The following is a 72,089-nucleotide window of genomic DNA, read 5'->3' on the forward strand; positions in this document are numbered from 1 at the left end:
TTATTTTTTATAAAAAGAAAAGCAACAGTTTCTGATGTAAGAAGGAAGTGAGTTTGGCTTTAAAATGAAAAATAGTTTAAAAAATTTTGTTTGTTAAAAGTTATTATATCAATTATTGCATCATTAGATGCAATATTATCTTTAACAGTGCAAAGTTGAATTTCAAACAAAAAGCTTTTCGATATATTAGAGTATCAACGCAAGTCGCTTAGGTACCTTTGTGAAATTAGAGATTTTCTTTCAAAATTAGTAAAGGTTAAGGACCCAGAAAATAGTAAATTTCGTTTCGAAAAAATTAATAACTCCGAAGAAGTTGATGAACTAGAAGAAGCAAGGATGATGTGCAACGAAATCAAGATGATCAAGGATGATGTGCAACGAAAAGCATTCGTAAGCTAGTTTTTTATTTTATATGTAAAATAATTGATGTTTTTTAAATTCTTTTATCATTGCAATGATAATAATTTTTATCTCTTGCAATACTGTAAGAGATAAAAATGTTGGATGATTTTTTAATTCTTAATATATAATGGATGTTGAATAATGCATACGCATCCTATCTTTTTAACAGTCTATTTACAAAGGGGTTGAAAACTATTTAAATAAGCTTTAAATAGCGTTTTTTTAAGTCATTTAAACTGAAGAATATTGGTGATGTGGATACGGTAGATTGTACCAGAAACATATTGGGAAAATATGTTTTTTTTTTAAAATACTTCTTTTTAATTTTTAATTGAGAAAGCATAACTGTTTTAAAAAAAATCTACGATATACGGTAAATAGTATGTACATATATAAACGTTCAAGCGTTTTTTAATATTAATTTTTTTTTATATATTATTTTTCTACTTGTTGTTTTTATATACTATTTTTCTACCTGTTTAAAACCCTGACAGTAATTGTTGTTTAGAAATTGATTCTGTTGGTTTAGTTTAGTCAATACATTTTAAGAAATACATTAATAATAAATGTTACTTTCTTGTCAGGCCCGTACCGTGAAAAAGTTTAAAGGAGGTGTTGTATTGAAATAAAAAGTTTAGAATAGCAAACTTACATCTTGCACCGATTCAATTACACCTAACAGCCCCGCCCTCCCCTCCCATGGTACGGACATGTAAATCTTATATTCAATAATTTATTGATTTTTTACCGAATTTAACGGTAAATCTTCATTTTCTTATAATAGTCGATAATAGTCAAAATAAGTGAAAAAAAACGAAAAATTGAAATTTAACAACCTACAGATCTCACCTTTAGATTTTACCTTTTATAATTTTTCAATTTTTCAGTTCACCTTTAGGTTTGACCTGGCCAATATGAACATCAAAAGAAGTGAACGTAAAGGTAAATAAAAAAAATATCTTTTGAAGACCTAAAGTTAAAGGACGTTATGTTTGGTGAGATAATAAAATTCAACTATTTTTACGGATTTATCATAAATGAAATATAATATAGTACATAGTCCTTTTTTTCAAAAACGTCGAATACGACACTTAAAAGTCATTTTTTGTATGAATCAGGCAGTCAGTGGAAGTGACCCCCTCCAAATTGCTTGAATTTTTTATATATTGATCAGAATATAGAGAAAACCTGTTGAGGAAAATGTTTCAAAAATGTTTCGTTCACTCGGAATTCAGGTTTAAAATTTTGAGATTTTTTGAAAAATTTTTAGAAATTTAGTTTTTGCCACCTTTGAACCCATTTTTTTTGGCAAGACAAAAAGTTGCATATAAGTTTTGTAGTTAATATCAGTCGTAGCCCAAAAACTCTCTCCAAAAAGTATAAAAAGTTGCGCGACACTGTGCGGTTGGCTAATTATCATAGTTCAAAAGTACAAAAACATTCAGTTTTGTAAACTGAATGTTTTTGTACTTTTGCGCTAAGTTTTGTACTTTTTGCGCTAAGTTTTGTAAAAATATAATCATGTTATATTGTCAATATAAAATGACCCTAACATAATTTAAAAAAAACTCATTTGATCTTTAGATATTAATTAAAGGTACAAAGTGTTAAAAATGATTAAGTACGAAGAGATATTTTCTGGGACGCACATATGAGGGTTTCGTATCGGTTTTCCCTCAGCAGCATGATAAAATTTCTATCTTTCAAAATTAGCATTTAGCATTGCAGAAAACATTGCACGTAATATTAGGAAAAATTAAGCATTTCTGACTATAAGATAGAAATCATAACAATTGAAATAAACAATAATAAATTACAATATACGATCAGAAGTGAATTATTTAAATTTACGTGATAAGCAAATAACTTGTGACGATTAAACAGGACGAAGAACCTCCCATATCGCGATTAAAGAAAAACCAGTGGGCAAGTAAAGAGCAGTCTAAAAAGCTATATTTAAAATAAAAAACTTTAACTGTTAGAATTTTCAATTCGCAACATTCTTTAATAAAACAATTAAAATTTTTCAAATTTTATTGTTGTTTTTCATTTTTATGTAAAATTTTATGTAATTTCAAGAGAAGGTAGTTTTCTATTTGGTTGTGTATATATCTGTCATATACTTTCAATCGTTCATCATCAAAAATTGTACATGTGAATAGGAAGAAACCTCGACATGTTTCATGTGTTTTAAAACAAATACCAGACGGATATTCTGGGACCTTATACCGTATATTCTTTGTATCTTTAATTTTTTTTTTTTTTTTAATAGATAAAACTCTTTTGATGGCATAGTAGATGTCAAGAGATAAAGCTGCAGTTTTTATAATCTTTAAATTAAAGCAAATTAAAAAATTGTCCCGATCTCAACATAAATCTCAAGAATGCTTAAACTTTTCGGGCTTGGCCAGCCATGTTAGTTTGAGCCTGATTAGTATACCATTTGCCTCGAATAAAAAGTTTTCTTTTAATAATGGTTTTGTTTTCGTTGCTGTTCTTCCAACTTTGAGTTTTTCATCTAATACGTTGTATAAGGTCCTATTGTTATCTAATCAAAAAACTTGTCATAAAACAATTTATTTTACCACCAAAATGTCTTAACTTTATTTAATGATCTTTAAAATTTGTATAAATACAGTAGATATTTTATCATTGTTATTGAGAAATAGGGGCTGCATAAATAGAACTTGTTTTTAGTTGAGTATGGGACAAAACAAAATTTTTCATGAAAACTGTTGTTGTCTTTCAAAAAGAAATTGTGGATCATTCAAAAAACATAAAACTATAAACAATATGTTCTATATTCATCAGCATGGAGATGTTAATGTCAAGAAACGCCTCATCAACTTAAAGGTAATTAATTCTTTTAAATGTAGACAGACTGTAATATAATTTTTATAACTACATACTTTATAACTATTCTGCAGTAAGATTTTGAGACCAAGATCTTTGAACAAAAAAAAATGGCACTTTTAATAAATTCCCCACTCTTTTAATAAATAATCACAAATTAATCACACTCTTGCAGTATTCTATTTTAGTAATAACAACAATTTATTTCAAACTTGTGAACATTTTTTGTGAATAGTAAAATTAAGATTATAAACAATGCTTTAAATGACACATCTAATAATTGTTTAAAAGATTGTTTTTAGGTCACGCAATCTAACGATAATAATGTTTGGGAAGAGAATGAACTTATTGCAAATAAGCTTAAAAGAAGTCTTGAAAAGAATGAACAAATATGTGCTTTTCACCAGTATACCTTCGGTGTTGCAAGGAGTCCTCTAAAAACATGCTTTCATCCTCACCATCTAAATATAAAAAGGAAAAAATCTCCCGCTTTAAGGGCGTCACCAATACATGTCATCTTATCAATGTCAAAGCAATTCAATGAAGTATTTTCAGTTAGTGCAATGCTGTATTTTACTCATTTGAAACAAGAAACTGCTTTATCTAGAGTCAATGAAAACACCAATTTATGTACAGAAACACAAACGCAACAAGAACAAATATATATGACACCTGGTACTCCAGATAAAGAATTTGACCCCGATGAAATTAATGCTTCACAAATGATTTTGGATGAATCTATTAGAAGCCATGAGAGTTAAACCGAGGTTCTTAATGCTAGTCCAATAAAATATAAATTAAAAAGGAAGTTCGAATATCTGGAAGATACTACTAAGATAAGTTAAAACGCAAGTATGTTCGCTTAGAAAACTTATTAAAGAAAAAGTTTGCGGAAGTTGTATGTCCTGGACAAGAGGAAGTACTTACAGACTTTCTTAACAGTAAAAATGTTGATGAAGTAAATAGCTCTCTCCTAGATGAAATAAGGTTTTTTGTACAATGTTGCTTATAGAATAACCAAATTGAAATACAACAGCGGTGAGGAGCAAAAGATAGCGCGTGCAATACTGACGACAAAAATTAGCCACGCTCTCATGTTCTATCAAAAAAGTTGCAGTGAAAACAATTATGTATCGTTATCCGATTCAAGTTTGTGGAAAGTATTGCAATAAAACCGCCAATTCGAAAAAGCTTAGCTGGATTAGATAATGTCACTGCTTTAGGTATGAATGATTTTCAAACATTACAAAAATTGGCACGAAGATTTAATTCTAAATCTCTCGAAGCTGCCCTTGAGAAAGGAAAAAGGTATCTGAAAACAAGTTATCAAACCAATTGTAGTGTCAATGACTCAAACATTTCTTCTCATAACTCAAAATATGGTTTATCAGATCCATCTTAAAAAAAAAAATCTTCAATCCAACACAGAGATATCAGAAGTGTGCCGATTGTTATGATTTGTGCAAAGCCATCGAGATGATCAAAGAAATTTTAAAATTCTGATAATGCTAATTTTATTTATTATTTGGAAATTGTTGTAAAGGATGTATTCAATTACATAAAACATCTGGTGAGAGATTCTCAACAGAAAAAGGCAAAAATTGAAGCTTTTAAGCAATTAAACAATGAAACTGCTTTCTGGCTTAAAGATTTTTGTCAAAAAATTCTTCCGATTCAATACAGACAGGACCAAAGAGAGTATTTTGGCAAGATAGGAATGAGTTTACAAGTGGATATATTCTTCATAAAAATAGCAGGAAAGTTATTCAAGCGTGTTTACTTTACTTCAATGTATAGGTGTGATCATGGATCACGCCTATGCATTGTTTTTGTTTACAAAACAGAGTTCTAAAATAATAGCAATATAAATAAAATGTAAAAATAATTTGAGAAAAACATTATATTAGACTTAATAAGTTTTACTGAACGTAAACAAAATTAAACAAATAATAAACTCTATACTATATTATTTTAAAATGTTGCGCTAATACCTTTAGGTATCTATAACTGGGATCAGAGTTAATTGTATGAATAACGGGCAAGATAAGGATACTTTTCGCTGGCCACAGATAAACTACCAAACATAAAAAATTTTCTGTTTAGTAGATGCCCCTTTTCTAATCAATGGTTGTGGCGATTATTCATTATCCGAAGAAGACTATAATACAGTCATTCTTAGATTATTCTTAGAGAAACTTACTGTAGCAGAGTAAAATATATGTGTGATGTGGTGGATAATTTCTTTCATGTGTGTAAATGACTGTATTTCTGAGTAAACAAATAATTATTAAATCGAAATACATTTAAATGTTTGATATATGTTTCATTTAAATAGAAAACTATAGTTTTCTAGCTGTTGGATTTTTGTTCAATTTTTAATTCATGTTATATCATGTGTTTGAAAAAATCAAACAATTTTTTTTTATTATTATGTTAGGACCATGTTGTATTGACATTTAGACATGTTTACTTTTTTACAAAACTTAGCGCCTCTGCCGTAATGGGTCATTTTGCAAATATAGCATAACATTTTTTTTCAGTTTTAAGTCTTAATATAGGCCTTTGGTATCTCATAACTTTCGTTGCATTATTAGACTCAATACCTTTAATACTTACAAATCCTGCAAGAAAAATAATGTGCAACACTTCGCCTTTAGAAATAACTCTCATTAAAAATTGACTAAACTGAATGTTTTTGTACTTTTGAACTATGATAATTAGCCAACCGCCAGTGTCACGCAATTTTTTTTATATTTTTGGAGAGAGCTTTTGGTTACGTCTGATATTAACTACAAAAGTTATGTGCAACTTTTTGTCTTGCCAAAAAAATGGATTCAAAGGTGGCAAAAATAAATTTCTAAATATTTTTCAAAAATCTCAAAATATAAACCCAGATTCCGAGTGAACGAAACATTTTTGAAATCTATTTTTTTCCTCAACAGGTTTTCTCTATATTCTAATCAATATATGAACAATTCAAGCAGTTTGGAGGAGGTCACATTCTTAGTTTCAAGAATTTGCCTGATTCTTACAAAAAGCGGCTCTTAAGTGTCGTACTATTCAACTATATATATTACGCTAACTATATATTAATCGTTTCTTAAGAAACGAATAATACATTGTCAGCCTAGTATTAAGCTGACATAATATTAATAATATTATCAATATCAATATTAGGCTATATGCATATGTATATATATATATATATATATATATATATATATATATATATATATATATATATATATATATATATATATATATATATATATATATATATATATATATTTATATATATATATTTGGTAAAGCATATATATGTTATATATATATGCTTACCAAATATATATATATATTATATATATATTTGGTAAAGTATTTGAATATGGCCGAAAATATTTTTGTTTATGTATTTGCATTAATGCTAATTAAATTGTTTGGTGTAGACTAATGTTTTTTTTTCTCGCAGAGATAGTAAATAGTTAAATAGGCCTAATAAAACACTGTTAATTATTTTTAATACTACTATTTAAAACTTTTGCAATCCAATCTTTTGGATTGCAATCCAACTAAGTTGTTCCATTCTTTTATTTCACGTTTCTAAAAAAACGCGCCCAAATTTCAAAATCAACCAATGAAAACTATAACTTATAGTTTAAGTTGCCGCACCGCTGGTATCAGTGTTTTGTAAACACTTTAAAAGTTCGTAATGTGATTATATTGGTATTAAATATAAATTTAAATTACCAGAGAAAGTAAGTAAATTTTTAATTTTTTATAATTTCAGATGGTGCGAGCATATAAAAAAAAACTACTTTTGGGGCCTCATTGGAAGTCCTTAAACTTGCTGCTGAGGAAGTCATTTCAAAAAGCAAAGTCTCAGAAATGTCGCCTTGACCCATGGCTTAGTTAAAAAAGCCAAAGGAAGGAGTTTCCACATCTGATTATTCCAAACACAAACTATTATTTACTGCTGCAGAGGAGCAAGAACTTGTTAAATATCGGCTAGACTCAGCAAAAATGATTTTTGGTCTTTCGCCAAAAGAAACAAGAAAGCTTGCATATCAGTATGCTAAGAGTCTACAAAAAATAATTCCTTATTCCTGGCATGCCATTCAATCTGCAGAAGTAGACTGGTTTAAAGGGCTCATGAAAAGACATGAAAATGTCCTGTCTATCAAAACGCCTAAGGCCACTTCTTTAAGTAGAATGACAAGTTTTAACAGGACAAATGTTGATTTGTTTTACAACAATTTAGAGAGCCTGTACGTTTCCATTTCGAACCACACAACATTTGGAATGTGGATAAGACTAGACTAATCACAGTTCAGAAACCATCAAAAACAGTAGCTCCAAAAGGCATCAAACCAGTGGGAGCTGTAAGTGTAGAGAGAGGTAAATTAGTAACCTTGTGCTGTGGAGTCAACGCCTTGGGACACACATGTCCTCCAATGTTCATATTTCCTAGGATCAGGTATATATTTGAGCATGTCATATTTTTGGCTTGATGACAAGGGAGAACTTTTTTTCTATTTTTGAAACATTTTGTGACACATTGTAAACCATTAGTTGAACAACCTGTCCTGATCTGACCTGACCTGGGCAATCATGAATCTCATGTATCACTTGAACCTATTCAATATGCCAAGGAAAATGGTATTCATATGCTTTTGTTCTCTCCTCATTGTTCGCACAGACTGCAGATTTTGGATCGTTCAGTGTTTTTTTCACTAAAGAGATATTATAATGTTTAGTGCAATGCATGGCTAAATAGCCATTCCGGACGGCCAATGCAGCCTCTTGACATTCCCGCTATATGTTGTAATGCATTCAAGTTTGCCATGTCACCTGCTAACATACAGTCAGACTTCGAATCTACAGGGATTTTTCCTTTCAATCGTTTTTGGATTGACGCTGTCCTGTTTCTGCCCTCGTCTGTTAGTGATAGGCCAGATCTTGCAGTTTCTGGAGGTGTCGATTCTGCTTTAAACGTGGAGGAAATCGTTACTGCTGAAAACAATGGTCATCTTCAAGTAGACGTCACTATGAAAACAGGGCAAAACACGTATTTTGACCAACACATTAGAAAAACTGGCTATTGACCTGGCAGAACAAAAGAAAAAGAAAAAAGGAGAACCAAAGTCTAAATCGGTTGCAACCATTAAAAAAATAAAACAGTAAGGACTTCATTTTCGAATTCGAATGAAAACATTAATGATACTTTCTGTCTTGTGTGTGGCGAGCCTTATTCAAATAGTAAATCAAGGGAAACTTGGGTTCAGTGTGTAGACTGTAAATTGTGGGCCCATGAAAAATGTATAGACGGTACTCCTGCTTTTATTTGTGAAAATTGTTTAGAGTGATTAAAAAATAAATATTTTTTTTTTAGTTTGTTTACTTAATCTTTTGTGTTTGTTTACCTGTTTACCTAATCTTTTCTGTTTGTTTACCTAATCTTTTGTGTTTGATTACTTAATTAGTTTTTTAAAGCTTTATTTTCAAGTCTTATTAAATGTATCAACTTGCCCCATGGTGTATATCAACTTGCCCCAGCATCGGGCAGGTTGATACACAAATCTTTACCTTACTTTTTGTGCTGTATTTATTTTAATTATGTTCTAATCAATAAAATTGTGGTACTAAAATATGCAGGATACTTAGTGTAACATAAATAAGTTATTATTTCCACTCTAAATATATTATTTAGCTTTTAATGTCAGAAAATGTAAAAAGTGTATCAACGTGCCCCCCTCTCCTCTATCAGAGATGTATTTCAAAAACATATCTTCGTTTTCTACTCTTCACCTTGCGAATATGTATTACAGACAGTGCCGTCCCGAAGGTGTGGGGGGGGGGGGGGAGGTGTAGGGGGTGTCACCCCCCTACCCCCAAAGCTGTTATTTGTGCATGTCAATTGGCACATTTGTAGATTTAGTATTTTAGTTGGCATTGATGCCAACTAGTACATTAAGTGTTTGAGTTTTGGTAAATATTTTTTTAAATAAAAAATGTAAATTTCATACTAATATATTATATACTTTTTGATATTTACGACTTTCGGGAATGAAATAGGGTATAATTTTGGTGACGTTAAAAAAATTACTTTTAACAGTCTTTAAAACCACAACGAAGTTGCACTTGATGTTTTGTTTTCTTGAGTTTTAAAATATTTAAATTTCTGTTATACGATTCCTTGAATGAGTAATATAGGGGCAAAGCGTAAAAGATTTAAAGTTGAATGTCTAAAATGTGGCAGTATATTTAATAACAATTTCAAAAAACAACACCAAGAAAAAGTACATAATAGGATATCAGTAAATATAAAACACGTTGGTGCTCCCGAAAATCCTTTTCAAGGTGCAGTTAAAACTTCCAAAGTCGCAGGGAAACGAGAATCGGTATGTACCTGGTTTAATGTCATATTAGGTTCAACGATAATTATGCTAATAAAGTTGTAGAATAATTTAAAACATCTGAGTTTTAATTTAAGTTAAAACGTAACATTTAAGAAATCAATCAATCCATTATGTACTTTTTAATGAATTAATTAATCCTTTATGCATTTTTTAATGCATTTTTTTATGCATTTTAGTTATTTCCTTTAACTTGCCATTTATTATTTTTTTAATTAAAGATATAAGTTACTTGTTGATTTAGAATTGAAATATTTGGTATATTTATATGATATACAGTATAATATAATTTAATATAACTTAGAACCATGAAACATGTCGTTCTCAAATGTTAAATTATCTCCAATAGATGAACCTGACATACAAAATGATGAAATTAATTGGTTATCGTGTGCTGGTCAGTTAGAAAATATTGTCACAGACTTTAACGAGTGTGGTACCGTTTTGTCTAAATTAAAATCTGAGACATTTCCAAATTCTGCGATATTCTTATAGGAAAGCATTAAGGTCATTAGTAGAATAAAATTAAGTTCTAATTCATAAAAAATGCAAATATTTTATCGGAACAAATCTCGAAATCACCTGAAAGTTCCAAACCAATTAACAATATTATCGATAACATAATTAATCGTGATCCAGGCAGTCGTGATTCGGTTGTTTCAGCATCTCAGCGTCAATACCTTATTGCTTTAGGGCCACATTAGCCAAAATTAACTAAATATCCAGTTAATAGTACAGTTAACAACATTAAACAGCATAGTTTTAATCCTAAATGGTACAATGAATATCCATTATTAGAATATAGTATTGTGACAAATTCAGCGTACTGTTTTGTATGTACTTTATTTTTGAATGGTTCAGGAAGATCTTATCAAGATTCAGCATGGGTAAAACCTGGTGTTCGTCAATGGCATAAAATGAAAAGCTGTGGAGTTGAAAAATTAGGTAAATTACAGCAACATTTTCTTGTTTTTCTCATAAAGCAGCGTTACATGATTATTATCCATTTATGACAACTGAAAATCATATTGACATAATTTTAAACATATCAAATAGAAAAGAAGCAATTAAGTTAGAACAAGAAAAAGATTTCAATAAACAAATTGCAATTATATTATTTGATATTGCTAGAACATTATCACGACAAGGATTAGTATTTCGAGGTGATGGTGACGAAAGTAGAGGAAATTTTATGCAATTCGTTCAATTATTCTCTAGGCATAATCCCTTAATGAAACGCTGGATGGAAGAGTCTTTTTTACGATCACATAAAGTTACTTAATAGGTCCACGATCTCAAAATGAATTTATTGAACTACTAGCTAAAAAAACACGTAACATAATAATAAAAGAGATACACAAAGCAAACATTTATTCAGTATCTCCTGATACTACAACAGATATATCACATCAGGATCGTTTATCAGTATGTGTCCCATATGTTAATAGTCAAGGCAAATCTGTTGAGCGACTTTTAAAAATTAAAAAAGGAAACGATAAAACTGGTTCGGGTACAGCATCACAAGTAGTCAACATTTTTAAAAGTAATTGATTGAATCCGGAGTAAATAACGGGTGATGCGGACAAAATAAAAGCGTCAATAACTTATTTATAAATAAAAAAACAAACTACTATTATATTTTTTTTAAATAAAGCATTTATCTTTTAATAAAAATATATTATTTTTTATATGAAAAAACACCACCATCTGCAATTGATCTCAATTTTGCTCTGGCGCCTTTCATATGCGACTGTAAAAAGTTTAAATCAATTTCTTGCAGTTTTAGTTTAATGCGATCAATAAAAACCTGCCCTGTTGAAGCTTGCCAATCTCCCTTGTAAACCTTCTGTGCTAAATGTCCCCAAAAAGTTTCAATTGGTCGTGTTAGAGGCACATTTGGGGGATTGGATTCTTTATCAACGTAATAGACATATTGGTTCATCCAATTTAGAGACTCTTTAGAATAATGAAAACTTGCTAAATCTGGCCAAAATAAATAGTTAAAGTCTCCATGATACTTGTGAATAAATGGAAGAAGTCGTTTTTCTAAACATTCATTAATATAGATTGATGAATTGATCGCGACAGCCTTGGAAGTGCGAAACAATGGCTCGGACATACCACGGTCAGATATGGGTATCCACATTATTAATTTTTTTAGAAATTTTTCTTTTCTTATAAAACGAACATATTCTGGGTATGTCTTTTTGTTGTTTGTGTAGTATCCAGAACTTTCAGGCATGTTGTCCCCTGGAAAACAAAAGTATTTTTCGTCATAGAAGCGACTAGAAGCGATTTTGTGTTATTGAGTTGGTTAACTAGTTTCCTGCTTCTTTTCTTTGCCTTAATTTGTTGTTCTATAGTCTATTTTGGAGTCTTTTTACGTTTCTATATTTAATATTCATTTTAATATTTTTAACTGACGAGCGATTGTCGATTGATTTACACCGAATTTAATACCTATTTTTCTCTGACTGACTCCTTTTCGATTGTTGACAAGTCCAGGATGTCGGACGACCAGGGTGCTTTCTATCAGAAAACGAATGAACAGTTTCAAGTCTTTTTAGGTTATCATATATTGTACTTCGAGCAAATCCTTCCTTTTCAAAATGATTTACGATTTTTTCTTTTTTATATTAGGTTTATTTACAGAAAACATTTTTAGTCGCTTTCGAAAAGATTCTCGTTCAGCTGCATTTAACCTCATTTTAAATAATTGTGTTTCAAATAATAAAGTTTATATTTTACAGAACGTTTATGCTTACGCATAAAACCACAAAAACTAAATATTATGCTCAAATAATGAAATTAGGATTTGTCCGATAACTTCCGCATCACCCGTTACCCTTTCAATCCTATGATTTTGCAAGTAATATGTCATGGAAATTTAATGGAACCCATGTTAAACTTTCTGAACTTGTTGGTGACAAAATTATATTTATACTATGCCAAGCCCATCAGTTGAACACGTTTTTAGAACATAGTTGTGATGCCAGTAGTATAATTGGAAGTACTATTGATATATTAGAAAATCTCTGTCTTTTTTTCCTCAAGTAATAAAAGATATGGTTTGCTTAATGAGAAAATTTCCAAAATTGAAAATGCGTTACAATTAAGAAACTTGTCAAAAACCAGGTGGACAGCTCGTGCTAAAAATGTTAAAGCTGTATGGAATTTACTAGAAGCTGTTGTTGAAAGCCTTGATGAAATTCTATTATTAAACGAATGTTTTGATAAAGGAACAAGATCAAAAGCACTTGCTCTTCGAAAACAAATACTTTCTTTTGATTTTATTGTTTCTATATCTTTCATGAAGAACTTTATGTACAAACTAAAGTATCTTACTGAAACTCTTGAGGCAAAAAATTTATCTATAATTGATGCAATAACTTTAATTGACAGCACAATGAAAATTTTAGCATCAATCAACTCTGATGATTATGCAATGAACAATTTCATCAATAGTGCTAAAAAGTTTGCCACCTTACTTGGAATAGACTCTGAAGCTAATTTTCGAAACCATCATCGTTGAAGATTAGCTCCTAAACGATTCGATTGTAATTCTACAATACAAATAGAATTTACAATGAAGTTATTTTACAGAAAAGAGTTTAAAATAGTTCTCGATACCATTTTAAAACTAACAAATGAAAATTTAAAAACATGTATATTTTCTATTGAATCATTATATCTATTGTTTTCTCAACCATTTAATAAACTTAATATTTCATTGGGTAATGTACAGTGGCGGAACTACTGGACGCAGAACCCTGCGTTGCGGGGGGGCCTACCAGCTATAGGGGGCCCTCATACAACAAAAATTATACTCTCAATAATATTTATACTATAAAACTCTTTTCCGCAGGTATAGTGGGCCCTAAAATATAAAACTTGGATAAAAAAAATGTCATCCATCGTATTAAAATATATTGTTCAAAAATTTATTTTTGTATTGGAGTACGTAGTTTACATTTAAACGAAAAGTTGTAACCTTTATAAAATTGCATACGCAATTGAGAAATAAAGTACGATTATTAGCTGCGAACTGCCAGATGTTATTGTATAGTTAATTTTTATACCGTTATGTTGTGTTTGTGTATGAATTAGACAATTAGACTGATTTCGGTAAAAGTTCAATATTTTTAAAATATAAACAATATTATTTGTTATGTCGTTGCATATCAAGGATTATGATTCTATAATCCTTGTTGCATATACAAATTAACTTTTAAATGTATGTTCTCATTTTCAATTTTATATTTAATCTTCCGTTGTATTAAGTTAACTTTTCATTTCTTATTTTATCTGAATTACTAGTCTCCAATTTATTTAATCGTGTTACGAATAATAAAGTATTGTTGCACGAGAGTTTATTACTTCACTGATATATTTAATAAAAGGAAATTAATAAATTTGTAATAATTAAAAATTTTACAACAGGTACTGAATTTATAAATTTTTAATAATTTAGATTTTGACTCATAATAATGGAAAAGAAATTAAGTAGTACAAGCGGTGCAGCAAAAAGAAGAAAGTTAAAAGAAACAAAAGCTACTTTAGCTAAATTGCCGAAGCTAACAACGTTTTTGAAACCAATCGAAAAGCGAGCGGAAACGGAAGTGGAAAGTCAAAACTCTGCAGAAGTGGTATGTATAAATCAGTCAGTAGAACATGATGATATCGAAGAAAACATTGCTAATGGTAATAAAAATGTGAACGAAGAAGATGTGAATAGGTCTCCGAGAAACCACCGAAATGAAGATAAGGAAGATTCAAACTCTGATACGAATGACGCCATTGAACAAATTAATTTAGAAAAATCAAGTGAATTATTTTCTACTGACATTGCAAATTTTCATGGTAAAATACTAACAAAAGATATTAAGAAAATAAATGTATTATCGGAATCGTGTCGGCCAAAAGGTCCTTTTATACGCGACCCCTTGCAAGAAAACCGTAGGTTTTCCAAGGAATATTTTAAAACTACCACAAAATATGGATCTATAGAAAGAATGTGGCTTTGCTATTCCCCAAAACTTGATGCCGTTTATTGCGAGCCTTGTTGGCTTTTCTCAGAAGAACGAAAAGCAAAGGATAACTGGCGTGAGCATGGTGTCAGAGATTGGCGTGGTCTTTCTAAAAAAATTAAAATTCACGAAAACAGTCAACAACATATATTTGCTTGTTCCATTTATGAAAAATGGCGACATAATGAAACAATTGATAAAGATATAGAAGAACAAATACGATACCAATCAAATTTTTGGGTGCAAGTCTTAGAGCGGATAGTAAATATAACATTAGCACTTTGTAAAAATTCTTTGGCTTTTCGTGGTCATCGTGAATCATTTGACAATGAATATAATGGTAATTTTTTAACCCAAGTTCAACTTTAGCTAAATATGATAATGTTATGAAGCAAGTTTTGAGTATGCCAAATGGATCTATAAAATATTTAAGCCATCAAATTCAAAATGAAGTCATACATTGCCTTGCAACGCATTTAAAAGCCACTCTTACTGCTGATATTATTAGTTCACCTTTTTATTCAATTATAATGGATACAACACAAGATATTACTAAAAGAGATCAGCTCAGTCAAGTATTTAGATACGTAAAAATTATTAAAAATGAAAAAGATGAAACCACATCAATTGAAATTAAAGAAGTTTTCTTGGGATTCACGGAAATATATAACCACACTGCTGCTGGACTACATGAAGAAATTTTAAATCTGTTAGAAAAACATCATATAAAATTAAGTAACTGCAGGGGTCAAGGTTATGATGGTGCGAACGTCATGAGTGGGATATACAATGGGGTTCAGGCCCTTTTTAAGAAAAATGAACCCAATGCTATGTATATGCATTGCGCAGCTCATAATTTAAATCTTGTTATTAACGATGCGGTTAAATGTTGTGTTGAAGTTGCTTCATTTTTTGTAATGCTAGAAGATGTGTATTCATTTTTCGGAAATAGCATAAACAGGTGGGATCTACTATCCAAATATACAGGAGAATCACAAATAACATTAAAAAGGTTAAATCCAACGCGATGGGCAGGACGATATACTTCTCTTTTCGCCGTTAAAATTCGCTTTCTTGATATAATAAAAGCTCTTTCCGAGATATCAATAACAAGTACAAAACGCGAAGAACGCGAAGAAGCAGTACGAATACAAAAAAATATGAGCAGTTTCGAATTTGTTTTTTTATGCGTGCTTTTGTCTAAAATCCTTAATGAGGTACATATACCATCAAAATTACTGCAAACTAAAAATTTAGATCTTACGACAGCTTCAGGTTCTCTAGAAAATGCCAGCAAAAATTTAAAACAATATAGAAAGATGTTTGATTCAGCAAAACTTGAAGCGGTAGAAATAGCGACTTCGTGGCAGATTCCTGCAATATTTTTTCAAAAAAGAAGAAAAATTGTGAAAAGGCATTTTGACGAATTATCTACAGATCACCGTTTTGATAGTAGTGAGGAAATTTTTCGCATCAATATTTTTATAAAAATTTTGGACGTCGTTATCAACGAACTCGACAATAGATTTAAAGGAATGCAAGAAGCGGTACAATTATTTTCCTGCATCCATCCAAATAAATTAATGGTAATGAAAGAACGTGAGATCATAAGCTGTGCAGAAGCCATTCAGAGAAAATATAGTGAAGATATAACAACTGAATTTCCGCTGCAAATGGTTATGGTAAAGTCAATGCTACACGATGAAATATCAAAAATATCATCTATACGTGAATTGGCTGACCTTTTAATAGTAAAATTGTCAACTATAGCTGCAAGCGTTCCACAAGTGATAACAGCATTGTTATTGTTTCTTACATTACCTGTTACTGTTGCATCAGCTGAACGTTCTTTTTCGAAACTTAAAATAATAAAAAATTATTTACGAAATACCATTGGTAGAGAACGTTTAAGTGACCTTGCAATATTTTCTATTGAGGCAAAAGCGGCTGGAAAAATGGAAATGAAAAACATCATTACCGATTTTGCCAATATGAAATCAAGGAGGAAAGTTTTCACTATTTAAGTTCGGTTAAGTTTTAGTTTCGTTTTGAAGTTATCTTTATCTTTATTTAATTTTTTGTTTTTAAATATGATATATGAAATAAATATCTATTTAATATTTGAAGCCTTATTTTTAAAAAAAACAACATTCTTTTGCGGGGGGGGGGGGGGGGGGGGGGGGGGGTCAAATTTTGAAGTTCCGCCTCTGGTAATGTACAAAAATCTATTTCAATATTTCCACCAGCCAGTCAAGGTGCAAATCTTCAAGATTATGACTTAGTTCAAACAGAACTAGAAATATTATTTATTATGTTAAAAGAAGACGCAACATCATTTAATTCCTTAATGGAAAAATCAGAAGAAGTAAAGCATATTTTACTATGTGCTTATCAAATTTGTCGTTTAGCCTTGACTTCTCCAGTTACTGTTGCAACAAATGAAAGAACATTCAGTAAACTAAAATTGATAAAAACACATCTTAGATCAACAATAACTGACGAGAGATTGAATTCTTTAGTGTTATTGAATGTAGAAAAAGATATTGTTGACCAGTTGGATATAAATAAAATAGCACATCAATGGTCGATTTTAAAAAACCGGCGTATTAAAGTTTAACAAGATTATAGAATTTATTTTAAAATTTTATTGCTAACGTCAAGAAATATTGTTTAGATATTATATAATTTTAATAATTTTCTTTTAATAAATAGTATTACAGTATTAAAACTGTATTTTGATATCGTAATATACGCCCATTTCATATATGATAGTTATTACTCCAATGCTCAGTAGGCCAGAATATTTTTTCCGTGGTCGAAAGTCCCAAAAAAGTGAATTCTTCAAACATTTTCTTTCTTTTATTATTAAGACATAAGTACTTTACTCTACTCAAAAATATTTCGCATTGTATATTTATAATTTTTTGACCAACAAGTTCAGAAAGTTTAACATGGGTTCCATTAAATTTCCCTGAAAGTACTTGCAAAATCATAGCTTGCCTTAGGCAAGCTTGCTATAACCATTCATAATGGTTTTAAAAATGTCAAATTTTCGCTTATTTTGTTTAAAAACCTATCCTCAAAATCTACGTAACTGTACAATGCATTGTACAGTTACGTAGATTTTAACAGTAAGTTTTTTTGAAAAAATAAGCGAAAATTTGTCACTTTTAAGACCATTATGAACAGTTTATGAATAGTTTTGAGTGTTGTGTTAATGTACAGTGTACATTAACACAACATTAATTAACTGTACTTTGCAGCATTTGCAGCAGTTATTTGATTGGTTGAATATACTACGTTTTAGCAAAAAAGTATTTTATCGAGTAGAAGGGTTTTTTTAACTTTAATGTGAGAGCATGGCTAATAACTTAATTGAAGGTGTTGTAAAATAGTTAAAAAACAATCATCTTGTCAATTTAAATATGTTTTATGAAGTTTTATAGCATACATTTATTAATAACAATAACAAAATAGTTACTAATGAAGATATTTTAAGAGGTTTTGTTGATGGCATAATTATTGTGCTATGATGGTTAGGGTACGTCATACTAAAAAATGTTTGAAACTTAAATTTGGGGAGTGATTTTATTATGGGTTGGGGTAAGTTAAGCAATATTCAACCAAAAAAAATTTTAATTTTTTTTTTTTTTGTTTAAAAATTAACTTGAAAAATGTAAACAAGCGTATAAAAATGCGACTTACAAGCGTTAAAAAATACAACAAAAAATTAACAAAACCTTACTAATGTCTTCTAAATTTTTGATTATCCAATTTTTCATAAGTCCATTTGTTGTTGTAATCTATGAATTATAGAACACAGTTACTTAGTACTTGTTATTTGCTTTGCGTTAGTAGTGAATTTCATAGTGTATATTTCAAAATCAAAAAGGTGCAATATTTGTTGCATTTTATTTGTGGTTTTTTATTATAATTGTTTTCGTTTCACAGTAAAAAATAAATAATTTAGAATATTGTGTAATGGAGAGTTTAAAATTGAAACAAACTAGACATTCTTCTACAACTAATTTAACTAAGTATCTTGGAGTTGAAAAAGATTGGTTGGAAACAGAAGTTCCTACACTGAGAGATGTACTAAGGAAAGGTCTACATATTCAGAAAAGTTTGCTTCTTTCTGATGATCTTGATAGGTCAGTTTTTTGAAACGATATTACAATATAATATAAACGGTATAATAGAATTTTAGTGGGAACAGGACTTCTAATAACATCCATAGAACATCCATTAGACATCTTGACACCCGTTGGGCGTCTTGGACATTCAAAGGACATCCAAGTATTAGACAGTTCAAGTATTTCAAATGACAATTTTAAAACAGTTTAAATTTTATGTTTTTTTAGGAGATGTCCTCTACCTATAAAAGAAATCTCAGTGGTATTGGCAGACTTGGTATTGAAACAATGGTCTCAATCCAATGCTTTGTATAAGACCCCTGTTGTCATATCTCAAAAAACGCTGTCAGATAAAATTTTAACTGCCTGGCATAAATTTAGAGACATTTGTAATTGAAAAAAAACAAAAGAAAAAACTGTCAAATTGTGGGAAGGTAAGCTGGACAAATTGTTAGATATAACAAAATGTAGGTGTAACATTTTACTTTGCACAGATGAAAATTCTCCTTGCAAGGAAGTTAAAAATTGTTCTGCAGGAGTTCATATTTTATGCATTTGCTCTAAAGCTATCAAGTTGCCACAACTTGATTTACTATGGCTCAAATCTTAAAGAGATAAGGTTGATGAAAAATCAGGCTACCAAATATACCAACTAGACAAGGAAGAAACAGAAAGACAGGTTAAAGCAGTGAAACGTAAAATAACAGATATTGCATCTATAGATGAAATATAAAAGAAAAAATTTGATTAAAAAACCTCACATTTATACACAGGTTCAAATTGAAAACATCGAAAACAAAGCTTATGAATCAATGGGGCATGATTTAGATCAAGAAACTTCACCTGAAAAAATTAAAGATGTAAATGAAGAATCCTCAGAAGACAACTCCAATAACATCAAACAAAAAACTTCCCCATTTATTACCGTTAAACAAAACTAAATGAAGATCCCTCTCCTGCTGCTAGATCTGCAATTGTATCCGCTTTTCTTCAAGATTTGATCAAATCAAATTACTTGACTCCAAAAAGGGCTTAGCATGTGATCCTAAGAAGATTTGGACAGAGGTTATGACAAGAGGTTATGGCTAAAACTAGAGTTTTGTCAGAAAAAATAATTATTGAAGCTCCTATCAAAGGCATGTTTCGATTAAAGGCTAGTTTTGATTGAAGATTCAATTACTAAAGCGTTTTGTCGAAGAACAGAAAAGCACGAAAACATAAGTGTTACTTCTGAACCAGATGGAAGCTATTTGACCCATTACACACCTTCAAAAGGTCCAAACAAACCAGCTAAAGAAGCAGAAATCGGTCTTTATAACTGGATGGTTCCTTGAAGAATTGATCAAACTATAATTGTGATCGGATCAGATTCTACAAATTCAATGGCTGGATCTAGGAACGGCGGAATATTAACTCACCTGGAGAAACTTATTGGAAGAAAATGTTTTTGGTCAATTTGCATGTTACATACCAATGAGCTACCTTTAAGACACCTGGTTGCAAATCTTGATGGACCTACAAACTCCAAAGATGGATTCAAAGGGCCTATAGGCAAACTCTTATTAAAAGTAAATAAATTAAAACGACTAGAAAAGTTTGAACCGATTAGACAGATTGAACCTTTAATTAAAATTCCGGACGATATTTTAAAGACTATGTCAGCCGATGCTTCACTAAGCTACAAGTTAGTTTCTTGTCTTGAATCAGGTATCTTGAATCATTTACTTGTCAACAGAAAATGTGTCAATCTTTGCTATAGCAGGTGGCTCACAACCGGTCAAGCAATTCTTTGGCTTTACATTAGTGACCATGGCCTGGAAGGTGATATTTTAAAAAATCTAAAAGTTCTTTCTCAGTTTGTGGCTCAAATATACTTTCATATGTGGTTTAGAATCAAGGTAAAGCACTCTATTGTTGATGTGCCCCATCATCTAATCAAACTTCTTTATCTATTAAGAGGTCAAACAGTCGAAGTTATGGATGCCGTTAGTAAGTCTGTTCAAAATGATGCATTTCATGCTCATTCTAAGTCTCTCCTTATTTCTCTTCTTGCAAACTCATCAAATGAAAATAGAGCTTTTGCAGTCAAGATGATTGTTAGGGGAGACTCAGAGCAAGGCGATGTAAGTGTAAGAAACCGAAAAAAACCTACACTTAACTTTGATGCTATGACTCTCCTTGAACTCATTGACTGGAGTAATGAACAAATCTTTACAAAAAGTAATTGATTCTCCTATGGAAGTACCTTACTATCCTCTCCACACCCAGTCTTGTAAAAGAGTTGTTAAACAAGTGACTGAAGCAGCAGCTGCTGTTTGTGGTTTTCAGAGGCGTGACGGTTTTATTAGAGCGAGAATAGAGCACAGAGATGTTTTTCCAAATCTGAAATCCAAGAAAGATTTAATCAAACTGTTTAGTTGATGTTCAAGCTTTATTTTAGTGAAAATTTTATTTTCCATAAAAATGTGTTTTTTTTTAACATTTTATGTAATAAAAATATATTTGGACAAATCCGTGTGCGTCCACAGAACATTTTGGTGTTTCACATATAACAGTTGCAGGAAATTTATCTGCAGGTTTTAAATTTCAAGTAGCACTTTTTTAGAGCTCAGCATCTTTACTCATGAGGGCAAATGAAATTAAAAACATAAGCAAATTATTTCTGTGTTTTTATTTCCAGACTTTTTTGGTGCCATTTTTTGCAAAACATTCTCATTTAACATATAGTCCGGTAGAATTTCACCAAAAAAGGGGTCAACCTAGAAAAAATTATTATAAAGACATGTTATATATCGTTGGAAAGCTTATTATTTCCTCTTTAAAATGGGTAATTGGTATTTTTTTTTATTTTGGGGAAAAAAAGTTATGACGTCACAAAGATTAGGAGTAAAATACGAAATTTTAAACGTTGCTGATAAATTTTAAGTATGCTGTACAATAAGTTGCGTTGTAACTATAATAACACTTATATTTAAATAATATAAAAGTGTTGAGTATATATATATATTTTTTGTTACTAGAAACATGGCTTTCGGAGCCGCGGGGGCCACAGCCCCCCAAAGGACCTTTTTTGAATTTTGCAAGAGGAATTTTTTTGATTTTTTGTTTGTTTTTGTCAAATATTTTTGTTAAACTTTGTTTCTGTAAGTAAAAATGGGTAGAGGGAATAAAAATTCCTTGTTCTACATTTCGAATTTTAAAGTTATTAGAATGTAATATTCTTTTTGTATTCGAAATGTAATCGAATTTTTTTGGCAATATTTATCAAAAACTTTTTAATAAATTATTTATCTTAGTGTTTATAATTATGTAATGATTTGCTATTTTCAGATTTTAATATAAATTATCTGATCTTGTAAGTGATAATAAAACTAGTTCTGAAACTGAAAAATTATGGACTTAAAAAATGAATCCTCTGTATGTGCATTGTGTGGTAAAATGAAATTAGAAGGAGATTCGTTGAGCCAAGTGGGGGCAAGATTTGGAAGGAATGTTGATAACCAAGGAGCTCTTGGAAAATTAATTGAATGTGCTTTAAAATTGGATTTAAATGTATTGGTAAATGAACTGAATAAAAAACAAGAGACAAGAGAAAAGGTTTTTATTCACTCATCGTGTCGAACTGAATTAAGAAACCAATCAAAATCAATTAAACGATCACAAGCATCGATGGAAACTCCTATTGAAAGAAAACGTTCAACTCGATCAGAACAGATTTTTTTAAATTTTAAAGAGCAATGTTTTTATTGTGGAAATATGTGCACACTTGACAGTCGCCATCCTGAGAGAAATAATTTCATAGAAGTAAGAACAAAATCATCAAAAATTTATTATGCAACTCTAGAATTATGCAACGAACGTAACGATTTTTTATCTAAAACAGTTGAAGCTAGACTTTTGAATATAAATGATCTTGTAGCTGTTGAAGCACGATATCACATCTATTGTCGTGCAAAATTTGAAAAACCTATTACTACATCAAGCTGTGGAAGACCAACATCAACAGAAAAGCTTACTGTCTTTAATGCAGCATGCATAAAACTTGAGGAAGATATTGATCTATACACAGTCTCTGAGTTTTACGAGATGATGCAAACATTAGGAGAAGAAATATATTTCCTTAAAATGACGCAAAATAAATTAAAAGAAAAATACGGAGATTCTATGCAATTAGTCTCGCGACAAGGTAAAAGTAATGTAATTATACTGGACAGATTTAGACATATATTATGCGAAAACTGGTACACCAGAAAAAAACACAATGCAGAGGACGAAAAAATCAGAGTTATAACTGCAGCAGCAAAATTATTGAGTGATTGTATAAAGAATTTTGACCATAATGTAAAAACGTATCCTTTAATAGAAGATGTAACTAACAATGAAAACACCTGCATACCCTTATTGCTGAAGGTGTTTATCAGAGAACTAATTCCTGTGCCATTAAAACAAACGTCAATTTCACAAGCATTGTTTTCTGCAGTGAGGCCACAATCAATAATGCCAATGCAGTTAGGAGTAGCCGTTACCGTTGATAATGTACTTTCTTCCAAGTGGCTAAATGTTCTACTTGCTAAACTGGGTTTTGCATCAAGTTGCGACGAGGTTTGTTTATTAAGTGATAATTTTATTTGTATTTGTTTTTAAAAAAATTTTTTACATATAACAATATAGAATACAAGAAAAACTAAATTTATTTAACAGGTCATTCGTTACAAGCAGAACATAGTGAAACACGATAAACTTAACGATATACTTTGCCCTGAAGGTACAACATCTATTCAGTTTGTTGGGGATAACACAGATCATGATTTAGCAACAATTGATGGTAAAAATACACATCACGGATTAGGTTCCATATCAATTGCAAATGGAAATTTTATTGAGAACTCAAATAAGAAAAGATTGCCTAGGGATAAAAAAGATTATTGGTCCAACATAAACTTTGACAACCAGATTACAATTTCTCAGTTTTACAGCTCTGACGTTCCGGTTTTATCTCAAATAAAATTTCAAGAATTTACAAAGGTATTTACTTGACTGGGGTTAAGAGGGATAGCGTTTCAAAAAATTAGTGTTTAAATTTCATGTACAGCTTTAAAATATAATAAAAACTTCTATAGATACAATTTATTTTGAGATTTTTGATGATATGAGACAATCATTAACTTTTAACTTTCTTTTATTTAAGGTTACTTTAAAGCCAAACCTTGTCGATATACTTTGGAACATGTCGCATATCTTTGAATTACAATGCTCAAGTTGGGCTGCCTACATGAGTCGTCAAGTTAATAATGTTCTTCCTATTTCTAAAGTATCCATGCTTCCAGTAATCAACTTACCGGCAACTGATTTTAATGCTTTATATTCTTTGTTAAGTTTCGTTGTAATACAATCAGAAAAGCTAAAACTTGGAATGCCATGTGTTACATTTGATCAACAGCTTTATGTGAAAGCCTATGAAATTGTGGCTTTAAAGAAAATGAAAGTTTTTATTAGAATTGGTGGATTTCATCAGCTAATGAGTTTTCTTGGAGCTATTGGAACATTGATGGAAGTAAGTGGATTAAAAACTGCTCTTGAAACTGTTTACGCTTCCGCTTCAGTCAACCACATGTTTTCTGGAAAAGCAATTTCTCGAAGTCTTCGAGGCCATATGTTTGCTGCATCTTCTATCTTATCTATATTGCTGGAGGAAGTTTGGGTTGAACTAAGCGATGAAGAAAAAACTGAAATTAAATTAATGTACAGCTCAAATATGCATAACAAAAATGGCGACACTGACCTTGAAAAGAAGTTAATTCAATTATTTGAAAAAAAGCAAGAAGAATACATGGCAAAATCACGAACTGCAAAATTATGGCTAAACTATGTTCACTATATATTTATTGTACAAGAGTTTATTCGAGCGGAAAGAACTAATAACTGGAACCTACATATTGCTACAACAAAATGTATGCTAAAACTACTTGCCTTAACAGGGAACAATAATTATACAAAATCATTACGTTTATATTTACAATCAGTGGATGAATTAGCATGCACTCACCCAGAAGTATATAAACAGTTCCTCAATGGAGAACATACAGTAAGGCGCACTTCAAAGAGTTGGTCTGGAATATGGACTGATTTATCAATAGAACAGATATTAATGAAATCGTTAAAGGGCAAAGGAGGAGTTGTTGGCAGAGGAATTACTGAAAATGTTTTACATGTTTGGACAAGTACAATGCATAGGTAAAAATAAAATTAAATATTTATTGTTTCGTTTACTTGGAATTTGCTAATAAAATAGATATTTCCAGCAAAAACTAAATGGGGCAAATATTTACAAATATAGAAATAATATTTTTTATCAAGGTGCGCTGAAATGACAGAAGCAATAAATTCATTAACCTCGCCAAGAAACTCAAGTAAAGAACACAAAGAACTTTGTGCGGGAAGGATTAGACGTGACTCTGAAGATTTTCAAAAAATTAAATCATGGTTTGATTCTCATAGCCCATTTGAAGTAAGAGAACAACTTGAGGCTCTGGACTCAGGGCTTGTAGATGAGTTTAATCAGGTGACTTGTGATTGTTCGGAAAGCATTGGTGCATCAATACTGGCACAAATGAATGATATGACATACACAGAAGTATCCTTCAAAAGGAGTAATCAACTCAAAAATCTTCAAGGACTGTACTCAAATATTAAAGTCAACAATGAAAATATATCAGTTGATCCCTTGACATTGTTTTTGCGTTTATCAGTTATCGTTGAGAAAAAACCAGAAAAAGAAATTGAAGACTACTTTTACTATGAACTAACTTCGTTCCCTATGTCACTTTTTAAAGATGGTCTTATGCGCAGTGCTCAAAAACACAAGCTGAAAAATTACCTAACAAAGCCAGTTATATCTATGCCATTTGCTCCTTATTCTTTAAAAGTTGCCGATGGTGGCGCTCTTTTACACTGCTGCGATTGGAGCAAGGGTGAAATATTTGACAATATTTTTGAAAAGAACTTCCAATTTCTTAATTACCTTAAAGTTAGTGTAGTAGTATTCGATGGATATGAAAATTCTACAAAAGACGCTACGCGTATAAAGCGTGGATCTTTATCACAATTTGCAGTTGAAATACATAAAAGCAATCCTTGTCCGTCTGATAGAAGTAAATTTTTCTCTAACTGCGCCAACAAAAAATCATTTATCCGAATTCTAGAAGTTAGATTAAGAGAAAGAGGTTTTACTGTGTATGTGTGTCATTCTGACGCAGATACTACAATCGTTAAAATTGCACTTAACTTTTCCAAAACAGAGCCCTTCACAATATTTGCTGATGACAGCGATATTCTTTGCCTCTTATTACACCACTGTAAATCAGCTGAATCTTTACACAAAGTATATTTAACAAGTATGACAAAAAGAGTTGATTGCCAGCGTGAATGTTATGAGATTGATCAGATTATTGGCAGTACAGCAGAACATGTCATTAACAATATTCTTTTTGCGCACGCATTTACAGGTTGTGATACAACATCAGCAATTCACAATTTTGGAAAGACTTCAATTTTTAGAAAGCTTGAAGCCAAAGACTTGTGCAATGCAGCAAATATTTTTTACCATGATAATAAATCGCCTGATGAGATTGGAAATGCATCAATTCGTTTCTTTCAGCTGCTACATTCCTCAACATCAAATCTACAACAAATACGAAAGCAAAAGTACGAGGAAATGATAAACTCAGATCGAGCTCACATAGACCCTTCTGTTCTTCCACCATCTCCTAGAGCTGCTTACTACCATGGATTGAGAGTATATCATCAAGTGCGTATTTGGAGATGTCTAAGTGAAATTGATCTTGACCCACTTAATTGGGGATGGAAATTAAATGGATTTATGTACTCACCAATAGCGACAGATGAAAACGCAGGTCCAGAGGATATCCTAAAGGTTGTTCGATGTGGGTGTAAAAACTACTGTTCGAGTCGATGTTCCTGCAGAAAGATGGGACTTCACTGCACTTCATCGTGTGCTACCTGTCACGGGATTAACTGTACAAATATTGAAAAAGTTGACGAAGAAAATGAACCAGCCCATGACCGTCACTTCTCAGATGTTTTTACATAAATTTTAATTTAATCAGAATAAGTAAGATAAACTTAATGCATAAAGATAAACTTCTTTGTAAATATTTTTTAAAATGCTCTTGGTAACATTACAGAATAATTACGTTTAACAGTATTTTATATATTTTGAATATATTTGTTTTGTAAACACATCTTTAAGTCAAATTTTCAAAAAATTGGCTAAAGTAGCGTCCCCCTCTGCCTTTATACCGTACTTTTAGTTATTATTATTTCGCTTTAAGTTCATTAAACCAACTACTAATACTTAGGAGTAATAATTATAAAAATATATTACATTTACTTGCTTAAAATATAAATTCTTTTAGTAAAAAAACGTCAATTTTGGTGCTTTTCTGCTAATCTTTATGACGTCAAAACTTTTTTTCCCCAAAATAAAAAAAATTACCAATTACTCATTTGAAAGAGGAAAAAATAAGCTTTCCAACGATATATAACATGTCTTTATACTAATTTTTTCTAGGTTAAGACTAAATTCTACCGGACTAATAAGCATAAACATAAGTTTAGAGTTGCAAATAGCTGAAGATGTTATGTAAAACATTTAAAAAAATTTTGTGGGTTTTCATGAACAAATTTAATTCAAAACTCTAGTTTTTACCTAACTTGCTTGGTTTTTTAGTACAGTAAAAAGTATTTTTTCAAATCAATAATGCATATATATATATATATATATATATATATATACATATATATACATATATATATATATATATATATATATATATATATATATATATATATATATATGTATATATATATATATATATATATATATATATATATATATATATATATATATATATATATATAGGTATATATATATATATATATATATATATATATACATATACATATATATATATATACATATACATATATATATAGGTATACATATATATATATATATATATATATATATATATATATATATATATATATATATATATATATATATATATATATATATATATATATATACACATATATATTTAATTTTTTTGTCTGGTAAAATGCTTTAATAACCATGTGTAATAATAATTAATATTCATCATAACTAATTTTTCACTTTATCTATTGTTTTCGTTTCAATGTTATCTATTTAAATATTGCAATTTTCGAGTTCATTTTTACCCAAACAAAAAAAAAAAAAAAAAATTTTTATTTCAATGTTGCTTAGAAATACCACATAATAAAATCACTCCCCAAAATGTTTTTTTCTTAGTTTAAAATTTTTTAAAAGTATGACCTACCCTAATGATGGTACAATTATTGTGCCACTATTTCTTCTTATTGTGACAATAAGAAAAAATATATACAGTATCGGACAAAACGAGTGCAACCAAGTAATGCTAATTTAGTTTCTTTATATAAAAGTGCTGCATTTTTTCAATTTAGAGAAATAACTATGTACCAGTTTATAGACAAAGTTCTTCAAGTTTTATTCATCACAAAGTTCATTATTTGTACACGAAAATTAATAAACTAATCAAAAGTATTTAAAAAAAAGTTGATTTCCTTCTGAACAAAACAAAAGCTACTCGACAAAATGTTGACCAAGCTGTGTTTCGCTATCAATATTTCGTGGCGAATCCTTTGTTGTTGATCACAGCCTTGCATCTTTGAGGCATAGATTCGATCAGGTGATCAATGAAACTTTGTGGAATCGCTGCCTAGGCCTTTTGGATTCGTTCAAAATCTTGACCCATATTAAGAACACCTTCACAATTAATTCTGCGGTTGACGATCTCCCACAGGTTCTCGATTAGGTTGAGATCCGGAGATTGAGGCGGTCAATCCATCACCGATAGGTGGTTGTCTTGAAACCACTGCTTGACTCCTTTTGCAGTGTGTTTCGGATCGTTGTCTTGCTGAAAAACCCATTTTATTGGCGTTTTCCATTCAGCATGAGGTAGCATAACATCTTTCAGGATATTTTTATACATGAAACGGTCCATTATTCCATCGTTTCGATGTATTGGACCTATACCGTTAGCAGAAAAACATCCCCATACCATTAAATTGCCTTCACCATGCTTCACGGTCCTATGGCAGTAACGTAAATCGAGGCGTTTTCCGGCCGGTCGACGTACACGGCAAATGCCATCGCTCCCAATGATGTTGAACTTCAATTCATCACTGAACAGGACAGTTCGCCATTTCTGCACATTCCAGTCAATATGAGATGTAGCAAACAGGAGTCTTTTTTTCTGGTTTTTTTGGTGAAATCAGCGGTTTCTTTGCAGGACGTTGAGAAAACAATCCGGCTTCAACAGTACGTCGTCTGATTGTTCGGTCCGATACAGGCAGCTCTAATTGCTTTTGTATCTCGACTGATGATATACAGGGATCCTTCTTGACGGAACTGACGATCGTAGAATCCTCTCCAGAAGTGGTGGAACGCGGTCTTCCGCCTTTGTTATCTGCTGCCAACTTCTCCGCAGAACGATATTTTGGAACACAGTCTTGATACGGTCCTTTTTTTCACGCGATATTTATCACAATTACTTTTTTGTGACATTCCGCTTACGTAATCGCCAATAATTTTCTTTCTAAGTTCCAATCCAAGACTGTCGGGAGCCATTTTTGCACTTGAAGTCATAAAAATAATAAAAATAAATAATCACGCTTCTCAAGGCTTACCGTATTACATTTACCTAGTGATGATACAATAATGCTCTGTGGAACACATCGTCTTGGTTGGATTTGGACTGTATATAACACTTGTTGTATTTCACTTCTTGTATTGATGTTCTTCGATAAAACACTTTGATAAAACTCACTTCGATAAACTGTCTTGATAATACTGACTGATTGACTTCCATATACTGACTGAATTACATGTCAATTTACTCGTCTCTTATATAGTAAAATGAACCTGTGTAAACCTATTCTGGAAGATTCTAGATGCTTCTTATCGAAGCTTCTGGATGCGTCTGGATATTTCTGGATATTTTTGGATGCTTCCAGATGCTTCTTCTGGAAACTTCTGCATGCTTCTAGAAACTTCTGGATACTTCCTTTATTTATAAAAAAACTTCCGTGACGTTGACACGGACCAGACTTAAGAAAATGAAACAAACAAAAAAAGTTGCACTTGTTTTGTCCGCTGCAAAATGGCACTTGTCAACGAAATTCTGCCTGTGTGCTGTCACCTGTCAGCTGATTGCTCATGTCATGGCATGCTATGACTCCAGACTCCTGAACTATTTGCTGTGGTAGTATAGTTCGTTTCGTTTTTAATACATGTAAAATTAGTAACACTTTTTAGCATTGTTCGAAAATGGTTGCAAATGTTTTGTCCAATAATGTATGTGCAGAAGTTTGTATCTTGTTATACTTAAAAGACAATTAAAAGCATTATATTGCTCTGAGATAAGTCACTTTACTTTTTTTTTTTAAAATAACTAACTTATTATAATTTAATACACTAAGTTAATGTGTTGATTATGTAACAAACTTGAATCTGAATATAAAAAACTGTAGGGGTCAGAAATTCGATGGAGCCAGTTCTGACTCTGGGTATATCAATGGTTTTTCTGTTCAGGTTATAATTATAAATTCAAAGGCTCTGTATAATTCTGAAATTTCTTTAATACTTTTCAATTAGGGTTTTTCATTACTGTTTAACAGTAACAGAAAAACAGCTGATTTTTGGTCAAAAATGAAAAACAGTAAACAGCTATTTTTTCAGAACTGTTTTTAGTGTTTTTAACGACTTTTTCATGTTTAGAAAACATTACGTATTGGTGATAAGTTAGTGTTTTTCCTTGTGTTTTTCAAAGAGAAGAAAGTAAAATCTTGGGTGTTTTTAAAAGTAACACATTTAACAGTACGTATTAAATCATTTTAATTTGATTTAAGAATACAATAACAATGCTTATATATTTCAGTAATGTCGTCAGTATAGGATTTTGCTACAAAACGAAAAAATCTCAAAACAAAGTCTCTCGAAGGACAATGCTCGCGATGCAACAAAATCATTGTCTGTTCTGGAAATTCTACAACTACATTAAAAGCACATCTTAAGACACATGAAATTGATTTTGAAAGGTCAGCAGCTGGCACATCCAACGAAGAACCAACAGCAGAGAAAAGAACTAAATCAATTTTTGAATTTTTCAATCGAAAATCCCTCAAAGAAATAGTTACAGATATGGCAACTGATGGTATTTCAATTAGAGCAATAACTAAAAACAATTATATTCGTCAATCTATATCGAGATGGTTACAAACTTCCAGCTAATGAACATGATGTCATGAAATTAATTATTGAAGATTTTAACGAGAAGAAAGCAAAAGTTGTTAAAATAGTTAAGGAAAAACTTGCTAATTGAGCAAAATTCAGTATGTGCGTAGACGAATATACAACAATAAGAGGAAGACGATTCTTTGGAATTAATATACACAGTAGCGATGATAAAGTCACTATTAAAACTGGTCTTGTTCGCATTGTTGAATCTTGTTCTGCTGAAGACATGGTTGTCGCTATGAAACAACATTTAACTGAATTTGGAATTGACATGAACAAAGATATTGTTGGCTCAACTCAGGATGGAGCAGCAGTGAATAAAAAATTCATTAGACTTGTGGTTATAATTGGCCAGTTTTGCCTAAACCATGCTCTACATTTGGGTGTCTGCGATACTTTATATAAGAAAGAGAATGAAATTGAGGAACACTATTTTGATAGCGATGAATCTAATGAAAGCGATTGCTTTGATGATTGCCTTGATTTGCTAAATGATGACGACATTAAACAATCTGAAATTAGTTATCACGATTTGCCTAAAAATTCTCGAAAGCTTGTCAAATTCATAAAAAATTCAACAGTTCGCAACAACATTTTTTTGAGTAAAGTGAAAGCTTTAACAGGACGTGAAATTGAACTACATCTTGATGTAACAACTCGCTGGAATTCAATTCCAATCATGTTGGACTCGATTATTAAGACTGAAATGGCAATTCGAGAGACTTTATTTGAGTTCAATGCGACACACATTTTGGATTCATTTGATTTTATTGCTCTTCGTAATCTTTATGATGCCATGGAACCAATAAAACTTGCAGTTCAACGTTAAAGTCAGGAAGATGCAACATTAGCAAGTGCTAAAATAATTTTGGAGTTTATGTTTAAAAAATTGTCAATGATCAACAGCAAAATCAGTGAAGAATTGTACAATAACTTGAAAATCCGTACTGATCAAAGATTGAACAAGGATGTTATAAATCTTTTAAAGAGTTTAAAAGATCCTTTAAACACTCCAACAAAAGCAACATTGATATTTGCCGGTCGTCTTGCTTCTCGATTGTTCGAATTTGATGAAGAAACTGAAATAGATGAGTCGATACAATCCAAATCTGAAAATGTTAGTCTATCATTAAAAAACGAATTAAACTTGCTTCTTCGTAAAGAACATACAACAACAACAACTGGATCAGATTTCAAATGGTTAAAATCGGAATTCACTCTTTATAAGAACACTGGACAACGTACAGAAAACCTTCAAAAATTATTCAATGCACTTTTAAGTATTAAACCAACATCAACTGACGTTGAGCGTGTTTTTTCAGTTTGCACAAATTTTTGCACAAAAATTAGATCGCGTTTGTCCGACGAGTCACGTAAAGCTCTTGTCTTTTTAAAATTTTATTATAAAAAATGAAGAAAAAATTGTAGTTTGTATTCGAATAGCTGAATAAATAGTTAAAGTTTTTCATCCTTTAATAAAATTCAAAACTTGCGTTTTTTAATAGCTTTATTTATTTAGGCTTCTTCAAGTAAAGCTTCTAAATTTATTTTTGTAAACGACATTGACAAATATAAGGACACTGACGTTTTTTGCTCCTTAACTTGTGTCATTATTTTAATTTCTTATAAAATTTTAAAAAACAGTAAAAACAGCTGTTAACAGCTGTTTTTTTTGAAATTGAAAAACAGTAACAGCTGTTTTTTCAAACCACTGTTTTTGAAAAACCCTATTTTCAATTCATCTTTAATTTAGTTGTGACAACACGTCTCTTTGATTTTACTTTACTTGTTACTCGATTACTGCATTCAAAAACTATTGATGTCTTAGACAGTTTGCACCATAATACAGCTCTTAAAAATAAATTAGTTTCCATTAGAAATGATATAGATAGTTTTGAAAATAGCTGCGAAGCATCATGTTAGCTTTCAAGTAAAGTTGATATTTTGGTTTTGAAACCAAGAACCTGAAGTTGTTTCACAATACTTCGAGAGACCTGTTACTATCTCTCTAATACATCTATATCATTAAGATTTAAACCAGAAACTGTAACTGCATATAAAGGGTTAGCAATTATTCCGTTTATTATGATTTCTTTTCATAAAAGCTAATCTTGTTGGAGGAAGCAGACTTCCCTAATATCAGTGCGTTGAATGGGGACCTAGTTGTTTGGGAAAAATATTGGGAAAAGATTCTCTGAGACTATTCCTGACAATATATCCTTAACTCTTAAGTCAATGGTATTTCCTGGATTTTGATAGTATTAAGATAGCTTTAGAGATACTAGGAACACTTCCGGCTACTTCATGTCAGTGTGAATGGAATTTTTCTGTTATGTACCGGTTAAAAGACTATACAAGATTAACAATGTCAGAAGATTGATTTAAAGGTTTGACATTAATATACCTCCATTAAGAAATTGATCCTTGTATTGATAATGTTATTAACATATTTTCTATAAAAAAATCAACGACTTGATTAGGTGTGGAAACCCCTGGAAAGGCCAAGACATCAATATATTATATGTTTATTTATATATATATATATATATATATATATATATATATATATATATATATATATATATATATATATATATATATATATATTTGTGGACATAACCCAGGCAAATACTGACCTTCTCTTTCTGACATTGACAATCTCTTTCTATCATTTTCTAATTTAGTGACAAAATATAAATAAATAAAAAACTTTAAATAAATTTTCTCTCAATCAACCTAATAATATTCTTAAGTCTTTGTGCCATTTAAACCAGTTTTTTACAGTAATTGTTTTCAAAAACGGTTACTTTTCTTTTCTTTTCATCAAAATTTATCTTCCTTGTCGTTGTTAAGGTTTAACTAGGTTTAACTTTTATTGAAAATCTTGTAATATAAAAATATATATAACCTTTTATATGACTATGTGTATAAACCTATTTGTATTTGTGTCTTTCTCTTTCTGTTCCTAATTTTTCTTTTTCCGATTGTCCATTTCTGGAATAAAATGTTCCTCGACATGGTGATGAGCCTGATATTGGAAAAAACAATCATTTGCTGTTTTATGTATTTATTATTGTAATGTGTTAAGTCAAAATGGTAAAGAATCTACAGCTCTATACTCTTTTAATAAGAAGCACTTTTTGTTAAAAAAAGTTTCTAAGTAAAACTAAGACATGAGCTTCTCACTGCAAAAGAAAGAAAATCACTTTAAATCCTCCCAAGCGAAGGAAGATTTAAAGGGATACATAATAAGAAGGCTATCGAAGTGATTGTTCCGTCTCCCCCGAATAGATTTTTTCTTATAAGATATTGAGAACATTATTTAAAAAAGTAAGTAAGTTTGGGAGACTGTTTCAAAGTAGCATGAAATTCGGATAAAATTGTGCAGTGCAAGTTCTATTTTTTGGGCTTGCCTGCTTAAAAAATCATTACAACTGTAAATGGTCCATATCTGCCCTCGCTCAAGTCCCCTCCCTTTTTTTATTTGCCTTGTGGGCGTAGTTGTGTCATTTACATGGCGTAAGGCGCTTTTGACGGGGTAAATTAAAAACCTGAGTCCGCCACTGAAGATGCATATAAACATAATGAATAAGATGATGATGCTGATATATATATTTTTAAGGTTATTTATCAATTTTGGTGCAATATCAAACATATAGATCATGTAAAACAAATTATTTTTGATATTTATATTTGGTTTTCAAAATAATAATTAGTTTAAAACAAATTTAGTTGAAGTTACTCAGAAGCAAAAAGGAGAAAGGAGGAGTGGGGGTTGGGTTTGGGAAAATTCCCTCCTCTGACCATATTTAACCTTTTTGTAAAATATTTTCAGTTTTTTTTTCCTTGTCTACTTTTATTTTACATCTTAGAGTAAATTTTCAGCAATATTAAATAAATATTTTTGACAAAATTAATTTTACCTGATCACTGTGCTCTCCTTAGATACCGAACAAAAATAATTTTTTAATGTGGCAATTTTGTTATATAAAATCTTTATTCAAAACTTTTTTTTTTTAGTTTTTCAAGGGTTTTTATAGTTTTTTACTCATAATAATGGTACAAGTCATTAAAATCTATATTCCTTAAACTTATAAATATATGCGTAGTTTAGGCCAGCAAAACAATTTTGATCATTTTTGAAAATTTTAGTTAAACAATTATAACTTTTAAACAGATAGATAAAATTGTGATATTTTTTTTTTTCAATTATTAAACAATAATCATTAAAATGTTCGAAAAATACTACAAGCCCGTACTGCAACATATTTTGCTTACTGATTTTTTGAAGAAACAATTAAACTTTTATTTTTGCTTCAATTTAATTTTATTCTCCACCTCATTCTTATTTGCTGGTTTGAAATTTAGGGAAAACTTTTATGTTTAAACTTAACAAAAACAAGAGCATGGACCTTCATTAAACTACTGTAGCCATTTACAAAGCACCTTTATCTATGCGATAAGAATATTTCAAGAGTGTAGGATGTTCTTTTGACATCTAATTTCTTCCCCCTGGATTAAAGTTTTGTATGTTTTTGACAGCCTTTTTTAAAATTTCAATTATCTATTAAATTTTTTTATAATCATTGCTTTTTAATCATACACATTTAAATAAAGACTGTTTGTTTAGATGCAAGTTAAACATATGCTAATCAAGTGCCAAAAGTCGATGTAATACAATTGCTGATAGAAAACAAATCAAGGAACTTTTTAAATGTATTTTCTCATAGACTTGTTCGTAATCCACCGCATTTAGCCGTGCCACTGGCACGGCTAAATGCGGTAGGTTACGAACGAAGTTCTTAAATGACATTATCTTTTCAGAATTTCAATATCTCGAAACTGTAATAAAACTATTCACTGGTCCATGGATAGAGAAATTTATGCTTCAGTAGAAAATAAAGCTCATTATCTATGGAATCAATATCTATAATCAAAAACTGGCTAAATATATTTTACAGGCCAGACAAACAAATCAGGGGCCATCCAAACATATATATATATATATATATATATATATATATATATATATATATATATATATATATATATATATATATATATATATATATATATATATAGTTAATACATTGCTCATGCCATTCTTTAAACTTGACACCATTTTAACTTTACCTAACTGCAAATTTAAAAAAAAATGGGATCAATGCATATAGACTTGATGACAAACCTATGACAATATAACATTTATTTGTCCACAACTTTCTAAAAAATAAACCATAACATGGAAACTGATAATTTTATGATGAATTAGAAAAGGGCAAAGTTTTGGACAAAGCATAGCAATAAGTATTTTTAAAGTTTTGTAAAATCAGAGGACCATAATAAGTATCTTTGACTGATTGTATCATAATCAAGGCTATAAAATGGACTTCTCTGGACAAACATAAAGATATACAACTCTAAGGGTTATTTGATAGAATTTTGCAATATTGTCATGATAAATTTAACTTTAAAAACGATCTTTCACATTTAATTAATGTTATAGAAATAGTGTAGATAATCTTATGAGATACTAATTGTCATAGGTATGTCATTTGGTCTATATGCAGTGGTCTCACTTCTTTCAAAAATTTGCAGGGTAGGTAAAAGCAGTCAAAATAGTTGGTAAGCTTCAGGTATGGCATGGCAATTTCAGTTAAAATAGTTAAATAATTAAATGTTACATGCAATTAATCTATAAGAAAAATAAAACAGTGACTATTAGAGATATACTTTTTTTACTTTTTTGATTGATTTAATCCTGAGAAAAGACATCGCAGATATCCTGTTAGTTTTAGTAGGTTGTGTACTCAGTTGCTTACTTTCACTTTAGTGATTTTTAAAACGCTATAAATATTATAAACTAAAATAAAAAACTATAACTAAAAAATTAGGCTTTATTATGCACGGAGCAGTTACAAATGCTACCATTTTTTAAAATTAACTGAATCCTAAAAAAATGAGAAAAAGAGATGACATAATTACTGTATTAGCAGATCCAGATCCAAACTATTTTTAAAAGGGTGTATAGTTAGTTGTTAAAAAGTGAAATAAGGCTTTAAATAAAAGGGCTGTTGAGATGTAGCATGCTTATTTAGTACAAATGAAGTTGAAAATTGTACGCAAGTCATCTATCTGTCAACATTTACATTATAAATACTCACAAAGAACTGCATTTGTTTTTTTTCAGATTATATTTATTTTGATACCAAATTGTTTGATCCAAATAATATTCACAAAGATAATACTAAATATAAAAACAATGACTTCTTTATCAATAAACTCACTGATGATTCAAATGATAAAAATACTTAAGGAAAAAATTACACTTTTAAAAATAACACCAAAAGTGTCACTCACTGTGCTCTCCTGAGACCGTCACGGTAAATTTTGGTTTTTCATTCTCAAATTTTTTTTTGATTAAGTGTTATTATTAGGTTTGGTAAAGCGTTTTGAAATAACTTTTAAAATCTGAACTAACTATTGAACATTTAAAAAAAATAAAAACAGCAATAAGCAACAATGTAACATATGGGGAGGGGGTAGTAGGTATTAGGTATCAGAATATTCCCGCCAAAAAGTTCCTCTGTTAAAGCATCTTTTTTTTAAAAGATAGTTCCAAAGTTTAATAATTTATGTCATAAAAAGGTCATTTTGAAAAAATTAAAAAGGGTATTAGAATTTCAAAAAAGTTTTTTTTTTAAATCTACTATTCTTCACGTGAAAAAAAGAGCTCTTGACAATATTTACAAAATAAAATTAAAAAGTTTACTATACAACAATGCAATAAATATTAGAATAAATTAAAGAATTGAAATAAAAGTTGTCATTCCTGATAATAATATTTTTAAATAATATCAATTATTTGATTCTTATTGAAAATTTAACAATAATAACAAGATTATTGTAAAATTTGGCACGGATGAGTTTTCCCACATAGGCGCTCGTCCATGGCATAAAGTACTTTTACGTTAAGGCGCTTCTGCACTAGGGTATATCATACTTATGCATGATCTAGTTTTAATTTACTACATCACTTTTCCAATGTGTTTATTAAGCCTGAGTTGAATTGTATAACTTTTTTTGGTGAAAATATAACTCTTGTTACAGGGAAACGGTTTCCTTTTCTAAAAATATTATATTTTTTTCATAAATGTTGATTTTTTACGTTACAAATGTATTAAGTAACCAAAAAAGTTCGTGCGGTTTTTGGTAATTGAATTGTTTTTAGCATTTTTTACAACACCCACATCGCACAAGGCATGTAGCTTTGTTGCGTAATAGAACGCGTGTGTCACGCGCAGTTGCTGCATATATAGTGTAGGCTTGTAACGAGCTTACAGGAAAGGTTTTGTGTAAAGAAAGGATGGCAACCCAACCAACGATTATTCGATCTTGCTTACTTCACGAGTTCAAACTTGGAAGGAATGCAACACAAGCGGTCAAAAACATCTGCACAGCATTTGGAGAAGGTACAGTAAGTGAACGCACAGCACAGAAGTGGTTTCAGCGATTCTCTTCGGGAGATGAGTCCATCGAAGACCTGCCGCGTTCTGGACGCCCATTGTTGGTTGATGAGGATGAACTGAAGGACGCTGTCGAGTCTGACTCCAGCCAAACTTGCCAAGAACTTGCAGTGAGGTTTGCTGTGAGTGTTGAAACCATCCGCCTGCATCTGCATGCGATTGGGAAAGCGTGGAAGCTGAGTCGGTGGGTTCCGCACAAATTGTCGATCGTCAACAAGAAGCAACGGCTTACGATCTGCACATCACTCTTATCACGCCACAATGTTGAGCCTTTTCTTGATCGTTTATTGACATGCGACGAAAAATGGATTGTGTACAACAATACCAAGCGTTGCTACCATTGGTTGTCCCCCGATGACCCCATCCCAAAGACACCCAAGCCCAATCTCCACGAGCGGAAGGTTTTGCTCTGCATTTGGTGGACTACAGCTAGTGTGGTGCATTACGAGCTGCTCCCAACAGGCCAAACCATTACTGGACTGGTCTACTCAGCACAGCTGCAACGAGTTCACGACCTGTTGCTTGTAAAGCAGCCTGCACTGGTGCACAGGAGAGGAGTTCTGCTTCTCCACGACAACGCGAGACCGCACACCGCTCGAGTGACTCAGGACAAGCTCCAAAGCCTTGGTTGGTAGAGTTTGCCTCATCCACCATACTCGCCAGACCTCTCCCCTACTGATTTCCATTTTTTCCTTTCCCTGGGAAATCATTTAAAAGAACAGCAGTTCCGAGACCAGGACGCGGTTGAAATGGAGTTGAAAGCTTTTAAAGACTCAAAGGACCGAGAATTTTTTAGAAGTGGAATAAATAAGCTCGTTTTACGTTGGGAAAAGGTTTTAGATGCTAATGGTGACTATTTTAATGAATAAATGTACTTACTTTTGTCGTTTTGTGTGTTTTTATTATATACGGAAGAACCGCACGAACTTTTTTGGTTACCTGATACATAATGAATATTTATAATATAGATTATTTCTATGCTTTATTATAGTACAATTTTTTTTGTTTTTTAAAATATTATTTTGTGTATAAATGCTAGTTAATTTCCAAATATACACTATGAACATTATGATAGCTACTATATACTTATTTTCAAATTAAATTATATTATTTCTGCCATTTTATTTTCAGATTGCTAATATATCTAAAATAGAAAAATGGCATTATTATATAGTAAGAAAACCAGAGATCCATCAACACTAAGTGAACGAATGTCCTAGAAAGTTTCTCCAAACTGAATTTCAAACATTGCGTAATTGTTTGCAGTGATGTCTTGATCTGCAACGAGAAAATATACTAGTTTATAAAAAAAAATCCACGTAATTTATCAATGCAAGAAATTTTTTCTAATGTTGCCCATGAAATTGCAGAACGATGGTTTATTTCTAACACTTAGTTTAAAGATCCTTAGTTTATGGTACTAAAGCTATACAACTAAGACTCAGTTCAGGTTGGTAATCATTCTCTAAGATAGTTTGAAACAAAGCCGAAAAAACCAATAAAGAACACTAGGAATTTAAACTTGATAAACTTCTAGACATTGCTTTTTGCAAATGTAGAATTGTTTACTGTGATGAGATTGATGCCATGTGTTAAGAATCTTGTGATGAACGTGCTGATTGCTTTAAGTGTGACTTAAATTTAGGTATTCCTCAAAATCAGCTTATTTGGATTAAAACCCAGCGAGAAAAACAAGGTAGTGTTTTATCTATGTAAGGAATTAGTAATGCTGCCTTTTCCTCGGTCAGATTTGGTATGTCATTGACAGCTACTGGTGCTATCATTAATGGTCTACTGAAAGATGTTATGAACGCAGGGAAACTTGTTGGTGATAAAAATAATATCATTTGGGATAGCATGAAAGTTTCTTGTGCCAAAGAGCGTGATATACAGCAGAGCCTAAATCTGAAATATGTAAACCAGCAAACAATGTGCTATTGGATTATTCAACTGGTTAATGGAGAGTAGTAAAGATCTTGATTTCTAACTAGTTGGTAATGATACTACAATTGAAATGTCTGGATGGAAAAGTGCTTAATTATGCGGAGGAACATACCCAGCAAAAACGTTTTAGATCTTTTTGATGGGGCTTTATTCTGTAATGGGGTTCCATTCCGTGATATTTTGGAAAAACTTGACGGGCCAACATCTTGGTAAAAAGGATTTGGTAAACTGTTTTCTAAAGTTGATAATCTTAAAAGAGTTACTAAATTTACGCCAACTTCCCTTCTAAAGCCTTTAGTCATATCAGTGATGATTTTGTTAAGCAAGTGAGCACAAACAGTAGTTGCATAGAAGTATTTTAATGCAATATTTAAAAGAAACCTTGATCCTTAAGTAGCAGCTCTTATTTTAGGTAGATCACATAGTCGATGGCTTACTTGCAATACATGATGGTTCTATATATGAGCAAGCATGATCTTAAACCTGAGAATGCAGAGATTATAAAGCTCCTTAGAACCTTTTGGGTAACACAGGTTTATCTTCCAATATTTTTTGAGACTAAAGTAAATCATGGCATTAAATACCATGATTTACTTTAATCTCAAAAAAGATTAAACCATCTTTAAACCTTATCTAAAAAGTGAATCATGGTGGGCTTATCCTGAGAATATAATTGTTGCACTTCTCTGTTCTAATAACTCCGAACAAAGGCCATTTGTAGTCGACATAATATTGGTAATCAGGACCGGAAGTGAACATCGGTCTACTGATATGAGACCTTTAAAAATTCTACAGACAATAAACCTTAATGCTTGTTGAATCAGAGAACTTATTGATTGGAAAAAAGAAGTCATTACTGAACCAGTTTTCACAGCAAATTTGATATAAGCTTAAGTCAATGCATTGAGAGTTTCTCCTCTGCAGCTTCCTTTATATTCATTACATACCCAAAGTATGTAATGAATATAAAGGAAGCTGCAAAGTATGTAATGAATATAAACCAACTGCCCTGGTAACTAATTTGACTGCTCTTGTGAGAGAGAAGTCAAATTAATTACCAGGGCAGTTGAGTCGGTCTGTGATTGGAATAAAAACGATGTTTATATAAAAACTCAATTGCGAACAGAGGCGCTAATTAGAGGGGCTGGGAGGGAGGGGGGCATAGCCCCCTTTAGGCAAAAAAATTCTACCAATTTTTTTTAATATACTTTTAACTAAATGTACATATATATAAATATATGTACATATATATAAATATATTTACATATATATATGTATATATATATATTTATATATATATATATATATATATATATATATGTATATATATATATATATATATATATATATATATATATATATATATATCAAAATCTATTGCTGTTTTTCTTTAGTTAATCATTAACTTTTAATGTAGTTAACATAACGTTTCGCATAATAAAATTTTTGCGTTTTTATTAGCTAAATTCTCTATTACAAATATAATAACTAAGTAAAACATCATTTTTAATTATTGCAAATTTTCAAGGTACAAGGTATCAAGTTACATGTAACAAGGTAAAAAAATACAAGTAACAAGGTACAAGTAACAAGGTACAAGTAACAAAGTACAAGTAACAAGGTACAAGTAACAAGGTATAAGTGACAAAGTAACAAGGTAATAACAAGGCAAAAAAATACAAGTAACAAGGTTCAAGTAACAAGGTACAAGTAACAAGGAAACAAGGTACAAGTAACAAGGTACAAGGTACAATGTAACAAGGTAAGGTCCTAACTTTTATATTTAACCTACTTTTTTTATATTTTAAAAATGTAAAACCATACTTAAACTATCTTTATAAAAAGCTTCAATATGATGGATAATTCATGCAAGCAACAATTGAGACAAACTAGTTTAAATATGCTTGCATTTACTAAGAAGACTTGCATTGAGCTTGCAACATAACATTACAAACCGCAGAAAATGGATTAATTTATGAAAAATCTAATTCATTTCAGACCGTAGCTACGGATGATCTAAGCATAGACGAGAAAGAAGACGCTGGTTGCAACAGTACTTACAATTTCAAAATTTCACCTTATATGGATATTGATATATGTCGATCGAAATACGATCCTTCTATGCAGCCGAGTTTATCCTTTTGATGCTAAAAAAAGACGTTTTACGTCGGCTTAATTCAAGAAATTCGACTGGATTCAGAGTTGTTAGTGGGTTGGGTTAACCCATGGGTTGGGTTGGGTTGGGTTGAGGAAGTATAACCCACTGATAACCCACGCCTTAGCTGCATTTTCATTGTATTTTCGCTGTTTCACCGTTATGTTTATTTCATTATTTGCGCTTAAGATTTAACGGATTTGCTATCGAATGACGCAGTTTTATTAAAGCCAACCGTCGAATTGACGTCAACACATCGATATCGAGGCCGCTGTATTAATGTAAAAAAAAATAATGTATAATAATTAGTGTAATAAAAAACTGCTCTTGCGTCATCGAAAGCATAATTACTTTCGATGACGCAAGAGCAGTTTTTTACAGTTAGCGATTAGAGCGTTTTTTTCTGCGTGAATGACGTCATATAGCAAACTCATCGCTGAGTACGGCTATATAAACAGCATAAAATTAAATTAAAAGCATCATAATAATTCAAACTAAGCATGATGGCGAATGCAGATGAATTAGAAAATAAATTGAAACGTTACCCCAATAATTATTTATTCAAACCGTACGAGGCTGCAAAATCTGCGATTTGGGATAGGTTTACTTTAATATTTGAAAAGCGTGACGTTGCCGGAAATGGAGAGCCATCGAGTGTTGAATTGAAATATTTCTGTGCGTACCGTATGCAAAAAAGTGTATGCGTATAAGTCTGCTGATGGTCTAAGCTGCTTTGGCACAAAAAATCTCATAAATCATGCAAAATTATGCGGCACGAAGGACAGCTAACAACTGCAGATTCGTGAATGTTTCGCGTTAAAGTGTCAATTGACAAAAGATGACTGTGACCTTATGAAAAGAAAAGAAGTAGAATTCTGTGCTGATGGTTATCATTCTTTTCGATCTGTCGAACACGATGGTTTTAAGAGACTGCTTCAAACAGGTGTTGACTTTGGCGCCAAGTATGGAAAATTTGACATCACTGACGCTCTAGTTAAACGTGAAACTGTAACGCAAGCTACACGGCTACAAGCTGCAGAAATAAAGAAGAGAATAATAGACGCTATTAAGGAGCCTATCGAAGATGGAACAATTTCACTGTGTCTGGACTTGTACACTGACGACTACAGGAAAAAAGCGTACCTTGATGTTCATGCTTCGTGGATTGACCGACAATTTTGCGTACAACATGCAGCGTTGGCCATTCGCCACTTTGGGACTGAAGCTCACACGGGTGTCAACATATTAACTGCGGTGAATACCATCTTCGCTGAATATGCTTTGCCAGAAAAGGATACGCCAGTGACAACTGACCACGGATCGAACGTCGTAGCAGCATTGAAGAACAATGTTCGACTTGACTGCATGTGCCACCGTTTACACACGGTCCTCACCAGTGCATGGAAAGACACAATGGCCGAAGAACCCGAGGCTGCTACTTATGAATCTGCCGTTTCTGACCTCTGTCGTTACGTCAAGCAAGCTACTGGGCATACAGGTATATGTTTACAACTCATGTTGCTTAAAAGTATTTTACCTCGTTCTGCGATGACAGTGTGTGTCTGTGTTATACATGAACAATAATAATATGTTGTTACATTTTTTATTGCAAAAATTACATTATTATATTTTTATTAGTTTGTTATTGTTGGTGCCGCTAATGCTATGTTGTTGTTGTGACTGTTGTTGTTGTTGTTACGTTGTAACTTATATATTGTTAATAATAATTATTGTAGGAACAACTACCAAAGTCACTAAAGCATGGAGGTGACACTAGACCGTGGATATTCATGTTTCGCCGAGCCGACTCTGTGGAAGACAGCTATGACGCACTCGTCGTTATTCTGACAAACAAGGACAAGCTATCGACAATCGCCAATGTCAGCAGAAAAGTTAACCGCGAAATTCGTGATGTGACTGACGGCATAAAAGATATATTTGAAGGTATGGAGAAGGTTACTGAACCAACTATGCAACTAGTAGTTCCGTCTTACTACCTACTGATTAAGCGGCTTCAACCTGCACCAGGATTGACAACAGCAGCAGCAACATTTCGGCAAAAACTCATTAAATACTTAGATTTAAAGTTTTGGACATCTATTAAAGCAATGCATTGGCTGTCGTGTTTCCTAGATCCCTCTTTCAGAAATTTTGCATTTATACCTAATGTGACGGCGGCTGACAAAAGATTTAAGCGTGATTTGCTCAATGACGTCGATCAGTGGCTTCTGGCTGAAATGCAGCCCGCTGCTACACAAATTGCCAGGAAAGCAGCAGGAGAAGAATTGATGGAACAAGGTGTCTAATTCCAATTGGAAGCGCCAGCAAAGAAGAGAAGAACGGATCCGTTTGATGAGCTGCGAACAATGCAGTCAACGCGAGATCGGCCACAGACGCAAGACGCGCAATTACATAATGAAGCAACAGTGCTACAGGAGACTTGCCAACATGAACTGTCCAGCTACAAGAGTCTTCGTGTTACTACTGCGTGCAAGAATCCCTTAACCTTCTGGAAGGACAACGCAGCCGATTATCCCATTCTAGCAGCAACATCTCGCAGACTAAACTGCATATCAGCCAGCTCTGCGCAGTCAGAAAGAGACTTTTTTTCTGTTGGGCACTCCATTACAGACACAAGGTCGCAACTATCACCGGCTAACGTAGAAGCTATCGAATTAGTACGCTGGGGAATGCGAAATGACATGTTTCACTAATATAGTGCTCATTTATGTTAAAGCTGTTCTTTGTTAGTTTGCTTACTAACACATATAGTGACAGTAACTGAGTAACAACATATTATTTGTATCTAATATGGTTGTATAGGCTAGAATGTATTAAAATGTCGCCAATTTAACGGTATAATTATACATGTTTGCATGCACTCCGTGGGTCAACCCATGGGTTGGGTTGGGTTCATGTGGCAGTGGGTTGGGTTGGGTTCAATTTTCTTAACCCACTAACAACTCTGACTGGATTGAATACAGCGTTAAAAAAAATGCTGTTTTTTGTTTCGCGCGCCGTCATTTTGATGGAAATTTAACATTCAAAGGTGAGACAGTTGGAAAAAAGGCAATCATTGATATAGGTTTTTCGAAATGGAAAGATATGAAAGCATTGTTTGAGTAACATAATGAAAATTTACGTCACAAACACTCAATGGTCCTGGACCCAATGGATATCAATATCAAACAAACTTTAAAGATCTATTTCTACATTGGTTACAATCAACAGATCAAAGGAAGTAAAAAAAAAACCGAAGTCATGTCATGGCACTTCTTCGTGCTACTAGATTCCTCGCTTGTCAAGGTATTGCATTTTATGGCCACAATGACACAGAAGAGTCAGAAAACAAAGGAAATTTTTGCGAATTAATGAATGAGTTTGTGGAAACATAAATGAAAATCTAAAGAAAGTTTTTGGTGTAAAGGTTGAAAAAATAATAGTTGAAGAAAATAAAACGTCTCAGTTCTTTTCAGTTCTTGTTGACGAAATGAAAGATATTTCAAAAATGGAACAACTGGCATTAATAATTTGTTACTTTTATGGTGGGCAGATACGAGAGGAAGCATTTGGAACGTATCATATGAGTGCTCTCGATGCCAAATCACTTGCGAATTTTATTTATAGCAAAGTAGTTTACGTAGGACTAGACTGGAACTATTGTGTTGCCTATTACGATGGCGCTAGTGTAATGAGTGGGTGGGCTAATGGTGGCGATTCTTTTCTTGTTTATAACTTCCTCGTCTGTGTAGCGGTGAACAAGTTGTTGCATCATTTTAATTGCCCTTTCAGCGTGGTCGTTTACACAAGCAAAAATTTTTGCAAAATTTAAATGTTGGTGGCTGCTCAAAAGCACATGGGATATGAGAAAGTGCTATCACTAGAAAGGACAACAGCAACTCTTTAGTCATACTGGTAAAGATCAATTAACAAAACTATACGTCGTTACCAGGCAATACTTGCTGTTCTGGGGGCAGTAATGGAATCCGATAACCACGACGCATCGTCAGAGGTTACAAAAAAAAAATTCGTATCGCCATCATTTATCTTGTATTTACACATTTTGGAAAAAGTGTTATCAAAAACCAACACATTATTTAAATTGCTTCAATTAGAAGGTCTAATACTTTTGCGTGCGCAACAGTCAACTGCTGCTACTCTGAAAGACCTTGAGTGTTTGAAATCTTTAACTGAGTGGAATGCGTTATTGAGGAAGTCAAACAAGTTTACAACTTCTGTCGGTATTTACGTTAATTTTGGTTCAATATCCAATGAACCATCATCTAGAGCTGCTAGATAACAGAAAATTTTATCTTTTTTAAAAGAATATTTATCAAGCAGTAAAACTGGAAAAGGAGATGTAATAAGTGAGCTCATTAGTTTTTCTGAGAAATTAAAAAGATTATATTAAGACATTTTGGATTGATTTGTTGCAGAATTTGATAGACGATTTGTGCAAAATGAGTTACTTTTTAATGTAATACAAGCATTTGACTATCACAATCAGAAGTACTATTTGGATGTTGATAAATGTGAAACCTTTGCAAAATTATATTTAAGTCATTTCGATGAAGTTGTTTTCCAATTGAAAGTACTAGCTGCTAAATTGTTACCCGTCGTTGCAATTGGAACTTATAATTTTTTAACGTTTTAATCTTTAATATTTTATTAATAAAAAGAATAAAAAAAGTAGCTTACGTAGGATTTAAATTGTTCTGCTCAATGTTATGATTTTGTTATGAGAGGAGGGGCTAGTCAAATTGTTTTCACAAATTGCCCCCCGCCCCCTCCTCCTTAAGTTTTTGCTGAATTGACGCCACACTACTCGAAGTACTTGTAATAAGAAGTTCTTGTCCACTTTCACCGCTCTTCATATAAAAGCTAACAAGTAGGGATGGAAACCCCTAGAAAGGCTAAGACATCAATGGTCTCCTTAACAAGACAGGTTATATGTAACCCTTTACCTTTGTTTGGGGTTATATGATTAATAGTAATAGTTCAGGCAAATACTTTTTTCTACTCCTGTTTTAAATTACTTTTAAAAATCTTTTTGAAAATAATTTGACATGTTCTTTTTATAAACTATGAAATAGAAATATATTTTAAAATAAAGTTAAAGTAGAAAATTATACTGATTTTCAATATTATTAAACAAGCAAAAAAAAAAGGTTAAACAGATTTAAAGAAAAATGAAACTCAAAATTACTCAAAAAATGCCAAAATTACCCAAAAAAATCCATTGGTTTTTGCCAGCCCTGAGCAATATGTTCAGCGGGTGTTAAATGGTATATTCATATATATATGTATATATTTAAATATACATATATATATATATATATATATATATATATATATATATATATATATATATATATATATATATACATATATATATATATATATATATATATATATATATATATATAAATATATATATATATATATATTTATATATATACACACACACACACATATATATATATATATATATATATATATATATATATTTATATATATATATATAAACATATAATTGTACATATTCATATTAGGGGTGCTCAAAACGTGAATACACAAGAAGCTAAATTTGAGGCAAATATAAAAAAAAATACGATTACAAAAAAAAAAAAAAAAAAAAAAATAAGTTTTAAAATTTTTTGGGAGGTTTTGGCCTTGTGCTCAACTGTCAAAACCCCCCTAAAAATGCCCCAAATGGTACCCTCGTAGCAAGGCTTTGAGCACAAGGTAAATTTTAATACTTTTAATTTATTTTTGTGTGTTAATGTGCTCATAATAATCTATACCTTTTTTTTAAATTGATGTATATCTGTGATTTTTCTTAATAGTTCTTTAAATTGAAAACGATTTTATGCATAAAAACGAAATTATGCGCATTTAACAAAAGAATGCGCAATAAATCGCAGTTATTTTATTTGTTTATATTCACATTGTTTGGTTTTCATTTTCATCAAAAAGCTAAATACAAATATGTTTGGAAACATATTTGTATTTAGCTTTTTAATGAAACATTTTTTTATAGGTTGATTGAATGATACAAACTTAAATTACGTGCAAATTGTATCTTTAAAAAAATTTTTTTTAATGTAAATACTAAAGATCAAGCTATCTTCTGAATTTTGGAGCGGAAGCTAAGTAGTCCCTTTGCGATTCTTTTCTTGTTTATAACTTCCTCGTCTGTGTAGCGGTGAACAAGTTGTTGCATCATTTTAATTGCCCTTTCAGCGTGGTCGTTTACACAAACAAAAATTTTTGCAAAATTTAAAAATAATTTATATGTTGATTGCGTGTGCCAATACTGAGGTGGTAAGGTCAGCCAATCATCAATTCGTTGATTTTTTATTCCAATCATATCAAACATTAACCAGGAGAACTCATCAACCAAAGAAGCTAAGCTAGGAATTTGCTGATGAATGTTAAGTTCAATTTTCAACAATTTTTATATATCTTTTTTTTGCTTATTTTCAGTTTTAAAGTAACATGACTTTTTGGAAATGATATTATTGCAGCAGCAATTTTTTCTTTTCTTCGAGTGCAACACCATCATCCAGCAAGGCTAACGGAATCAGAGTTGAGTCAAGATACCATGTATGTTTAAATAAAGAATTCAACACAGCATCAACAGCAAATGCTTCTGCACATACTGCTTTATACTGATGCATTTGATGAATAGCAGTTACATCAATAAAAGGAGCTTTGATTGTATCATTTGATTGCAGGTACTACTTTGCATAAAAACAAGCTATAAATTCAGTTATTACCGTAATATGTTCTCTATTTTTTTTGAAAAAAATCAACTTGAGTTGAAAGAATTTGCATTTTTAAATACTATAAAGATATCCCAAGAAATCTTGCATAAAGAACCGCTCCAGTTTTTCGAATTTTAAGGATAGAAGGAGAGAGATAGCTGACCACTAGTTCTGCAAGTTCTTTTCTATCTTCCCTTACAATATTATTTCTCAATAAGTAAGATCTACAATACTCAAGAGATTCTGTAGCAGCTTTTTCAACAACAGTTCCTTTAATTTCTTCCCAACCAAATTTTACTAACACAGATGGGTTGCACTCAAAATTAGGCTGCTCAAACAAGTTTTTGAAATGTTTAAACAAAGGGTTATCGGGGGCCGAAGGTTTTTCATTTGTTATAGCCTCACAAAAGTGTGTGATTTTTAACTCAGAAACATGATGTCTGCAAGCTAAAAGAATTAGATATTTATTTAACTCAGTAGATATTCTTATTAAAGATCCTTTATGTATTCCTGTATTGCTTGATGTGGTATCATAACAAAGTAATCCAATCTTTGATTCGAGATTGTTCTCTTTCAGGACTTTCATTACACCATTGTACTGATCTTCTCCAGATGGAGAGGGTAATGGCGTAACTCCGAGAATATGGGACTCATTATCAATAGTCGCCAGAACAGCAAGTCTATCATGCTTTAATTTTTTTCCATTATTAATTTCAAAAAGTCTCTTTCCGTCAAAATGTATAATGCATGGGTAGGGAGAAGCTTGGATGCTAAACTTGACATCTTCTTTAGCAATAACTGCCATTTCATGAGCTGTTTGTTTTATCTTTCTAGATGCTGTTGACCAACTGCAATTTATATTTGTAAGATCAACCCCAGAACTATCAAGGATTGCAGCAATAACTTTTCTCAAAGCGTTTAGAGAAATATCAGTAATTGTGACAATTAGAGCAACATTACCAGAAATAATATCTTTTGGGATCTCAGCTTTTATAAGACTACTTGACTCTATAGAACGCCAATATCCTAGTTCAAAATCGGAATCAAAGGATGACTCTTCACTGGTGTCCGTACCAAATTCTAACTCTGAACTTATTTCTACTGATTTAGCAGCATTTTTATAGATGGATTTCTCTTTCTTGTATTCTCTGAAATCTAAACAGCATACATTATAAGATAAAAATTAATGTAATCAAAATAAAAACCAATGAAAAAATTGGAGAAAAGTGAGCAATGATAGGAGAGTTTTTAAATTCAGAAAAAAGGTTTATAATATGGATTTATATTAAAATACATAATACCTTCTCGCTATATTTTTTGTCTTCAGGCCTTAGAAATAACTTTCTGTTGTGTTCTTGATCGTATAAAAAATCTAGGTCCTCTTTCCTATCTAGGTCTGATCTATTCTTGTCCTGCTTTGTTCACTTTTGTAAGTCAGATATTTCTGCCTAAAAGATTTTCCCATCTCCTTTCTAAAGTCTAATTGCTTTTTTTAATTCCAAAGGCGACCTCCTGTGAATGTTTTTTTTTCAAATTCAAATATTTCTTGTTCAACTAATTCAGCTTTTGTATCAAGTTATTATCTGATTGAAGAAGGAATCCAGCTTTAAGCCAAGGACCCTTGATTTTGCTTAGAATACACCTACATTGCACTTAAACACATCTCTCGTCTTTTCTTTTATTTTTTACCGCGCATGCAATTATCATTGACTTTTTTGATGTTTTAAAATATCTAATCAAGTTGGCAGTTGATCAACTAAAGTTAATAACATAAATATTCAGGTTGAGTTTGCTCTTGTACAACGTGAAATCTTATAGTCATAAGATTTAAACTATAATCTTATATCCTTAACTAGATATTTAAAATTAAAAAAAGCTCGTTACTTGGTATTGCTGGTTTCACTTTCTCAATAATAAAATGTTTTTTTTTTCGTTTTTATGTTTCGCTTTTCATTGCCACTTTTTAATAGTTTCTTACTTTTATTTGCACTTGAAACTTTCATTTTTTGCGACTCTTCTTTGTTTTCTTTAAATTATCCATTATAATTTTGAAAACTATTTAAAAAAAAATGACATTTACTAATTTCAAAATATGAGATGAAACTAAAATGTTTACTGCAGAATTGCGCAATATACATTAATCTTAATTGGACAAACACCTTATTTGTTATATTTTCTCATTAAGTTTATATTTTTAAATTAAATTTCGCGTAAACCTATCAAATTATACTACAATTATAAAAAACAAAACTCTCTTTTGGGAGTAATTACTCAAAATTTTGCTAAAAGAATGGAAATGATTGGCTCAAAAGTAATAGGACAAACTGAATTTTAACAACGTTGATATAGCTTAAACTATTTTAACTTCTTTTTCTGAAGACAGACTTTTATAAAAACATTCAATGATCAATAATTTGCAATGGGACATAATAAATATTTAGGCGAGGCAGTGCAAAATTTGACTGTACAAGCATCTAATAACGGTAAGACTGTGCGACAAATTTCAATAGATATGAACATTCCACGATCAATAGTTGGTTATACATTAAATGTTTTTCAACAACGGAGTCACTTCCAAACTTCAACAAAATCAGGACGCCCGAAATCAACAACTTTTCGCCAAGATGATGTTATAGTAAGATCGCCAAATGCAGATCCGCGCAAGGGTGCTAAAGAAGTTCGTAGAGAATTTACACAGTCACATCAAATTTCTTGCACTTATGCAACAGTAAAGCGTCGCTTAAGACAAAACAACTTTTTTGGCCATCGTCCTGTTAAAAAACCTTATGTTTAAGCAAAAAATCGTAGAGCACGGTCAAAATTCAAGGTTAAAGAACATCTAAATTGGACAGGAAATCAATGGTCGAAAATACTACGGAGTGATGAGTCAAAGTTTAATATGTTTGGTTCTGATGGTATTATATATGTTCGACGTCCAATAGGTCTTCGAAATGATGTTAAGTACCGAGTTCCTACAGTAAAGCATGGTGGTGGTTCAGTAATGGTTTGGTCATATTTTAGCCGTGATGGAGTACGTACTTCATTATTAGTAACGTAAACTAAAGATCAACGATCTTTAGTTTAGGTTAGTGATAATGAACTGTTCGAATCTTTGACTCCATTTCATTTTATTTTTAATGCTGACATTCTCGTAGAGAGTATAATATCTGAAAATGCATCGATTTGTTTATATCCGCAAGACTACTCCAATCGAACAAATTACATTCGAATATTATGAAACAGTTTTTACAATAGTCATCTGAACGAGCTGATTAAACAAAATCTATACCAGAAAGAACGCTCTGCCAAAAATAAAACTTCAATTAGTCGTAGGCGACGTTGTGTTGATTAAAGATTAAAACAAAACTTCGCGTGAGTTATGGAGGATCGGAAAAATGGAAAAGTTAATTACTGGTCGAGATGGAGTTGTGCTAGGAGCAGAGTTAACAGTTATTTCTAAAGAAAAAAGGTGTACGAAAACTAGCGGGTCTTTACAGAAAATAATATTAATTACTAATATTATAAAAACTATTTTTTAAACCAACAATTGAAGTTATTTGTTCATATGTTTCTATTTCATTTCAATAAAAATTAAGACACTTTCATGTGTTTTATTTTTGAAGGTGATTATGTAACAGCATTGAAAAAGTGAAAAAAAGCGGAGGTTACATCTCAGTTAGATACAGCTACTTCTGACATAGAAATAGAGACCCCTGAAAAACGAAGAAAGAAGAATGTTGAGGATATCCCAAATAAAGATGATGGTGGCATAGAAAATGAATGTGGGCATAATGAATGATGCTATTCCAAACATCAGTATTGATGTTTGGAATAGTATCACTCCTTATACCCACATTCATTTTCTATGCCACCATCATCTTCATTTTACATCAATACATTAAATTTGGGCCTTTACATCATCTTTCTGTTTCTTGACTTCCACCAGCAACTTAACAATATCATCTAAAACATATTTTTACGTTAAAATCAAAATTAAAACTATTTTTTAATTTTATTTTGTAGTCAATTGTCAACATAATTAAATTTATTATTTAATAAATTTAAATATCAAATAAAAATAGATAAATCCAAAATAAAAAATGAGATAAATCCAAAAAAAATAAAAATAAACATTGCATACAATATTTGCATACAAGAGGCTTCATTAGTTTATCATTTTTATTAAATTTATTAATGTAATTTAACTTATTTTAATGACTGAAAATATAATTTTGCTATTGCAATTTAAACAGGTACAAAGTTTTAACAAGAAATTGCGACTACCAGCGTTGAACAAGTTGCATTTAGTAGGTTTTTTGTCAAAATGACAAACATAAATTACTTTTCAGGAAGGTCTTACAGTGAAGGAAACTGTTACACGAAAAATGAAAGTGGTCATGACTGATGATTTGGCTAACAAATTTTATTTCATGGGGCATCGGAATAGACGTGCGTTTTCTGTCTTACAGCTTATAGACATTGTTTTTGGTTAGTAAATAGGTGTATACAAATTATTTAAAAAAGTTGCTAGTACTGTTTTAAAATGAATGCTTTTGTGCAAGAGTGTTTAATGTTTCCATATAGTTGTGTGACAATTGTCCTACTAAGGTATTGTCTATAATTCCATAAAAATGCTTTTTGAGTTGATGCTCTTATTTAATGATATTTATTAAAATTCAATACAAATTTACTTTTAAAGTAATGCAAACCTAGGATTTACAAAACCTATTTAAGAGTCTTTTGTTATATATACCCATAAAATTGCTTACCAAGGCCAATTGCGCATGCTTGTCATGTTTCCATTAGTGATTTGTTATCTTGTCAGATGTGTAAACCAACCATTACATCATATAAATGATACTAGAAAAATTATTATAATAATATGGTAATATTAGCAATATTGATTAAAAATAGATTGAACGTGGAAATCATACTAAGTAATGTAATGCAGTGGCATTGCTTGCATACGTTGATTTGTGACATGCTATATTCTTTTAAGTAACTTTTGAAATGTAATTGTTGATAAAGTCAGAAGGTTTAGTAGTGTATGTATGTATGTATGTATGTATGTATGTATGCATATATATATATATACGTATATATATATACATATATATATATATAAATATATATACACGTATACAAATAGTGCATTAAAATCCTATAACAAAGGAAAATATAACACAATTTAATAAAAAAATATAACAACCGAAAAAATTCAAGCCTTTTGTTTTGATACTACAGCATCAAACACTGGACGTATAAAAGGAGCTGCAGTTCTGCTTCAACAAAGGTTAGGGCGAGATATTTTGTGGCTATATACACCATATATTTGAGGTCGTTTTGGCTGGTGTATTCACGAGGACAAAAGCAATTGTAGCATCCGGCCCTAAAATTGCTCAATTCAAAGCACTGAAAAAAAACTGGAAGAATATTGATAAAATTAAATTTTTAGATTATACCAGCGATGAAGCCGTTTATAATGCACTGAAAGATGTAGGCGCCCGAAATTATTTATTTTGGGAAACAGAAACTTGCAGAAAAGCATCCACGTGATGACTAAAAAGAGTTTTTGCAATTGACGCTCATTTTTTTGGGAGATAAAACAAATGTGAGTTTTAGGGCCCCCGGTGCATATCATTTAGCGAGATGGATGTCTAAAGCGATTTATTGTTTAAAACTTTCTTTTATTTCGCGATCAAATGAAAATGAGAAAGAATAATTCAAAACTAAATGCAGAAATTTGCATTTTCGTTGTATACTGTTATGTAAAGACCTGGTTTTCAGCAGCGAATACTACAGAAGCTCCCCTAAATGATATATATTTTTTGAGAAAATTGGTTAAATTTAAAAATAATAATGAAAACATTGCAACCATTGCAATAACAAAATTTTTAAACCATTTATGGTATCTAAGTGTAGAGTGTGCTGCCATGGCAATATTTGACGATAGAATTGAGAGAGTTGAAAAAATTAGAATGGCTCAAAAAATTATGGAATGTGCAAGTAAAAACATAGAGACTGTGAATGAAAAAGAAGAAGAAAATAAAGAGACAGAAGTCATTCAGAAAAAACTATCGTTGCAAATCCGAGATGTCCAAAATTTTGTTCAAAAAGATCTACCAACTGAATTATTGTCCGCCAATTCACTTCAGTTATTTAAACGATTCGGTATTTGTGTTGAATTTCTTCAGGACAATCCGCTGAAATGGGAAAACAGAGAGGATTATCGCACAGGAAAAAATATCATTTCAACCTTAAAATGTACAAATGATGAGCATCAAAAACAATCTTTGATAGAGTTATGTATAAACAAATTAAACTTTTTGTTATTTTTTTCTTGAACACATTCTATAGGCTAGGTTTAGAAAACACATTCAATATTATTTTTATTTTATTCAGGTTGTTCAGAAGTACCGGAGAGAGTTCCCAGTCGCCACAAAAGGAGGCTTACTTTAATCTAAAATATGTATCTGAAGTGGATGTATCATTTCAATAAATAAAAAATATAGTATTAGGATAAACTATATCTTTATTTTACGTTTTCATTTTAATTAGTATGTTTTTATACAAAAATTTTAAAAAAATATGCGTAATTTTATGTTTACAGTCGAGCTTACATTGTCGTTCTTATAGGTAACTGCCTTACATTGAATCTCACAACTTCAGCGTCGATGCGGCACGTGTTAATATAAACCGATTGAGCTGAAATTTGGTATATTTTCATATCTTATATAAAGGTACATTCTGGCAAATAATTTCAAAACAATTCGAAAAAAAATTTTTTTGCTTATAAATAAGGACCACCCATATGTATATATATATATATATATATATATATATATATATATATATATATATATATATATATATATACATATATATATATATATATATATATATATATATATATACATATATATGTATATATATATATATATATATATATATATTTATATATATATATATATATATATATATATATATATATATATAATAATGTGCATTATTTATAGCAAATGCTTAAACATTTGCAAGCAGGGTAACTAACGAAGCCTCGCTATGATAAATGTTAATTCGATTTTAATAAAAGTTTTTGGAAAAAATAAATTAAGTTGATTTTTAAAGGCGTTAACTGACGCGGCAGATACGATGGAGTCCGGAAAGATGTTCCAGTCAGGTACAATGCAATTACAGAGGAAGAATTCTCTTTGTAAATAGTTTGCTACTGCTTGACGTTGAAGACGATGACGTTGCCCACGGAGGCCGTTGGGTGGTCCTTGCACGTTTAGTGCTGGAGCTAGAAAGTTTGGTTTACAAAGCTTACCTTTGTGAATGCTGTGGTATAGTTTGAAAAACTGTATTAGGTCACCCCTATGCCTTCTATCTTTAAGTGATTGAATTTTTATTGCGGCTAGTCTTTGGTGATAACTTAAAGGGTTGAGATGAATCATCTGTACACACATTTTAATTTCTTTGCAATTTTAAATAATAAAAAAAATTACAATAGAAGTTTCAATATTTTTATGTTTCTTCACTTGAAGCAAATATATGATTGTTTATAGAGGTTCTCTATTATTAGTTTGTATTTATTTATTCATTACAAACTTTGCATTAAATGCGTTTTAAAGTAATAAAAGGGATTTTTTGACGGAAGATTACATTCAACCTTTCAATGCTAGCAGTATTGAAGACAAAAAAAAAAAAAAAATACTATTTAGAAATTAGGTGTGAGCGTTAAAAAAAAAGATGTTAACGTAAAAAGGTGTCGACGTCGACACCTTTTAAACATAAAGCTTTAAAAATAAATTTTTAGGGCGGACAAAGAAAAAGCTTATTTTGGAATAAAATTTTTGTCATTTAGCGCGAAAAATATTTCCAGTGGCTTTTCCTTGTGTCAAGTGTTCATTTAGTTACAAATCAGTTGGCAATTTGCTATCTCACTATCATCGAATCCATTATGGACAAAAGTACTTTAACTTCTCATTATTTAAATAAAATATATACACACATGCACACACGTAAAAATGAAAAAGTTCTTACCTAATTGTTTAACAGTTGAAAGTTATATATATGTATATATATATATAAATTAAGTTTATAATAATAGTAAATAAGATATAAAAAGTTATAATAAGTAAAATAATCAATATTAATGAATTAGGTCTCAGTTGATAAGTGATTTTTACTAATTTATTATTGCTCTGTTCTTTTAAGAGCATCAAATAGAAGATTTTAATTTTCAATATATATATATATATATATATATATATATATATATATATATATATATATATATATATATATATAATGTATATAATCAAGCTTTTAAACATTTAACTGTCAAACATATAAATTATAACATTTTAATTTTTGTAATACTTCTTAGAATACCGTGCCATTTTTGTTCTACTGAATTTAAAAACTATGTGGTTGCTAAAAGTTTATAGAAGGCATCGAGATGAACGGTAACATAATATTTCACAGAATCGAATTGAATCACCTATACAATTGGATTTGCCAGTTTGTATTGATACAACATTATGTAAAAAAAGTGTAGACCAGTCAACTGATATATTTGACATGGCTGATGAGATAAAAAAGTATTTTATGATATTTATGAATTATTATTTGGTTTCTGAAAATACATCAAAAAAATTACTTTTGCTACACGGTGATTCAGTTAAAGCTATATTGTGTGATGTATGTAGATCACTTAAAAGTTTTTTGCAACAGACTGGCACATCAATTCACAACCTATATGCTCGATGTTTCTTGTATAAACTTCAAAGAGACAACAGTATTGATTATTGTTTATCACATAGTTATTTAGGTGAATTGGGTCATGTAAAAGCAGTGAAAGTTACTGTTGGTGAGGATTTTTTTATCATGTGCTTCTAGGAGAAAAACCGAAAAAGTATTCTTAAAGGTCAAATAATTTTGCACCGGACTCTTCAAACTACTTTCAAAATATATCCTGCCATTTTCAGATCTAGCCAAAACAGTATACATTGGTTTGTATTCTGACGAGTTAGAGGTATGTAATCCAATAGACACCAGAAAGGATATAGATAAAATATCAGCCATTTATTTTTCTATTTTAAACAAAAACAATAATGGATTTAAAATAAGCAATTATCATTTAGCTTCATTGAGCAAGTTTAAAGTGTTTAAAAAAAAATTATACTCAATGAGTTTTTTAAGCCAATTGATTGATGACTTAATCAACTTATTATTTAATACATTTTTTGTAAAAGATGAAGAGTGTCATGTTATTGCATGTTTTATGGCTGCTGACAACAAATAGCTCATCCACTTCTTGGTTTGCAATCACATTTTCATAGTGGATACATATGTAGACATTGTTACTTCTGTGTTAGACAGGAAAACATAAATGTATTTCAAAGAACTCACGAATCTCATATTGTTGATAGTACAAAACAACAATATGGATGTTTGGAGTTATATCCGTTTTTACACTTACCGTATGTATTTTTACCTGCATTTTTTCCAAGTGATTTCATGCATGATTTTTAGGAAGGAATAAGCCATGTTGTGATTTTAACATTTTGGAATCACTACAAGGTCAAGTGAAAACTAACATTGATTGTTATGAATTTATTGGTAAGAGATGTAAAATTGCTAGTGAATTTAATATTGATGTCAACTTATATGACATCAAAGCTAACACTTACTGCTTGTGAAATGCTAACCATTTCATTGTGTTTGCTATTGTTTTCAATGATAAAAATTGATAAAAATTTGATAAAAATTTGATAAAAATGATAAAAATTTCAATGATAAAAATGCACCTTATAGGGTTATGATCATTATCCATTGTGAAATTTTATTGATTTTAAACAGCCGTTGTAATGAACATATTAAATTGTTGTATTTTCTTATTCCACAACTTGTTAACAATATCAAAACATTATATAATGGCACAAGAGTAACAGCAAAGTTTATTTTATCACTCACTATCCTGACCTTTCAAGCTACATGGGAGCAATCAAAACTTTCTGGTACATGTCAGGTTTTTAAAAAGCCAGCAAGAGTTTGTCATCAATTCAAAACCTTATATTCATTTTCAAAAAGATTTCAAATGCATGAAACTTGTAGACATCTTCTTAAAAAGGATTAATGATATTGTTCCAGGTAAGCTACAATCATAATAATTAATGAATCACATATTTGTTTATTTCCATGGAATATAATACAAACATTTCATTCTTTCAGGATCAATCTCATATGCAGAGATATCTCTTCGTCATGCTCAAGAAGTACTTCTTGAACCGTTTAAACCATTATTTGAACACAATTTTCATACAGAAAAACTAACAGTCCAGGGAAAACAGTTGACAGTATCTTCTTATTTGATTCTAAGCGAAGAAAAAGCTGATAAAATAAATTATTTAATGTCTATTAACAATGTTTGGTATGCAATGTGCCAAGAAAGAGCAATATTATTTTTTCCTTTGGTTAACTCATATGTTGTAGAGCATTATAAAAACTCAATTTCTTTACTTGACATTTTTTGCTTAAATTTTGTCCGATTATTTATCATATGAATATTTTTCATTTGTTGATATTTCTGCCTTTTGTGATTATATATTATTTTATTCAAAAACAAACAAAACTAGTTCAGCACAATACTAACAGAGACAGGGCTAAAAACTGAGACATCAGCTTTGACATAAAATACAAAAACGTGTAAAGTAAATTAGCGTTTCGTCTCATGTAGTAAAAAGTAAAAAATATACAAAAAAAGCAAACAAACATATATATTTTACTAATATGTATTTACATCTAAGGCATTTTAATATATAAATATATCTTATAAAAATCTTATCCCCATGAATTATATTTATGGTACAGTATTTGATATAGATAAGAAGAATCGGAGAGCTAAAGTGGGGGACTGAAAAAGTTTATAGGCAAGTTCGTTTTGACTGGAAAGGCAGACTATGTAATGTTGCTTGTTTTCTTTGGGCTTGAAAAAAGCCAGAGCCGTGCCGAACTTCCGCGTCCACCCTATTACCCTCTTATAAAGCCAGCAGGTAGGTCATGATGTTTTTATCTTATATTGATGATAATAATAATGATGGTATTAATTATATACTAATTTAATACTAATTAGTTAGTTATATACTAATAAAAAAACAATTAATTTACTTTTTGCGTTATATATTAACATTGATATTTTCAGATGCAAGCAATTAATGTACAAAAAGGTGACAATTAAAGTTATACTATACACATCATATTCTGATTTCTGAATTCAATTTATTGAGCTGGTGGTGGTTATTCGAGAAAAGTACCCAGAGTTTAAAGCTGTTTAATATTCAGTGAGTTAATTTGTGGTGTGGTGGCTGAGTTAAATAAACTAAATAATAATATTTTGTTGTTTAAAAATATTTTATCCTTGCATAAAAAATTTAAAGTTTTATTATAACGATTATAAAAGATGTTTATTATAGTTGTGTTATGACTTTTAAATTAATAGCATATCTAAAAAACTTATATGTGATTTTTAATTTATTATGAATAAAATTTCAATAAAATTATGAATTATTAATGGTATTATAAACTATAAAGCTTTTTATATTTTAATATCATTTTATTTAAGTAATAATGGAAACTATACAAAACAATATACGATTAAATTGACTAGAAAAGAAAAACGTTAATTTATTTTTTTACTACTAGAAATGCTTCGATCAAAGAATTATTGACAGGTTCAAAAATTATAGAAGAAAATGATTTGTGTTTCTGTCATTGAAAAGCGAAAGAAGTATGCAAAAGCTGCTGTGTCAAAGACAACGAAGAGATTTGTTTATATATATATATATATATATATATATATATATATATATATATATATATATATATATATATATATATATATATATATATATACTTGATTATTATGTATTTGATATATTTTTATGTAATTGAAATATTTTTATCGCAGTGTTTCGACTCCTCCTTAAAAAATCTTGAAAAATTAAAAACCTAATTAAATTAAGTATCTATAAAAGGATGAAATGTTTGTCAGTTTCATTAATATTTCCTGATTTTCTTTGTTTATTTTCAAAGCAAGATTAAAAGGAAAATAATGGAAAAAATGTTCCGATTTTCAGATATTTTACGCAATCAGTTTACCGGATTTTTAAAATGTAATCTAGATGATCAATGCTTCTTCAATTTAATAATTGTTTTATTTTATGATCATACTATATATTTCTATTGTGTTCTAATCTATTTTAGAACAGTAAGTGACAGTAATATCAATGAACCATTAAGACTTATAAGCACTATTAATGAAGTATCAAAAGTTGTAAATGAGGCATATGTTAGTTTACAATTACCTATTGGCTCCCGATCTTTTTAAATTGCAATTCCTATATTTTCATAAAAAATTGGGTACTACATATTAGCTTTATATCTGTTTTATAAATTAACAAACTTGTAATTGTATAAATGTTTATTACATATTTTAATAAAACACTTTAGCTTCTTACAATTTTAAACAATGATCAGACTTCACTTGAAGAAAAGGTTGTAATGGAAACAACTTTCATGCAACATAATAATGCGAAAGAAACTGTTGGATTTTTGACTGAGTTAGAATTATTTAAGTCCTACTTTTTATCAGCTGAAAATGTAAGAACTTTTTTACCTAATATACTTTTTTTTACCTATTCATGCAAAAATAGGTTCCTATTCCTTATTAAAAATCTTAAAAATCCTTAAAAAATTAAAATCTCCTTAAAAACCTATAAAAAAACCTTAAAAAGATTGGAAATTTGTCATTTCTCCTTAATTTATTCTTTTATTTTCTAGAAAATTTTATTGATATCAATGGATTGTACAAATTGATGAAGAAGCAAATAACTATTTGTTTTGATTATAAATTTTATAAATTGTATATGCAATAAATCCAATATCGTTTTTGACGTTTTTCTATCTATTTAAATACAGAGATTATGTGTGAAAAGTAATGACTTTCTCCTTAGTTGTCCTTATTTTTTACTGAAAATTTTGCCGTTAAGGGTTAAATCTCCTTAAAAATTGGGGAAAAATTTCACCTTAAGTCTCCAAAAATTGGGAAAATTTCATCTTAAATCTCCTTAAAATCCCTATTGGTATCCTCATTTTATTAGTGGTAACTATAAAAAATTATATTTATTTAGGTATATAATGAAAGCAATAGAATGCTCCAAGTGTATCAGTTAAATGAGAACTCACCGTGAAAAGATAATGGACTAGTCTTTGAAGGGGTTCAAGATTTAATGAAAGATTGGCTAAGAAATATTTATATGAAATGGGCCTCATTTTTAAAGAGATATTCATCTCTTCTTAATCTGGTAAAGATGGTAAAACCAACAATGTTTTCTTCCGATTCAAATACAATTGGATTTCAATTTATTGTGGCTAGATGTCGTCAAAAACTAGTAGAATTTACTGAGAAGGTAAGTTTAACTTTAAAGTAAAAATTTTTTTGAATTCCCTTTATAAGGTCTAAGAAGCTACATTTTTTTAGTTATTGTTACAACCTTCTCTCAACTCTTTAACTCCAAAACACAAGCTTTGATGTGCTACATGGAAAACAAGTTGAACACGGTTTCTTGAATCTACCACACCAGTAATTTTTATTTTTTTAAAATTTCTTAAATCATTTAATGTAAAATAATAATAATGATTGATTAGTTTAAAGCTATTGTTAAGCCTTGAAACCTCATCGTATAACTGTATTATTGCATTATTCATTGTATTATTTATTGTTTTATTTATATTTTATTATTTATTGTTTTATAGTATATTATTTGCATAATTAATAAACAAATTATTATAAAATATAAGTTAATTTTAAATGCATATGTCTTTTATAAAACTATAGTAGTTAAAATTGTTCTGTCTTCTTATTTTTTAATTAGCATCAAAAATAACTTATTTCGATCTATTTCATTTATTAATTTTTTTTATAGAATATGATCCGTCTTTAATATGAAAATGGAAATTTTGCAGTTACGGTTGAAAAATTTTTTATTCCTTGTGCAAACTTAATTGAAGTTTATCTTGTCGGCACTTCTTTGCGTGTAGCATTTAATTTAATTGCAAAAAACAAGAGGCAGTTTTTGAAAATATTAGAAATAATTATGCAAATCAGAATAATGAGTAACATCAAAATTGTAAAATCTATTTTGTGACTTTAATAATGACTTTGTTAAAATGGTTTAAATATATTTTTAGTTTTATCTTTAACATATTATTTTAATAATTTTATGTTTTTTTAACATTTAAACTTTTAACATTATTTTATTTTATAAACTTTTTTATTATATAAATTGTTCTAAGTTTAATTTTTCTTTGTCACATTCACATATTTTGTGCTTACAAAATAAATAGGTGATTTTATTTAATTAATTAAAAGGCTTCGATTCTTAGCTCTAATTCAACTGAGTATATTCAGCTGTATTACAACTCATCAGAGTCTTAAAATCAGTTAACACATCATACAAATTAAAGTACTGATTGTAAGGCACCGTATAGTTAAGGAAAAATAAAACTAATAAAGAAATTATTAAAAAATAAAAGTTTGTTTGTATAAACTTTTGCCTCCTTAAAGGATCTTTGATTTAAAAATGATGATATGAAAAAGTTTTCGAAAACCTTTCAGGAACCTATTTAATAAATGCAGTGCTTGATATTATTATACATTGTATAAAAGATTGAACTTCCGACTGAAAATATTTAAGAGAAAGAACTCTCTATCGAGAATTCTTTTTTATCATCAACAGATAAAAAAGTAAAGTAAATGAAAAGGTAACATTACCTAGTTTTTCTTTTATGAAATTAACTAAAAATGAAATATAATAAGAATATGTCTTAGTAATTATTATTATAATTTTTCAATGATAAATTATTAAAATTTTTGCTCGTTTTTAGATAATCATTCGTCAAATTTCTGGAGAGCAGATATCTATTTTACCAGTTTAATGCAAGTTCTGTTAGTCAGCATGACAACCGTTTAGTTGCAAAAACTGGTGAAGTCGAGCATAATTTCAAAGTTAAAAAAAAACTTCAAAAATATGTATAACAATTTTATTTCAAATATATGAATTTGTTACTGATAATTTTTATTTGTTATAAAATATGATTGCATATTTATTAGTCTTAATGTGTATATAATATAAAATAATAGGTTGTTTTATAGGTTTTTTCAAATAAATAGAGTACATAAAAAATTAATGTATATTAAGGGTAATCAATTAATTTTTTTTTTCCATTTTTAGGTCAAGTTCCTTCTCTTCCCACCCAACATAAGACGTCTTTAAGACATCATCAACTCATCTTTATCTCGCCTTGACCAGGGTTGAGCTTTTACCATTTTACTGGTAAATTATTTTTTTCCAATTTACCGGTAAATTTTGACGGTAAATGGTAAAAGTTAAGAAAAAAGCGTTTTAAGTTTTTTCTGCCATTTTAATTAAATATTCATATGAAAACAAACAAATTTTGAACTTTTTAATTAATTTTTCCATTACAAATGGCGTCTGATACCACTTGATGCATCTTATGAATTAAAAGAAGTGTTAGTGTAAATTTTTTAATTCATTTTTTATTCAATTTTATTCAATCATTTTTATTCAATACTATTATATATTTAGTCAAGTAGTACTTTAGTCAGTTAACTGACACAGATAAAATAATTACAGTTTTCATAAAAAAATGTCTGGAGTCTGGAAACATTATGAAAAAGATCGCTCTAAAAGTGTTTGCAAGATATGTGGGAACAATACTCAGTTCACAGGATCTACAACAGGAATGTGGTACTATCTTGGTCAAAAACATGGGATAAAAAAGCCCCAGGACAAGAAAGAAACAAGAAAACCTGCAGCCAAAACAGCCCCCAAAATCTCAACATTTTTTCAGAATAAGTCAGTTGGTGAAGTTCTTTCTAAACTGCCAGCCTTGGACGGATTTAGTTTTAATGCTTTAACCAAAAGAACGTTCATTCGGTCGACAATGACAGAAAAAGGCTACGATTTCCCAAAAAACCACAAACAATCCATTCAGCTGGTGAAAAACTATTCTGCCAGTGTTAAAGCTAAAGAAAAATCAACTAAACTCATTGTTGTTGACCGGAGAACGTTTTTCCATCACTCTGGATGAATACACATCCCTGAAAAACCGAAGATATCTCAACATTAAATTCACCAGAAGAACAAACACTGGAACCTTGGACTCACACGTGTTTCCGGATCTTTCCCTGCAGAAAAAGCAGCAGAAATTGTCTCAGAGAGAATGGAAGAACTTGGACTGAAATTAGCTGATTGCACTGTTTGTTCTGTCAGTGACGGTGCTTCAATGATTGTCAAGTTTTGAATAATCGTTCCTACCGATCATCAAACTTGCTACACTCATGGGGTTCATCTGGGCGTTCAGGAAGTTTTGTACAAAAAAAATCAGAGCAACAATTTGGACGAGGAAAAAGTGGAGAGCGACAATGACGAGGAGGAAGATTTAGATTCGGACAACGAAGAAATTTCCAGATTCATTAATGACAAAATCAATGAAAGAATTGCTCTCCCAAAGGTCAAAGTTCATTTCCAGTTGTCATCATCAAAGTTCGGAAGATTGTCAAGTTGTTCCGTAAATCTCCAGTCAAAAATGCTGTGCTCCAAGAACAAGTTAAAAAACACCACGACCGAGAAGTTGCTCTCATTATGGATTGTCGAACAAGATGGAACAGCCTCTTGGCTATGAACAGTTTCTAAAAATCAATGAACAAATTGGAGTTGTTCTTGCAGACATTACTCTAAGTCTCATTTGCACACAGCAAGAGTTGGGCATCTTGGCCGACATTGTTGATGCCCTTGAACCAGTCGAATTGGAGGCTGAAGCTCTTTGCAGCAAAGGGAACCTTCAAGTTTCTGATCAATAAATTGAATCAGAAAAAGTCCAGCCTTTGCATCAGAATGAAAGATGCTGTCTTGAAGCGATTTACAGAGAGAAGACAAAGCAACTTGGTCAGTCTGTACAAATATTTGTCCAACCCAGACTGCCTTCACGAAATTGATGAACATGAAACTTTTAACATGCCTTCTAAGACTGTTCTTCAGAAAACTGCAAAGTAGTTGCTTAAAAGGCTTTTCTCCACAAAAGATATTGAAATCCTGGATCAACTTTCTCCAGGAAGAGTTGGAAGAGCCATCGAACATTCAGCCAAAAAGTAGAGACATAACTCAAATGATGAGTTTAAGGCCAATTCAAAAGAAATGAAGGTCTTTGAAGCCACCAGCAAAAGAACTGCAAATATTGAGCTGTTATTCAATGCTCTGGAAACTATCCCTCCCACAAGTGTTGAACCGGAGAGAGCATTTTCTGCTGCTGGACTATTTGTCACAAAAATTCGATCCAGAATGAGTGATGACCAACTTGACACTTTGTGCTTCCTTAAAGCCCATTTTTGGTTGAAAAATAAATCCTAAAAATTGCAGTTTTTGTGTTTTATTCATAGCTATTGTCTAAAATGTGTTAAGGAGTCAAAAAAGCATTTTATTTCATAAGAATTTCTATCTTTTTTAATATAACATTTTTTTCACCATTTACCGGTAAATTCCTTTATTTTTACCAATTTACCGGTAAATTTAAAACCCGGTAAAAGCTCAACCCTAGTCTTGACGTCTTCAGCCAGTATAAGACGTAGTAAAGCCGTCTTTAACAGATGTCTTGATACAAGACGTCTTAAAGATGGATATATTAAAAACAACTACTTTAAGACGTCTTAAAGACATCTTAATAAGATGTCTTTCGGTACATCAAGATTAAGACGTCTTTAATTCCGTCACATACCGAGTCCATTTACGAAAGACGAATATTAAGAACGGAAGATGAAGTTTCTTTTCGCACCTTTTTAATTTTAATGAAGCTTTAATACGTTTTAAAGTAATATTTCGTTCTATGTAGTTATTAAGAATATGTCTGCATCAAGTAAAGATTATTTAAAGAATTGGAGAAAATTAAATAAATCAGTTTCAGAAGAAGTTTAAGAGGAAAGTGGGGATGTGTGTTTTAATGTCAACTGTGCACAACTTCAAGAAGAAGAAGTTATAGAATATTTTTATACTAGCAGTCAGAGATGTACCTAAACACGGAAGTAGAGTCGAGCAATTCACTTGATAATTGGTCTGGCAGTTCTGGTGACAGTAATTCTTTTAATCCATCCACCATGGTGTCTAAACTTTAATTGTTCTTAAGCAGCTATAAACAGTTTACTCAATATAGTTTGAAGGCATGGTAACACGTACCCAAAGATGCAAGAACTCTTTTAAAAGTACCACAAGAAGTTCAGTGTGTACAAAAATACGGTGGTACAGGTTCTGAAAGTGAAATATCACTTAGTTAAAGTATTGATGGATTACCTTTATTTAAATTATCTAATACTCAATTGTAGTTTATTCTTTGTGAAGTATTGGTGGACTACAACACTACCCGACAAAAAAGGTATGACTACATGTAAACACTATGGCCACATGTGGCCATATTGTTTACAAGCGGAATAAAAGTGTTAAACTGTATTTCAGTTGAAGATTGGGATATAGGCTGATGATCAGTGTGGTCCACATAATGCATCCACATAATTATTCCTCTTAGTGTGGTATAATCCTTAAATAAATACATATAAAATTAAATGTGACTATCATATGGGCAGGGCCATTTTCGGAGCGTCGTAGGCTCTAGTAACTTTGCATAAAAATGTAGCTGTAAGCCTTTCTTTCAATTTAAATGTCATGTACACGTTATTCAATTTACAATATTTTTTAATTTTTGTACGTAGTCGTTAATGGGCCTACAGTCGCTGTTTGTTTGATTATTCTGTATTTGAACACATGTTATGCCTTAAAGAAATTAAATTGTAACCATTTCATTAATTGTATTTCTCTCACTATCATTACTTTAGTTATGATTATGAAAAGCCATTAAAAATTCAGCAATCTATGGTTTGTTATTTGTTTTAAACGTTTGTTTAAATTTATCAATAGTTTACATTTATTTAAAAATGAAATTCTCAAAATTCCAAGTATTATTTTAAAAAGTACGATTTTATTTGGTAGGTATTTTATTTGTTATGGTTACGTTTTTGTAAATTGTTAGTAAGTTTTGTTAAATGTATTAAGGAATATATTTAAATGTTTTCCCCCTCTTTAAATGAGTTATATTTTATTTTATTTTTATGTTTTATGTCTATTGAATATTTATTATGATTTTCAGAAATTCAAGTCATGTCCGATGGCGATGGGTACAAAAGAAAGCACGAGTCTGACAATATTAAACGGCAGAAAAAGCAAAGGTATTAAAAAAAATGAAAGGTTCTTTGCTAAAATATGTTAATAAAGTAGATGCTACTTCTGGCAATGACACTTCAATAAACATTTTCGTTTCTTCAACAAGTCCAGGATTAGTAATACCAGAGCCAGAACCAATGCTGACTAACACTGTGGAACAATGCGGTTGTGCAATGAGTTTTACAAGTGAACCAGTTATTTAAGCAGATGCGGAACCAACAGTAGCAGATTTAGGATTGGGAATAAGGAATAGTAAGGAACCTATTTCAAATGATCCTGCTGAATGGGAAATAAATGCTAATCTTATAGCATATTCTGCAGAGAATATCCCATCACAGAATTTGAAATCCGATTTAAGCTTAAAAGGTAGACAATTTGGTGAAAAGATTAGATATGTACGCAAGGAATATTTTATAAGAAAACTGGTAAATGGAGAAATTGTCAGCAGGGATTGGCTAATATATTCGCCCTCAACTGGTAAAGTGTTTTGTTATATTTGCAAGATATTTGGTTGCAAAACCGGCAGGGCTGGTACTAATAATGCACCAAGGAATCAATTTATAACTGGTTTCGATGATTGGAAAAATATTATTGCTAGGATAACCTCACAGTAAAAATCAAAAGATCGTTTTACTGCTGCGTCGATGATTATGCAATACAAAAACTCTACTCGAATTAATGTTGAACTTCAGAAGGAAAATGAGAAGTCTTGCAAATACTGGACTGAAGTCTTGAAGAGGGTTGTTGAAGTGATAAAGTTTCTAGCTGAAAGGGGATTAGCTTTTCGTGGTGACAATCAATTGCATAACTCTCCTAACAATGGAAATTATCTCGGTTGTATTGATCTGTTAGCTGAATTTGATCCATTTCTAAGAGAACACATTCAAAGATATGCAAATCCAGGAAAGAGAAATGTATCATATCTTTCAGCAAGCATATGCGATGAATTCATTAATATATTAGGAGGCAAAGTTTTGAAGCAAATAATTTCTGAAATCAAGAATGCTAAATATCATGGAATTAGCATCGATTCAACCCCTGATATTAGTCATGTAGATCAGCTCACACTTGTTATTCGCTATGTACTCAAAAACAGAAATGTAGTAGAGCAATTTTTTTCAATTTATTCCAATTGAACACCATGATGGAGGATACGTATTTAATCTTGTGGTTGGTATTCTTCAGTTTCATAGAATAGACATCATAAATTGCCGATCACAATCTTATGACAATGCCAGCAATGTGAGTGGAATATATTTTGGTGTGCATGAATGAGTCCATGTGCTGCCCACAGCCTAAACTTAGTTAGTTCAGCTGCCGTGGAGTATTGTTCAGCAGCTGTAAATTATTTTGGTGTCATAAAGTCAGTTTATAATTTTTTCTCAGCTTCAACGAAGAGATGGTCAACTCTTAAAGAACTTCTTAAAGAAAACGTATTTGTTTTACAAAGTTTATCAGAAACTAGGTGGTCCTCTAGAAGTGATGCCACAAGAGTTTTCTATGCAAATTACTTACAAATTCGTCGAGCATTGTTAAGTCACTAACAGCAAACATCAACCACCAGCAGCTGTTCATGAAGCGAAATTACTGGTTTAACATTTAGACTACTTTGAAACTGCGTTAATGTGTGTGATTTGGAAAGATTTACTTCAAAAGATGAATATTGTCAATAAAGCCTTACAGAAGCCGGGTATTGAGCTGTGCACCATCATTAAACTGTACGATGGTCTCATACAGTATTTTTATGATACACGCAGTAAGTTTGAAATTCGATGGCCAGGCAAAAGATCTCACAGAGTTATGGATACAAGTAATCCCAGTTTAAATGTTAGTGCCAGTGATAATTTCCGTATTCAACAGTATTACGTTATCATAGACAGACTTAATAATGAGATGGAAAAACGCAGAGCAGCTTATAAAGTATTGTACGAAAGGTTTAACTTTCTTCTTGACAACAGATCTTTGTCGAGTGAGGAAGTAGTGGCTAAAACCAAGGCACTAATTCAGTTGTATCCATCAGACCTCGAAGACGAATTTACCGATGAGTTTTTGCTGTTTTCTCAAATGTTTAGTTATGGTAAATCGGTGTCTGATAAGATTAGGCTGCAAATAGACAATAAACTAGTTGCAAGTTTTCCAAATGTTAATATCGCTTTCAGGATTATCTCTCTATATTAGGCATGAATTCAGAAGGTGAACGTTTGCGTTCAACTATGCAACAAGCCCGACTATCCTCCCTGGCACTACTATCAATAGAAAATGAAGTAGTGCGGGAGATGACGTTTGAAGATGTTATAGTTGATTTTGCAAACACCAATAGTCGAAAAGTTAATGTCATCTAATTATACTGCTTGATTATAAACATTTTTATCAATTATGAATATTATGCTGGATCTGTATAATTGTTTTATTAATGAAATGAAAAACACTTTAAAATTTCTTTTTTTTTCATTTCTTTTGTAGGCCCCTGTAGATTCGTAGGCTTTAGGCACAGTGCCTAATGGATAAGATGGCCCTGCATATGGGCCATGCATATAAAACATACTATCTGACCTCTTTTGAATTTTAGTTTTAACAAGTTGTAAACTACGATTCCATTGCAATGCATTGTTGTAAAATCTATAATATTCCGTGATAAGATGAGGTTGACAGTTTTGATAATTTTCAATCCATTTTTGTAATAATGTTTGAGCGGTTTTGTAATGAATGTTGTAATAATGTTTGAGCGGTTTGTAATGATTATATTTGAGAACTGTTATTCAAAATAAACTTTCAATAAAACTTGTAGATCAGAAATACATTACAACGAATAAAAATGTGTTTTTCTACTTAACGAGTTATACTTAAGTTATACTTATTCTAAACAGAGTTATACTTTGTGAAAAAAATTGTAATCAGAGTTAAACTCAACGAAGATAAAAAATATTTTAACATGTTGTGTTTGCTACTAGAAAACAAAAACTTAAAATAGCGGGCAATGTAAGCAAGGTTTCGTTGTTATTAATTTTTTTCTCTCGATTTTGTTTGTACATGCATTTCATATGAAACTAACAATAGCTACTATTCAAAGACATTGCAAGAGTACTAGATAAAGAATTTGAAGAAAATGTTGCGTGACTTCATTGCATGATTCATCAG

At 30.7% G+C, this 72,089-nt stretch overlaps 3 protein-coding genes across 3 annotated transcripts; all 3 read left to right on the forward strand.

The window, feature by feature from the left end:
• Positions 1 to 14,155: 14,155 nt before the first annotated feature.
• On the forward strand, positions 14,156 to 15,064 carry LOC136085257 (uncharacterized). The gene has a single exon (XM_065806546.1). The coding sequence runs from the start codon at positions 14,156 to 14,158 to the stop codon at positions 15,062 to 15,064; it is 909 nt and encodes a 302-aa protein (XP_065662618.1).
• Positions 15,065 to 15,081: 17 nt separating this feature from the next.
• Positions 15,082 to 16,719, forward strand: LOC136085258 (zinc finger MYM-type protein 1-like). Its single transcript, XM_065806547.1, has one exon. It carries the CDS (start codon positions 15,082 to 15,084, stop codon positions 16,717 to 16,719), a length of 1,638 nt encoding a protein of 545 aa, XP_065662619.1.
• Positions 16,720 to 38,573: 21,854 nt separating this feature from the next.
• LOC136085259 (histone-lysine N-methyltransferase SETMAR-like) lies at positions 38,574 to 39,368 on the forward strand. Its single transcript, XM_065806548.1, has one exon. It carries the CDS (start codon positions 38,574 to 38,576, stop codon positions 39,366 to 39,368), a length of 795 nt encoding a protein of 264 aa, XP_065662620.1.
• Positions 39,369 to 72,089: the final 32,721 nt, after the last annotated feature.

This window comes from Hydra vulgaris, chromosome 09 (assembly GCF_038396675.1).
Source record: "Hydra vulgaris chromosome 09, alternate assembly HydraT2T_AEP".
Lineage (NCBI taxonomy): Eukaryota > Metazoa > Cnidaria > Hydrozoa > Anthoathecata > Hydridae > Hydra > Hydra vulgaris.

Coding starts and splice junctions, on each gene's coding strand:
- LOC136085259 (XM_065806548.1), top strand. CDS start 38,574: ATGGCAACCCAACCAACGATTATTCGATCTTGCTTACTTCACGAGTTC.
- LOC136085257 (XM_065806546.1), top strand. CDS start 14,156: ATGGAAAAGAAATTAAGTAGTACAAGCGGTGCAGCAAAAAGAAGAAAG.
- LOC136085258 (XM_065806547.1), top strand. CDS start 15,082: ATGAAGCAAGTTTTGAGTATGCCAAATGGATCTATAAAATATTTAAGC.